The following is a 57,500-nucleotide window of genomic DNA, read 5'->3' on the forward strand; positions in this document are numbered from 1 at the left end:
GCCCAACATGAATCGCGCTGAGTCGGCGCTGAGCGGCTCCGAGTGAGTTTAATGAACGGATCAGCTTTGAAACAAGAAGCTGCTCCACATATTGAATCTCAGACGCCTCCCGTTGATTTCAGAGGGGTATTTTTAAAGCTGGCAGCACTCTTTTGATACCGATCCCTTCAACCAAAATATTAATCTGAAGACCAAAAACCCAACCTCTGCCCAGAAATAAAGATAACCAGCGTGCAACTTTAGAAATGAGTCCACTGATCGTTTTAGCTGTAGTTCCTTTATAGCCCAACATTAGCCACCTTTAGCTTAGCGGTGGTGACGTGAAGTCATGTGACCGTGCTTTAGTTCCTTTATAGCCCTACATTAGCCTCCTTTAGCTTAGCGGTGGTGACGTGAAGTCATGTGACCGTGCTGTAGTTCCTTTATAGCCCAACATTAGCCTCCTTTAGCTTAGCGGTGGTGACGTGAAGTCATGTGACCGTGCTGTAGTTCCTTTATAGCCCTACATTAGCCTCCTTTAGCTTAGCGGTGGTGACGTGAAGTCATGTGACCGTGCTGTAGTTCCTTTATAGCCCAACATTAGCCTCCTTTAGCTTAGCGGTGGTGACGTGAAGTCATGTGACCGTGCTGTAGTTCCTTTATAGCCCAACATTAGCCACCTTTAGCTTAGCGGTGGTGATGTGAAGTCATGTGATCGTGCTGTAGTTCCTTTATAACCCAACATTAGCCTCCTTTAGCTTAGCGGCAGTGACGTGAAGTCATGTGACCGCGCTGTAGTTCCTTTATAGCCCAACATTAGCCGCCTTTAGCTTAGCGGTGTTGACGTGAAGTCATGTGACCGTGCTGTAGTTCCTTCATAGCCCAACATTAGCCTCCTTTAGCTTAGCGGTGGTGACGTGAAGTCATGTGACCGCGCTGTAGTTCCTTTATAGCACAACATTAGCCACCTTTAGCTTAGCGGTGGTGACGTGAAGTCATGTGACCGTGCTGTAGTTCCTTTATAGCACAACATTAGCCACCTTTAGCTTAGCGGTGGTGACGTGAAGTCATGTGACCGCGCTGTAGTTCCTTTATAGCCCAACATTAGCCGCCTTTAGCTTAGCGGTGTTGACGTGAAGTCATGTGACCGTGCTGTAGTTCCTTCATAGCCCAACATTAGCCTCCTTTAGCTTAGCGGTGGTGACGTGAAGTCATGTGACCGCGCTGTAGTTCCTTTATAGCACAACATTAGCCACCTTTAGCTTAGCGGTGGTGACGTGAAGTCATGTGACCGCGCTGTAGTTCCTTTATAGCACAACATTAGCCACCTTTAGCTTAGCGGTGGTGACGTGAAGTCATGTGACCATGCTGTAGTTCTGTCATAGCCCAACACTAGCTTTTGACTTCTGGAGATTGCCTTTAAGCTGCATCATCACAAGGGTGACAGACTTGAGCTCAGTTGTTTTGGGTTTTCTTGTCAAACTGGAGTGGAGCTCAACCATCAAACGTAAATAACTGCTAAGATTACAGATATTTTCCACATACTGCAGTTTAACCCTCACCTCTATGGCAAGCTGATTGAGCTTTTATTCATTTCTGGAGGATATTATTACTATAGGCCTACTAGTAAGAATACGAATTCTTGATATCAGAAATTCAACTGTAACTAGCTGTAATGTGTATTTTTTATATCAGAAATGCGATTTGAACTACTTTTAACTTTCTCATTCATTTCAATGGGAGTTTGAATTTGAACTAGTCCAAATGCCAATTTCTGATATCAGTAATTGTATTTCAACTAGTCGAAATGCCGATTGTTGATATCAGAAATACATTACATTCTTACTAGTAAGAATATATATTTTGATATCCTCCAGAAATGAATAAAAGCTAAATCGGCTTGCCATACACCTCACCAGCCTCGTGCAGCATTATGTTTGGCCTGCAGCGATAAGAATCTGCTACTAAGCATTGTGAATCCCAGAGAAGAATCTGTGTCATCAAATGTGCAAGATGTAACCTGCATTTCCGACGTCAAATGAGTTTTCATCAAATCTTGTGCATAGATGCAGAGTTACATAACTGAGCAACTGTTGTCAGAGGCAGTGAGGCACCTTACGTTGTGATTTTACAGTTCCTCGCTCTGTTTTTCCTTGAATGGAGTCGCATCCACTAATAAAACATGACAAGTGTATGTCCCAGATTTGACATTTATGTGATGTACTTGTTAAGTGAAATGTGCTGTGAGGACGTGGGTCGTTGTACTTTGTTGTGCGACGGTGTCCTGTCAGTGACTCCTCTTGACTCATTACTGTTTCCTCTTATCTCAGCTGTTGTCGACTCTCTGCCTGCAGCTTCACTTTCTGACCACATCGAGATGTGACCTTCCGACCCAATCAGACTGCGCCTCATTCGTTTATCTCTAAGCGGCGTGGGTGTATGCTTTAATGTGTGTGTTGTTCGTCTTTGGGTGTGTGCACTAGAGACCGTCTTATCTAAATGTACTGTATGATGATGCCTGCAGGGCTGCATCTGTGTGTGCGTCTGGACCACAAATGGCTGATTTATGATGGAGGAATATGCAGAGCACTAGAGCACTTGAACAGATAACAGAAAGGAGAGAGGGTAATACTGAACTCTGTGAGTAAGAAGTGGACCTGGTTACCTTTTGGTTTGTGGAAAACTGTTTTTAACGAGTTCAGTTTGGTGTTGACCAATCATCTCTTGGTATTGGGATGTGTCTTGTTTTTTTGCCAACAGCCACATCGGGTTCTTGTTGGCCATAACAGTTTCCGTTTTAGGCAATCCCCATCTTTATGGTTATTGGTTATTGGCCACTATCCAATTGTTCCTTTCGCGTCGCCATCCTGAGGCCGCAGGTCCTTCCTTCCTTCGACGGTTACACTATACAACCCCCCCCCCACACACACACACACACAACAACAAAGACTATAACACCCCTTGCTTTTAAATACCAACCAACTAGAGCAATATGTGCTATATGTGCAATATATATATTTATTACATGGCTTAGTTGAATACTCGATTCTGATTGGTCAATTCAGAACACGTGACACGTTGTTAATACCGAACAGACAGACCGCTGTCAAGGACTTATTGACCGTTGTTAAGGACGCTCACATCTGCACAAACAAGTCCGTTCGATTTAACTATATAGAGTTTTTTCTAACTGACAAGACAAGAGCGACAAGAAAACAGCGGAGAAGTAACGGGAAAAAACCCTCCTTTTACGCAGTGGTCCAGACATAGACATCAAACGGCGACACATATTCAGTGTGCAGTTACTTTGGCATTAGGGCAGGGATATAGGTAGATACTTTCCAAGGTTTGACATAATGAATTTTGCTACTTTTAAAGCAAGCAACGATGTTTTCAAATCTGTAATCAAAAAGCTCCTCAAAAACGCTATCGAAGCAGTTCCTGCCGTTGCTACGTTAGTTCAAACGGTAACAACGGACTATTTTTCTTAGCGGATGCATGTCAATTTAAATCAATACAACTATTTTTTAAATCAATAAAATCATTTTCTAAATCCATAAAAGCATTTCAAGTAATATTGTTAGTCATGTCGTTACTTTGTTGAGAATGTGGCCATGTAATAAGCGGGATAATGTGCTGCGACGCGGTCATTATGGGGAGAAGAACACCTTCATGCTGATCTAGATCCCTCCGCTTCGCGTCGCGCTGCTGATCAGCCTGTCGGTGTTCTTTTCCGCATAATGACCGCGTCGCAGCACATCCCTTATCCCTTACATATATGCCGTTAATAACTGTGCAACATACCTGGCTGCTAAATCCTAAGAACTGTGTAACTTTTTATTTGTATTATATTTGTTAATATATTATAACTTTGTTTTAACTTTAAAACTTTTGTATGCATGCAACATGTGTAACATTAAGCTGTCTTTGGCTCTTTTTCTGCTTTAACAACGTAAACGTCCCCTCTACGGATAAAGGTATTCTGATTCTGATAACAGTTTGGGTTTTTGCCTTCTTGTTTCTTGGAGTCCGAATCTTTATATATTTGACATTTCCATATTGTCTTTTGGCCATCACAATCTTTTTTTTAATGGTGATCACCTTCTTGCTTGTTGTCTATTGCAACATTAGCTTTTGGCCATCTCAGTTTTAGGTTACTGGCGATTACCATTTTGGTTTTTCCCATCGTCATCGTCGGTTTTAGCCCGTTGCCATCTTTGTTAGAAGCTCTCATTATCTTTGTTATTGGCCATCATCATCCTCACTCTTTCCATGCCTTCGTGTTGCCATCTTGGTATATAACTGTCGCCATTTGGACTTCTTTGTCGTTGCTATCTGGGGTAATAACAATGGCCATCTTGGTTTTTATGCCATCTGTACCTTTTGTTTCATTTCCATCTTGGCAACTCAGCCATCTTATATCACTGTGGCGCCTCCTTTAGAGCCTTTTCGGGTCTGTCTAACGAGGAAGAGTCCCTCGGGATCCGACCCAGTACACACTTGAGAGATTATTCCTCTCGTGTGGATGGAGAACGCCTCAGGATTCCCCATGAAGAGCAGGAAGATGACCCTGTCTTGGATAAGCAAATAAAAATGGACGTCTTCAAGTATCTCCCCTCCTATGTCATGTTTACAGTTAAGCTCCCCACTGTCAAACGGCAGAATGTGTCCTGCGTTGCGTATCGTTAATGTAGGACAAACAGAAAAACATTACAATGGAAGGAACATAAGAGCCGCTGTGACTCACTGTGATCTCGCTGACTTCAGCTATACACTGTTTTATTGCCAACAGGAATTAAAAACTAAAATAGACATGCATTCGTCTCCTGCTGGCAGAGGACTTCTCACTGTTCCATATCTTCCTACAGAGCCCGACTGCACCACCACCAGCGATACAGGAGTGTGTGTGTGCGTGTGTGTGTGTGTGTGTGTGTGTGTGTGTGTGTGTGTGTGTGGTGTGTGTGTGTGTGTGTGTGTGTGTGTGTATGTGTGTGTGTGTGTGTGTGTGTGTGTGTGTGTTGGCATTTGTTACTGAAAGCTGTCTTCCCTTCAGAGGAACGACAGAATACAACTGTCACTTCTGTTTCATCAGCCCTCCCTCACACACTCACATACATCACACACATCACACACACCACACACACACACTCTCTCTCTCTCTGGTGTGGATTAACGGCCCCTATAGGGTCCTTATACTACCATGAAAAATGTCACCATGTTTCTGTTCCCTGGGTCTCCGCTCTGTTTATGTATTCCTCACATTTCTCCCCTGCCGTCCTCTTTGCCCTCCCTTTCGTCTTACATTACACAAGAGGTCAAATTGCAGCGGCAGAAAGACAAATAGACAAAGTGCACGCAGAACGCTGGATTTAAGATACGATGGGGAAATAAAAAAGCCTGTTTGTTTTCTGAATGGGTTAGGGTTAGGGTAATGGGTAATTTACTCATTGAGATTTAAAGCAGAACATGTCATCTTTATTCTACACTGAAAAAAAGAACACATTGGATTTACTCAATTCAATTGTGGACATTTGTTGCACACAAATAATTTGCTTTGGCAGCAACCTATAGAATTGTTTTAAATCAACACAAACGATTTATGTCCAATCAACGCAATTACTTTGTGTTGATTCAAAGTTATTGAAATGTGTTTCAATAAAGTAAATTAAACACTTTCATCATTTTACTCCAACCCATTTTGATCACTTTATTCAAACACAATTCAATCCCTTTTATTCCAACACTATTTGATCACATAACTCTAGCAATATTTGTTATTTTAATATTCCCATGTCTATTACATGTTTTCAGAATTGTAATCTTTTTTGTTATACATTATATTTATAAATATAATTTAATGTAAATATGAAACAGATTTTAAAAGTAAACATAACCCACTTTTTTTGCATTGAAAACGATTAGAAAGTTTTGTTTCAAGACCTTTATTCAAGAACCTGGAGATTAAATAATCACTCAAGTCTTTCCAAAACTAATCTCCAATTTGAGAAGTACAAATATTAAAAATGACCTTACATATCGTTAAGCAATTTCATTACAACAACAACAACGTAAACAAAAAAACAATATATATTTATATATAAATAAAGCATCCCCTGCTTTTTATAAGGCATCAATAACTGCGATGGTGGGAGAACCAGCCACACCACTCAGTCCAGGAATGTATACTCTGCATCTCAACTACAAGAACAGTGTAGGAACAGCGAGCCGTGAACATGGACAGTGAACATGGACAGTGAGCTCTCTTCACTCGTGCATTTTCCTCTTCAAGTTTTGGGCCTTTCTTGAAAGGTCAGATGCATCCACCTCCATTATAAGCTTCTGAATAACTTCTAAGGTGTTGCGGAGCTTCAACGGGTAATTCATGTTTAGGGCATACATGAGTCCAAACAACATTACAGCTGCAAGAGCCACATTCTCCAGATCCTGAAGCACCACCACACCCTCGAGGATAACTCCGACATCAGAGTAGTCACTGCTGGGAGTCTCTCTGGCAACATAGATCCCCACTGTTGTTTTTTCTACCTCACGTAGTGTGTTGGCCTCAGTCATGTCCTGGTGGAAGACAAATGATTTCTTTAAGGATAAGATTTTTTTTACTCGGACCTCATTAAGACACAATTTGCTTATTTGACTCTACTGTGGCACTACACTAATTAGCACAATGCTTGCGAAGAAGAATACCTGGTTTGTTTTCACCTGTGGGTTTCACCAGCCTGGCTAACAGATTGTAGGTTGTACATTAAATTGAGTGAATGGTAATTATTATTGGTAATATATATATCAGCGACTTTAAAAAGAGGAGAAGGTTGGAGAGAATAAACAGGTGAAATGAAATGACACCAAATTGCTGGAGACTAATGAGCAAAGCATTAGGTACTACTCCTGATTCATAATTCACCCTATGTAATGTAATATAAGCCCCACAGGTGGAAGATACTGCAGCCTGAGGAGGATAGAGCTGTCCTTAAGACTATTGCATTAGTATTTGAATGTGTCTCTGGAATCAGAAGAACACAAATCATGATAGAGCATGTTAATTCTAACAAAACCTATTATAATATCAATTTCAGGAAGACAGCTAAGTAACATGTCTGGTAATATGGTCTGGTATATCTGGTCAAATGAGGTTCTTTTAACTGAGGCTATTTTTCTTCTTAAAAACATGTTCAAACTAACTTCTTTTTTGTATGTGGATTACTACTTTAGCACACACTCACCATGTACTCCTTCACCAGATCCTCAGGATCCTCATTGAGGTAGATGCAGAGTCCTTTAATGAGGCACTCCCTGTCAACATCGATGTCTTCCTTAAGGATTAAAACAAAGAATATAGGGACATTTTAATCAAATTGAACCTATGGAGTGGTCACATTTTGGGATAATTTACCATTGTAATTGATTTTAGACTGACCTAATGCCAAAAAGGAAATATTATATATATACACACACACACACACACACACACATATCTACACATATACACACAGTTAAAAAGTTCTTACCGTCATCATGGCAGCCATGTCTTTTAACTTCTTGCCCTGCTGCCCCGATTTTTTCGAGAACACCCTCAGCAGACTTGCGGATTGTAGGTCAAGCTGTGACAGGAACCTTGACTGTAGAGCCATAGTTGTAATCCGCTTGAACTCTGCGTTAACCTGAAAAAAAAATGAAACCATTTTTTAACAACACGGCCCACTCACATACACACATTTGTTTCATTAAACTTACAGCTGCCAATCACATAACTGTATGCACTATGCATGTTTGCTCAGCATTTGATTTCGGCTATGGAATATTGGGTGTGAATGCTGAAAGCATTTTGCTCTACCGAGATGTAATCCAGCTCGACGCGATCTGATATATTTTAGACAAACTTATTTTTTTAGGCGGCTTTGATGTAGTGCTAACTTATACAATCATATTCGCCACAGTAGATACGAGATTTGGACCTGAAAATCGCCAATAATATGTTTGTGAATGTGTGACGAATCTGATGACAGAGGCAGACCACAACTGTTGTGTTCGGTAAACACAACATGTGGAAACCAGTTAGTCTGAAAACCAGTAGGGACATGACACCAGCAGTATGTGCTGTGTGTTTCTGTTCTCAAGGAGGTTTAATAAGAACTTGTGCTAAACAAAACTTGCAGTCATTTTAATTTATGACGTTATCACGGTATTTTTCCTTTTAACTCTAGGCCCAAATTCCTCGCTAAATAAATGTTCCTCCTCCTCAATCCTATTTTTTTCGGCCCCAGGGATGACGGACATCCTTAAACTCAAGCCCTACTCATCTGCTTCAATCATGTTCCCACTTTTTCAAATATTCCTACTACTTCACCTTCTTCTTACACATTTAAGCCAGCAATGCAGTGAAGCATCAGCTTTTCAACATCCAGCATTCATTTGCACCTACTTCTGAACAACATCGTAATGGGGCCAAGCTTTACTCTAACAGTTGCATATACCATCTACAGCACAAAAAGTTACACCATTATCTGTGTACTCACCTCCATTACACCAAAGAGAGCTGGCCATCTCTCTTGTACATCACTGGTCATGGGAACATCACTAATGACTTCTTGTCTTCTCAATGCAAATGTTTTCTCCATTTTAGCCTTAACTGTCTCTCTGTTATTACGCTTCTTGTAATCTGAAAGGAGTTCAACCCTCATCTTCTCTAAGGACTGGGCGCATTCTCCAAGTGGAAAGTCAGGGCAGTAGGCCACTTCACCCCTCTTTGGTTTCTTAACTTTAAAAGCAGGAGAACGTTTCCCTTCTGGTTTATGTTTCAAAGTATTTACACATACTTCAGGACATCCCACTTTCCGGAGATGTGTGCGGTAGTTGGACAACTTGTATTTGAGACTAGTCTTCCATCCCCCATAGCCAGAGGCTGAGCCTTTTTCTTGTAAACATGGATGCTTCATGACGAGCGCCTCTGCAACTTGGTCAAACTCCCTGTCCGTGGCGTAGACTTTGTGCTTAACTACCTCCTGAATCAACCCCTCTAGTATATCAGACTTGAGCTTTGAATCAGGGATCAACAGTGTCCCTTCTTCTCTGAGAACTCTGTGGGCCTTTTCAAGCTTAATCTCTGCATCATACGAAAAACGGGAAACATGGAACACACCTGGCCATGAAGACCGTGAAGAAGTGGACTCTGGAGATGTGAGAATCCCGGTGCTGTCGCCTAGAGAAGATGTGGTGTCATCAGGATGACTGGTTGGTGGAAAGGAGCAACTGTCCACACATTGATCTGCATCAGCATTGAGAGGTCTGCATGATGTGTATATGACCTTGACTGTAGCTTTGTCTTGTATTTCTCCCATGGAAGTTAAGTTCATAAATTCATCGCCAAAAAGCGTGTCCATGAACTGCAGCCGAAAGGGTTCCTTTACATTACACTGAGTCTTTATCTCATTCTCCAGTTCATTCACAGTTGAAGGCAGGCCAGCAGAAATCACCACCCTCTGACAGCTGTCAGCCCCTAGGATTACTCTGAGAACAGCTGATGTCATCATGGTCTTTCTTCACCGTCTGTTAGGAAAGAGAGTATATAAACAATAAAAGGTTTAGAATTAGTTTTATTTCAAGTACATGGGCCTTGGTAGAAGAGTGAATGCTTGTCATTTTTTAAAAGGGTTCATTGTGAAGAACAATAACAATGTTATTGGACCAATGTATAGGGTTGGGTACTGTTCACATTTGTACCCATAGATATAAACAATAGATGGCTCACCCATGCTGCTGGCCAATGGAGACCGACGTTGCAACATGGCCGCCATCTTGCTGCAGTCAGCTCGCTCATTCATAACATTATGGTTTACTATTTAAATAACCATAGTTTGCTCAATTTTCAAACGGGTTGGTTTGTTATAAACATCAAAGATGTAGTTATGATACTGCATACTTATAATTATGCATTTTTTTTCAACATGTCTTGTTGTCTCCTGTATCATAGCCATGCTAATAACGTTTATAATAAACCAAACCGTTTGTAAATCAGTCAAGATTTCAGCGAGTTAAGAGTATTTTTGTGCAGATCACTCACCTTACAACAGTAGCTGGTGACTGCAGCAAGATGGCGGCCGGTGAGCTACGCTGGAAAATCTCCCATGAGCCATCTAATGTTTATATATATATGTGTTTGAACCGATACCAGTACCCAACGGTACCTATTCTCGGTACTTTAGTCTGTACCTGCCCAAGCAGTGTTTAATTTGTTGCTTTACCTCAGACACAGATTGATCTCTTCAAGGTCACCATCCGCACACATCCAACCAGATAGGCGGCCAAGGGATACTCATCGACCAGTTCACAGACTTCCACAAGAGCAAGTTCTCGTGACGGAGATGGAGTCACCTCAAAGGCTCTGTAGTGCTCACTATACCATCCACACAGCAGTTTCAAGACAAAAAACACTCTCTGATGCAAAATGCATATTTGATGGATTTCCCCAAATTCGGGCAAGCCAACTCCAGACCCATGGACAACTACCATACCTGTCCTGTAGTTTATTCCCTTGCTCCAAGCATTTTTTGCAAGGTGTATTTCAGATATGTCAGGATCTTTCTGTTTAAAAGCTTGAACTAGCTCCTCCTTCAAAACATCTAAGGGGACAGAAGATACATCTGAGACATCCAGCATTTGTTTATCAATACTTGGAGACGACAAGTGGTAGCCAATCATAAACTGATGTTTCACAGCCAGAGATAGGGGCACGTTTTTAAAGCAACTGGTGTGTTTGATTATGTTTTTAAAGAAACTGTGCTTTGCCTCAAACCTCATAGTCCAAAGTCCCACAAGAGGCCCAAAAAACCTTATTAGTTGTGGGTAATGTTCTATGTAGTGGTGTTTGGGACGCAGTCTATTGTTAGGAAAAACCTCTTGATACCTTTGTCTATGGTCTGAAATTTTGCTCTCAAGGTATGCAATAGACTCGTCGTTGTGAACTGGGGCAACCACAAGCTCAACAATCTGTTTTAGGTCCAACAAGACCTGCCATGCTGGATCATGCTCAGGAATCTTAGGCCCAATTATAAATGGTAGCAATCTTAACAAGCACCAGTTTTCATGGGCATTACCACCTATGGTTTTCCTGTGTGAGAGATTTTGTGGCAAAATATGAGGCTTATTTGTTTTGTCTGTCCACTTGTATGGGAAATGTAGAATGGAATTGTTAATATCTTCCAAGGTTATGTACTTCTTTGAGATTAGAAATGTTAGACAATGTGCTATTTCAACAGGCACAATGCCTTCAAAGAGATCGTGGGCAATGTCAGGAGGATAGCCACTGATGACATTAAAATGAGAAAGCGCTTTAGTCAAAGGACAAGCTCTTTTAACTCCAAAACAGCTGCTGCCACTATCTAGGGCTGTTCTGACATGAGTGTCATGTATTTCTTTTGTTCTGAGGCTGAAAGTTCCTGCTCTAACCTCATTTGATGCAATGTCTGAAGCTGTTGCAGTACAAAAACGACAAAAATAGGTGCCTGAAAAATTCTCAACAAAACCCGCTAATCCATGAGCTCCTAAATTGTCTGCAGCAATAGTTTGAACTGTACCTTTGAGCGATGTTCCCAGTTGTGGGACAAAAATTCCATCAACTTCCAAAGACCTGAGATCACGTAGAAGTGGCTCTAAAACCTTGTCATAGCCATAGGTCTTAACATTGTCTGTTTTGCACAAAATAGCTAAGTAAATGGAGGACAAAGAGGAATGAGACCCTGGGGGTAGGTTACTCAGCACCCAGTACACAGCACAAAGTTTGTGGGTTTTACGGGAGGTGCCAAGAGGGTTACAGACCTCGAAGTCATCAACATACAAACCAATAGATACCCTTAACTCTTGACCTGACAATAAACTGTTTTGCTTACAATGCAGACCATCCCTGAAACACTTGTACACAATTTATTTTGCTGTCTCTGTTTCCCTTTGCGTTTCGTGACTACAAACTAACTTGTCCACAATATCTTTCCTATTCAACAGCACCTGTAGAGATTCAAGAATGGGGACATACTGGAAGGTTTTCTTCTCTTTAGCATCCAAGATACATTCAACTGGTTCAACAATATTAAAGTTTGCCTTGTAATACTGCTTACGTTGATATGTAGAACTCAAAGGACCACCCTTCTCTATGGCTTTATTTATAGGATTCCCAGTGCACAGAGAAGTGGTTATTTCCTCTATGATAGCTCTGTCAACCTGGAGTTTGTGCTTCTGAAAAATATCAACTAGAACGCCATCAGTGTGGGAACTCGAGAGAGAGCTAGTTAAGTTGTGAAGCTCTAGCAAAAAATCATTGATTGCTGTGCTTGGTACATGCGTTAAATGTTCCAACTTTAACAAAGCTGCTGCAAAAGTTTGTTCAATTACATTTGGAAGGTCATTCGGGGCATAAACACTGCAATCTGGTTGTGCATCAGAGTATGCCTCACCTATTTCATCATCTGAAGTATTTTGCGCAGATTCCAGAGAAACAAAGGTGGTTGATGTCACAATTTCTGGTTTAAAATCTGTAATTGAATAATAAGTATGTTTTCTGCTCCAGTGGGATTTAAATGTTCCGTAGATATTTGTTTGAAAGTTGCAATCTAAAAACATGCAAGTTACAACCTCATTTGTGTTAAGGTGTGCATTAATGTGAGCCCAGTAATACCTTTCCGAGACAAGATCCTTACAAGGACATAACTGGCACCTAAATATACAGCTCTTGGATTGATGACTGGTTTTAGTCACATGAAATCTATTCAAATGAATTAAAAAAGCATTCCACGTTTTAAAAGTGCAGGGGCAGCTTACATATACACAAGGAAAACGATTATTATTCCCATAATATCTATGTTTCACTCGATAATGTTTTAATATTTGGGACCTACTTGGTAAAACTGAGGGGCAGGCCTTACAACGCCACATTCACAGCAACATTCTGGCAAACTTGCAGCACCATTCACTGCAAAAGACAAATGGAAACAAAGAAGGATTAATGTCTAATGAGAAAATTCTGACAAAAATGTAAGACAAGCTTTCAAAATGAAATAACAAACATCAATCAATAATAAAATGGGGAAGGTCTAAGTAACAGTAGTGACACAACTGTTTATAAAAAGCATTTCAAAAAGTGTGACACATCACACAATGGCCAATCACACCGAGTGGGACAGGGTTAAACCAAAATACAATTGTATTCTCACCATATCAATTTGAGCCCACAGTAAAAGCGCCGACTCCAGACACGCACAGAGTTCGCGTTTCAATCTGCTGCAACAAAGAGCAACACAAAAAACACTTATACAATGCAAAACAGTATTTCTATAGACAAAAATTGTAAATACTCTACACATACGGGAAGTAGGGGTTCTGGAGGTGCTGCAGCACCCCCTGTTGGTGAATGGTGTACATTTTTTGCTGGTTACTATTATGTTCATGTTACTGTTGAAATCTCTCCCCACTTTTGGCCTCACCCCCTAAGTAAAATGACTTCCCGCGGCTATGACTCTACAGGTCAACAGATTATGTTATTTTGAGGGATGATGCCAATCTTTTTTAAAGCAGATCAACAAATAGCCAATATACATGTCTGCATCTGAAAATGTAAATGACACCATTGCTCCCTTCAATGTACATGTATATATACGGCTGGGTACCTACCGAAATAATCTGGTACCAAGTAGTATCGACTTCTCAAGTCAAAGGATACCTATCCTTATCATAATAATCATCTACATGGGGCACTGGGAAAGTCAGATGATGTCAGTCTGCATAATAATTAACCATGTGCTGCATAATAATTAGCCATGTGCTTCTGGTAACTAGAGCATATAGCCTGTCTGTATCCCCTAGAATGACGCACAAACATATATGCCCTAAAGCTGATGCACCGGACTGCTAACCATGCTAAGCCGTTAGCCCCTAAGTAGCCGTTAGCCCCGTTAGTACCTGTTAACTGTGTTCGTTATTCTCCCGACCAGGAGAGAAGCTTTAAAATAGGAGACTAAATGGAGTCTCTGTGAAAGTTCAATTGGGTACTTTAATTTAAAAAGGCGCGGGTTGGTCACAAGCATGATATTGTTCAGTCAGACAAACAGCTGTGATCTGGCTCTCCTCGATAGGGAAGAGAAGAGAATGGATCTCTCCTCCGGTGCTGTTTATATATCCTCTGCTGGCTCCTCCCCGCCAGCCGGCTCAACTCGTCTCCAATGTCCGTTATTGCATTTAAACAGAGGATAGGTTCTTTTCACATTCAATATATGCTTAACACGCCGTTTCTCCTCATATTCTCTTTCATCACTTTTCATTTAACACATTCTAAACGCTGTAATCAATACTCTAAACAATACTTCTCGGCTCGTTTGGTTTCCGGTCATTCCGGATGTTGTCACATGCTACTCTCGTCTGTAAACAATAATGTATTCAAATAAACTGTACCTTCATTTAATATTCAGCATGGTAGTATCTCGACATCTATAGTTGTAGTGTTAAATCAGTAGGCTTCGGTTTTCACCACTCCATATCATTTCGCTACTAAATTCACCTCTTTAGGAAATCGTATATTAGCCACATGCTAAATGCTAACCGGAGATGAAGGATTTTCAGAATAAAAGCTTAACTGCTTGTGCACAAGAATTTCTGTTTTTTCAGTATAAAAGAGCATTAAAACTGACGGCATGTTTAAACTACATTTCCCCATTAAAACATTGATTTTAATTTCTAACATACCCCAATCAGGTTTTAAGGGTAGCCTACTGGTATCATAATTCTGATAAACGATACCCACACTTCTAATCCTGTTATTTACAGATAAAATACATACTCACCACAGAACTTGAGCCACAGCAGAGGCACTACGGTCGTCTGACGGCAATCTACAGCAGCAATCTGCAGCAGCAACAACAGCATTGACATTAAAAAAGTATTGCCGTTTTTCCCTTGCTAAAATTTGGCATAACTTTGGAGCGTGGCTTGGTTAAAAAGTGAGCGCCCCAGCCTCTTAATTAAAAGACAGTAATGTAAACTCGTACTGCTCGTTGACCAAAGCTTTCGTTTGAAAGCTAACGTTAATCCTAATGCGACGTTAGCTAACAATGGCTAAATTAACAGATAGCATTAAGTAACTACGAACCAACACCTTGCGGCGGGCCCCAACCGCCATTTTCACAGAGGAAACGTAGCACATGGTAATTCAACAGCACGAGAGCAAATAACTTCATGACAGTTCATTAACTTATGTTGGTGACTTTCAATGCATTATATTACATATAGTTACGCATTAACTAATATTCCAATGTATTCCAACCATCCATACTTACCGATCCAAGCTGGGTAATGGCGGGACAGAGCTGCCTTCCTTGCTGCTGTCTTCTTCCACAAAGAAATGCATTGCGCGATTTCGCGGGGTATATTGCGGTGGAATTGATACATTTATTTGATTGACTCATTTTATCCCAACATGACCTAAACAAGTTCATGTACTCTCTCCACATAAAATGTAGATTCTACTCAATACTATTACATTTTGCTTCGGAACATGAGGCAATTGTATAACATTCACACAATAGGCTTGGATAAATCCAACAGATGGCCAGTCCCCCTTTTTTCAGTGTAGCAACAGTTTCTACCTCTCACCCTATAAAGCCTGCAGCATAGTGCATGATTAAAAGATTAGATAGCAAGGGCATATATCAAGATAGATCAGAAAACAATATTCCCTAGTCCATTTTGAGAGTCCATGCCTTTGAAGAAACCTGTATCCTATCTGTATTCTCAATTACTTCTCAAGGAGCACGTATCTTGACCTGTATAATGATCGCTGTGTCTTTTGTCTAAAACCCAAAAGGGCCACAGCCAAAAACCAAGATGGCAACGGCCAATAACGAAGGACAAGAGGGCAAGAAAACACGATGATGATGGCCAGAGGTCTAAGTGATGATTGCCTGTGACCAAGATGGTGATGGGAAAATCACAAGGGGGCTATATCTGTGGCTCTTTTATCCAAAGGGACTTTCAATAAGTGCATTCGACCAGGAAGATACAACCTTGAGGAAAACAGAATCATATAAGTACATCAGGTTTCATAGAGCCAAACATTTCAAGTGCTACTCAACTGACTTTAGATAAGCCAGCCCTTTATTAGTATATAAGTGCTTTGTTAGTAATTCTATCTCTGGAAGTGGAGTCCAAAGAGATGAGTTTTCAGTCTGAAGAAGATGTGTAAGCTTTCTGCTGTCCTGATTTCAATGGGGAGCTCATTCCACCATTTTGGAGCCATGATAGCAAACCCACGTGTTTCTGCTGATGGGAACTTGGGTCCCCCTCGCAGTGCGGGTGCAGCGAGCTGTTTGGCTGATGCAGAGCGGAGTTCACGTGCTGGGGTGTACGGTTTAACCATGTCCTGGATGTAGGAAGGGCCAGATCCATTCGCAGCATGGTACGCAAGTACCAGTGTCTTGAAGTGGATTTTAGCAGTTACTGGAAGCCAGTGAAGGGAGCGGAGGAACGGCGTGGTGTGGGAACATTTAGGAAGGTTGAAGACCAGAAGAGCCGCTGCATTCTGGATGAGCTGCAGAGGTCTGATGGCACATGCAGGCAGAACAGCCAGGAGAGAGTTGCAGTAGTCTAGGCGTGAGATGACGAGAGCCTGGACCAGAACCTGCGTGGCTTTCTGGGTCAGCTGGGGACGTATCCTCCTGATGTTGTAAAGAGTGTATCTGCAGCAGCGGGTTGTAGCAGCGATGTTTGCAGTGAAGGACAGTTTGTTATCTAGGGTCACACCTAGATTCCTTGCAGTCTGAGTCGGGGAAACAACAGAGGGGCCGATGTTGATTGTTAGGTCAGGAGTGGGACAATCTTTTCCTTGAAGAAAAAGCAGTTCAGTCATATATACATATATATATTACATTCTTGTTTTTCCTTTAAAGTGGACCTATCATATTTGAATAATATAGTGTAGGACCATACCTATATAAGGCATATTTATACTTTTTATTTTTCGAAATACCAAACAGATCATGCATTTTAGCCATTCCTCATTTCGCTCAATTGAACACTTTCTTTGCATGGGCTGATTCTGTGAGAACAGCACCACCTACAGGCCTGGCATATGCACTACAGCGTCTCCAGCGCTTTCCAACGGCAATGTCCGTGGCTGTCTCCTCCTGATTGGTGGAGTTGGCCCAATAGCCGTAGCGCCACTTCTGTGACTTCATAGAAGTGTTCAAATCTGGATCAGTCTGTATCAGATCCGTTGCAGCCCCTTTTTAAGAGATTTGGGTATAGAGGAAAATAGAGAGGGTTGTGCTTTCTGACACTTGGTGAGTTCCCTGGAACACCGGGGGACACATATTCATGTATACAAGACGTACAAAAGTGCATTTTGCATGATAGGTCCCCTTTAAATAACCCTGTATCCCACAAAAATTACATTCCCATACTTCTCAATTACGTTTCGAGGGTCATTTATTTTCTCCTCGGTAACGATCGCAGTTTTTTCTGTCAAATAAAACCAATATGATGATAGCCAATAACCAAACTGGGATGGCAACGAACATACAAACTGCTTTTCTTAGTCCTTGAGAGTGCATGCTTTAAAGAATCCTGTTTGCTACAAAATGACGTTCCCATACAGCTGCTTTCTCAATTATGTTTGAAGGGCATTTATTTCCCGAATCGTAGTTTTTGACATGTGGTTACTGTTTAATTAAAAGAAAACAAGAATGTAAGAAAACACTTCAGGTTCAGTGGACCATCAGTCTTTAAAATAAGTCTTATGAGGTGGTTAATGTCGTAAATTGACAGAAAACAAGACAGAAACACGACCAGTTTCCGACGATAATACTACTTAAATGCTTTAAAACATCCTGTTAGGTTCGAAATAATTAGGCTTGAATAAGTTATTTAGCTAAATTGAAACATTTGAATTCACACAGGAAACAAACACAAAGAAATGGATGTTTCAGTTAAAGGACCTGCAACCTTATTGATCGTTAATCCATCCTCACAATCTCCAACTGCGTTTCTTTCAACCATGACTTGGATGTTTCCCAAACTTCAACTCAGTCATTGAGCCTGAGTAAAATCAGAAAATGATCTTGGATGTTTGTTTATGTGGAGGTCAAACAAACACTTAATGCTCAGACACAACAGACGTTCCTGGGAGATTGTGAAAGTGGCCTTAAAAACTCGCTAATTAAATGCAAATGATTATGTTAATTGTTGTTGAATTCTCCGTGTCAAAGTAACCTGCATGTGGAAACTAATCGATCTCATTAGAGCGTAACTGAGTCACAACAAAGCGTCTCCAGATCACCCTTTGTTTCCGCACAGCTGTTTGTTGGCGCTTAGCTAATTGTAATGCAGGCTTACTAATTACAGACTGCTGGAGCAACCTGGTCTCACCAGAATGCGTGACTCCACCACGACTCCTTCAGACCGCAGTGCGTGGTGGAGTCACAAACTTTGCTTTAAGTGTCTGCACTTACGGCTTCTTTTATTTTATTTGTATTCATAATCATTTGTATTTTTCATCAGAATGTATTATGGTGCATTAGTTACGAATTTTTGTTCTCAAAAAACAGTGCATTGTGTGAAATACAAATTTGATTTTTATTAAAATTAGTTAGTTTTTAAGGAAGGCCAGAGCTTCAGCTGTGTCAAATAGATTGTTCCCTTTAGTTTACGTTATTTAAAAGATAATGATCAAGTCCCCTTTATTGTATTACGAGCGTCCATTCCCATTGGATAACGGAGAATTGTACACCCGGAAGTAAGTTCTCCTTACTGTCGATTGATTTTACAGTGATATCTGCACTACTCATCAACTCAAAAACACCAGGTTATCCTTGTTGATTGGTTTAAATTGTTTGCAATGCTTTTGTAATTTTCCCCTTCGATTCGGAGAAACAAATACGTGTTCAGTTTAGGATGGCCGAAGATACTACACTACCCAGAATCCTCAGCTATTGTTCCGCTTTGCCTCAAGCTCTGTGATTGGTTGACCTCCAACTGCATTCCATATGAAAAAATACGAAATGAGACTGTAGACTGAAAGAGAAAAACTGTTTATTTGAACAGAAATCATGTCAACGTGTTTTCAGTCAACAAAACTAACTTATCTGGTTTTGGGTTCAAAACATCATATAATTAAAACAGATCACCTTGAAATTAAACATGATCTTAAACATATTAAAAACACATTTGGAAGTTGACAAGGCCGTACGAAAATATCAAAATAGTACATCAGCTTCATGTAAATACAAAAATAAAACACTTTTTTACATCTTAACTACATAAACATGAATAGTGAATTATATTTTGACAATTTACACCGTCAACAAAACAAGAGAAATAATTACAAAGCTCTGCTAAGATCGATTATACATTTTGAAATCAGGTAAACAAACATTTCTTATAGTTTTTGAGGAACTTGCATTAGATCACAATTTGTATTAATAAGAGTGGAGTTTTTTATATTTCATTAAGATATTTATATAAAAGAGTAGATTTAGTTAAATGTAAAAGCAGTGGCAGCTAAATTAAGGCAGTTCACCTCAACACCTGTTTAAACTGTTAAATGAACCTGAATAGCAAAAGTAAAGTGTGTGATTCTATAAAATGAATGGTTGATCTCTGAGTCTTTCTGTTCCTGTGAATAATATTCAGATATTTTATAACGTTGTAACTTTCTCTCATGGCTTTTTGCTGTTGCTGATAAATCTGCTCCGTCACTTCACACATCACAACACGAGGACAAGTTCAGATTAACTCCAGCTATTTGTTGCTAGGCAGCCAGTGAGCAGAAGTATATTTGTAACTTTTGATAAATGCAGGGTAAGATGAGCACAATGAGAGCAGAACAAAGGGTAGTTAAAGTCTTTAAGGTATTGTCACACATAGTTCATATTGGATCTCTTGTTTTTGGTTGAAGAGGACGACCTGCAGTTTGTCTCCAGAGCTCAAGGACTTCAGGTCCCTCCACTTCAGCTCAGTGGGAGCATGATTGCGACCATGACCTTCAACCCACATCTGTAAAATACAAAATCACTGACTTACAAGCGGAATCATTAAATAATTAAAATAATAATGCATTATTTTTTAATATTCTTATTCTTTAACATATAATGAAGTGCTGAATGAAACAAATAAGAACAGGTAAAATGCAACATAAAGTGAACAATCAAGAAGGACTCACGGTGACATCTCTTCCAGCCTTGAGTTTGAAAGATTGTGTAAATGTGTACGTGATGGATTTGTTGTTGTTAACCTGCAGATCTAACTTCCATTGTCCCATCCCTTTGTCCTGCAGGAGGTCACATACGGGGAGAGAGGATGAGAGACAGAGAGACTAACTAGAGGTGACCATTGAAATCACTTTTTACAAATGACACAAAAACAGGAGAAAAGGGATTCTTAAAGTTAAACAGGTGATTATGAGAGTTTGAAGAAGAAGAAGAATTAAACAGCTCATTTGGAGTATGCTTAAATTATATTACTCACTCTCATAAAGCGCTCATACAGAGTTAATGCTCACATCATTACCTCAGTGGAAGTGTTTCTGAGACGGATATATGTGTGCTGTTGGTCGACCTCAATATTAAATCCTGGGTCTGAGGTCTCAGCGTTCGGGGTGAGGGGTGGTTCCACTGATCCAGACCCTTCACAGTTTCCTTCCTGAAACTAAGGGAGAAAACACAGAGAATATTCATCCATCATCTTTGACTCAGCTGTTTGATCCCTGTGACACGCTGTGGTCCATCTCATTTGGTGTCTCAATATGTGTTCAGGTCTAGTTTGAGTTGTCTTAGTCTCAAATATCAACTACTTGTGAAGAAGATTTAACTATTTTTGTGTGTGTGTGTGTGTGTGTGTGTGTGTGTGTGTGTGTGTGTGTGTTGTTGTGGATATTTTAAACTCGTCAATACTGTAAAGATGTACAATGAGAGTAATCAATAATAAACTGGTGAAAGCAGGCAGCGTTGTCTTTTAAGATCTTTATTCGAGGCGCCTCGAAGGTACATGTCTCACAGAGTATAGAGTAGTCTGCAGGAGTGCACACAGGGTATAATGTGTGTGTGTGTGTTATAGAGGACTGATTGCTGTGCAGGAAGTAAAAGATAAGACAACTACAGAAAACTATTATCTTACAATGCTCCCTTAGGGAGGGCCGCATTCTTCAGGTACGACCTTGGCGGGATGCTCCCTTGTGGTTCAACAGGTTGAGTTGCTCCAATACAATTTCTAAGCATAATATAATCATTTGGCTTTACCATATAAAGTAACATAAGAAATTGCCACTACAGTGTGTGTGTGTGTTTGCGTGCGTGCGTGCGTGCCTTGCTCTCCACCTCTTTCTTTAGGTCCTTCAGTTTTCTCTCAGCCTCCTCTCTTCTCCTCCTGGAGCTTCTTCTCAAACTGATATTTAAAGAGGGATAGAGATATTTTAACACACACACACACACACACACACACACACACACACACACACACACACACACACACACACACACACACACACACACACACACACACACACACACACACACACACACACACACACACACACACACACACACACACACACACACACACACACACACACACACACACACACACACACACACACACACACACACACACACACACACACACACACACACACACACACACACACACCAACTTCTTGTGGGATGTAATTAGATATAGATGCAACACTATTTATCTTATTGGACAAAGTCTTAAATTCCACCTCTAGTTGACCCTGACCATGACTAATGTCCTAATGATTTTTAATTCAGTGATATCTGAACGATTAGAATTAACTTCTGTATTCTGTCCCCTTCATCAAAAGTTCAGTTCAGCTAGTGTCAAACTGGATTGTTACCACTTCAATACTTGCTTCATACTTGAAGGCCAGATAAAGGAAAGGAGATAAGAAACATGTCAACAAAAACCAGTGGCTTCAATTTTAAAAATGTAAATACTCTGACTATTAGTTTGGTTTATGTAAATCAACAAAAAAGTAAGAAAAAAACAAAGTCATTAATATATAAAGAACTAAAAACAACACATAGAAACTGAAACATCATGGAAGATGGACCTCTTTTCTCGTTGCCTCCAGATCCTTTTGCATGTTTTCACTTTTCTGCTTTTCATCTTTCAGATTCTGGATATCAGCTAAAAGTGCATCCGTCTGGGAGGAGAGAGGATTACAGAGAGAAGACTTTCAGATACACAACCAGACATGAAGGAAGTGTGTGTGTGTGTGTGTACATGTCTCTTAAGATGGATGATTTCTATGTCCTTGCTGTCCAGGTGACTCTTTGCTTTCTTTAGCTCGTCATCAGTGATAGTCCAATTCAGCTCGGCTTGATCTCTGTCTTCCAGCTCTCACACACACACACACACACACACACACACACACACACACACACACACACACACACACACACACACACACACACACACACACACACACACACACACACACACACACACACACACACACACACACACACACACACACACACACACACACACACACACACACACACACACACACACACACACACACACACACACACACACACACACACACACACACACACACACACACACACACGTTTCAACTTCTTGTGGGATGTAATTAGATATAGATGCAACACTATTTATCTTATTGGACAAAGTCACTGGAGGATGTTCAGCAGCTCAACAACATGCTCTATTGCTCTATATACTAGGAAACACTTTAAACAAACCTTTTTCTGCAGCTTCTCCTCCAGGATGTGAGCTTTCTTCTCAGCTTCCTCGCTCCTCAGCTTCTCCTCCAGGATGTGAACTTTCCTCTCAGCTTCCTCCCTCCTCAGCTTCTCCTCCAGGATGTGAACTTTCCTCTCAGCTTCCTCCCTCCTCAGCTTCTCCTCCAGGATGTGAACTTTCCTCTCAGCTTCCTCCCTCCTCAGCTGCTCCTCCTCAAACTTCTGTCTGGACACCAGCGGCCGTTTTATCTGAAATACAGAGAGGCAGAGATCAGGAACATGTTCAGTGGAGAATTTGACTCAACATGACAAATATCAAAGCTTCTGATTTTGTGATTTTTTTTCAGATTTTTCAAGTACAGTTGAGAACAGTTCTACAGCTGGAACCGAAAAAACTCAAACCAAGTTACTTTGAATTAAAACAAATGACAGGGAGCCACATTAGAGCAGTAAAGACGAGGCAATGTGCCAACAAAGAAGGGGAGAAGACTGCAGACATGGAGGAAACCAAAGTTGGGTTTACGGTTATAAAATCAGATTTACGTGTGTTTGTAAAAAAAATTCAAACAATAAAGTCGTAAGAACACAAAAAAAGCAACAAATTCAACAAATGTATTAATGATTATTCCCAGAGGTAACCAGGATGCTCCAAACCTCCACTTCCTCCATCAGGGTCTGCAGGCTGGTCTCCATCCTCTGACCCTCCTCCTGGAGCTGCTGGACTTCAGCTTCCTTCACTTCAACCTGAGAGGAGAGAGAGAGACATGTTTTATCATTGATACCATTCTACATGTAAGGGCCGGGTCGATTAGTTACAGTTTACACTCAGGACTTCAGCCCAGAGTTCAGTAAAATATCAGAAACCTCTTTGGTTTTGGTGTCTGTTTTCTCCTGTTGGGCCTCCAGCTTCTTCTGAAGGTTCTCCACTTCCTGTTCAACTTTATCCTTCTTCTTATGCAGTTTTTCAACTCTGAGATCCTGAATTATATCAAGACATGTGACTATTGTAAAATGACCCAGCAAACATAATTAAGCATCTAATATACTGTATAATATATATCTCTGAATAACATAAATTCTGCTTTTCAATGAAACATTTTCTGTGTAACTTTAATTCAGGTGGTTGAAAAAAAATGGTTCCTCCTGGGTCTTTAACCGACATATTGAGATTATTTTCTACTGATTCTTCTGCTTTCACAAAACTGTGCAGACCTTTATCTGGTGATGAATGCAGTCTGATTATCATTTCTCAACATATCAGTCTTTTAATCAGACTTATCACAGTAAGTAAAATTCACTTTATGTTGTGGTTAGAATGTACATTAAGAACATGTATACTGTTTATTTTATATATTGCATATTATATTAATCCCAGGCCAACTTACCTTATTATCTTTGGAAGCAAGCAAGTCTTTTTGAACTCTCTCCAGCTGGGGGAAGGAAAAGAACATGTAGAGACAGACGAGAACAACATGAAACACAGCAGTGATAATGATAACATGTAAAGCCACAGCTACACTGAGTACAAACAAAGTAGCTTCAGTGCAGTGGGTCCTAAACATGGTGATGATTGAGTCTCTCAAACAGCTTCCTGACTCTCTGCAGGTTTACAGATGATCACATGAGAGGGGTCAATGAACCCAATGTCTATCTCTCTATTCAAATGAACATTAAAGTTCAAAGATGAAGAGGTGAACCTCTCTGTTCTTGTTCTCCAGATCTCCCTTCAGGCTCTGCAGCTCCTTCTCGTTCCTCTGTTTCTCTGCATGGAGATCCTGCAGCTCAGACTCTTTAGATTCAACCTGAAAGAACAGCAGGAAGATTAACATCATTTATTCACAGTCTAAAAGTAGGACTGTCTGGATGTGGTCTCCACTTGGACCTGCAGGTTTGACCTTGTCTACACTAAGGAGGACATTGAAAGAGACTTCAAACAGGAATCAATGTGTTTCATTATTGAAGTGGAGATGAACCTCTTTCTTCTTGTTCTGCAGCTGCTCTTTCAGAGTCTGGACTTCCTTCTCAGCTTCCTCTCTCCTCCTCTGCTCCTCAAGCAGCTGCTGCTCAGATTGATTTTTCTATGAGAGGAACAGTCACGTTTCTTTAATGATCATTTCTTAAGGTGCCACACAATGACACATGTTTTCATGCATTTCTGGCAGATCCTGTATCTTGATGTGAAGTCTTCTGTGCTTCTTGCTGAGACTTTACTTTTCATGTTGTTGTTTCTCTACTTACCGGTTTGCTCTTATTTTCTACGTTTCCCTTCAAAGCCTCCATCTGCACAGCGTCAGGTTTCATCAGCTGTCTTCTTTCTCCTTCATTGAGAGACTGATCTTCATCCGAACGCTTTCTCTTTGTCTCTGTGTGAAATGAAACGTGTGTTAAGATGTGTTGAAAGATAATCAGAGGAACTTTAGGAAGGGATCGAAGGACATGAAACTTTTCAGGCTAAATGTAGCTGAACAGTTGGTGATTGGTCAACGGCTTAGAGATGTCCCGCCCCTAGTGCTAGCCAATAGAAGCGCGAGTGTTACATAGTGATGTCACTATGTTCAAAACAAAGAAGTCCAATGGAGGCGTTTCAGGCAGGGGGGGGGGAGTTTGTGGGAGATATTATAGCCTTTGCAGACCGTTAACATGCACACAGACCTACAGAACATACAGCACTCAGCTTAATAGGACTCCTTTAATTAACCAAACTGAATCAAGTCACCCGACTGTAAGTGACTTACTGAATATGTGTTCTCTCCACAGAGAGAAGAAAGAAACAGTCAGCAGTAACAGAATGCAAACAGCCAAACTGACGGCTAGACCAATATTGATGGAAGAAGACCTTGACTGGAGCTTAAAGAAATCATCTGAAATGATAAAACACAGAACATCACAGCATTTATATAAAACTTGCTCTCTGATATTGGAGACTAAAGCAGTAAGTGTATCATGAGATTAATGTTTACCTGGAACATGGAAGTGTGTCTGTGTGGTGCGGGTGGTGTTGTGGTGCTGGACTCTGCAGGTGAAGCTGCTGCTGGGTCTCTTCTCCACAGTCACTCTGCTGCTGACAGTATAGAGGTCATCAGGACCTCTGACTGTCTCTGGAGGTCCAGCAGAGAGGAGCTTTCCCTCAGCGTCCAGCCACAACACCTCAGGCTCCGGATACCAGCCTGCAGACTCACACTGCAGCACCACTCCTCCACTCTGACCGTCCAGCCCTGATAAACTGATGACAGGCGGAGAGGGAGGACCGGATGCTGAAGGAAGATAAATGTTTAAAACAGGAGTGTCAGTGGGAGAAACATACTGACACTTTGGACACTAATTAACAATATAATATTAGCAAATTGAAATGTGTATAAGGCCAATAACTAACTAAATTCCCATTGCCCGTTCCTACATAAATGCATTTCTTGAATTCTGCACATTTTTAAAAGCTCTCTGCTTTTTTATAGCTTTACATTATGATTATGTAGCGTGATATTTTTATTAATTAAATGTTTTTCTATATTACTTCCTTCAAAGTCTTCAGTTGCCTCTCTTAATGTCTTCAGCTGGTTTATTAACCTGTACTGAATAGTTTAAAACCATAGAATTCAAGTACCTGACAATCATTTTGCCAATAAGCTTTCTAAATCAGATCAGTTTTGGAAATAGTCCTCGTACAAATATTGAAATACTTAAATGTTGGTCACCATGAATAACACTTACTGGTTGCCGTTAGAGTTTTTCTAAAAGTTATAAAAGATAAATACTACCAAACTCCACCATGAACACAAACTGTGAGTGTACTTACCTAAAACTAGCTTAACAGACGATTGTTTATGCTTTAGAGGAATATCACATGTATACGTTCCCAGATCAGAGAGTTGCACTTCGGAGAGTTTCAGTGAAATGTTTCCATGCTTCAGCTCATCTCTGAACAGCGAGGTTCTCCCTTTGTAGGAAGGATTTCTGGTGTTTTGGAGGTCCTGACCAGCACGCAACACGTTGACAAATATTGGGTTTAAGTCAGATCTCGTCCACTCCAACGTGTCTGCAGTAACATCCATCTCAGGCTCCAGGTGACACGGCAAAATCACATCATGTCCAAGTGTTGCCACTATAGGCTGAGGAGGACCCATTAACTGAGACTGACCTGGAAATAAATGGATGGGTTTTAATAAAGTTTTGTTTATTTTGAACATTTAAAAAGCATTGCTCAAAGCTGTTGAGATAAGGGTTAAGACCCTATTGGTGAGCTTTCCTAAAGCGTATTTTGCTTAATCGTCTATTTACGTTGAGTGGGACCACAAGAAGAACACTTCTAACTAAAGCTTGAGATCAGGAAAATATTCACTGAGGTAATACATCAGGTCCTAGTATGCTAATTCTCTCATAGACTTCTATACAATATGATTTATTTTTAAAAACAGAGCAGTCGCCCCCTGCTGGATATTTAATGAACTTTTCAGACCTCGGGTTGGCGCCTGCATTTAAAAAAATTACTCAATAACAATCTTAACATTTAATAAAATATATCAATGCACAAATCATCAGCATTCAATCCAAAAGCCTCACGTGAGTTCATGACGGTATTGGTGTGTGTGTTACCTCTACAGGAGTGTGTGAGGAGCAGATGGAAAACCAAAACACTGAGAGGTCTGAGTGGAAACTGAGAGGACAGTCTGTCAGTCTGGAGAAGCATCCTGCAGCTCTGAAAATAAACCAGTAAATACAGTGTATACAAACAGGATTTAAATAATATCCTATATTTGAGTACCTAGTATGGGTCAAAGTCCAGAAATGGGTGAACCTTGCCGGTACTCCTTCAAAAATAAAAGGTCTGAAAGGCAGTGGAAATGAAGTTGTAGATTAGTTACATTTGTAACGCAATAAAAACAAGACAAAACAAATCAGAACAAACACAGTAGTGCAATTCGGAAGTGCATGTTTTAAAACTGCATCGGGTTAGACTTAGACCTTATAATAATTATAAATAGTATTTCTCTAAGTATCTAAATCTGTTTTTGTGTCACACATAGATGGACTTTCTTTCTCATACCCTGTACATTGAGATCGGTGTTTGAGTTTTGCGTGCAAGGACACCGCTCCCAGATCAGAACTGATTGGGTGTAACGCGTTACAAAAGTAACGGAGTTACAGTAATATATTACTTTTTGCTTTAACGAAATAATGTAACGCATTACTAATGAAATTTGGGTAATATATTACCCGTTACAATTCTCAGTAACGCAGTTATAACACATTTTAACACGAAATTAAATGGTGTTTTGTTGAATGTACTAACATAGCGAGACATTCCGACACCAGACAAATTGTGCGGGTAGATTAGAAAACCTGGTGTGTTTACCCTTCAGGCTTCGCGTCGGGATCCTCGGGGCAGTTGAAAGTTATGCACCCTCTATTCAAAAAAGAGAACAGAGCGAAAAATACAAACAACAAATTGTGTCAGGTGCGCGTGACCTGCTCCGCTGCGCGTGCATCATTTCAAAAGTGCTTCCACAGCAGTGACACACATCTGTGGATAATCAAATACGAAAATGGTTAAAGCAACCATCACTAAACGCACTGCATCTACTGCAGACAGTAGCAACAGGTCAGATGGGGACATCACGTTACCCTCCGTTGTGGACACTAGCTTACTCCCGCCTGACTCGCCGCTCTCGCCCCCGGAGCAGCAGTCTTCATCGCCCGAAACTAAGCCGCCCCTCTGCGGCCCGCAGGTGCCAGGATACCACGGCAAAACAGAGCCTGCCCAGGTATGTCAAAACAAATACCTGCCTGTACAGTGGGGTTAGGCAGTCATGTTGCAGCTCGTGGTATACAAATAGACAATGGAATATTCATGTGAAAATAGAGCCATATTCTGACATGCCTGTAGAAATGTTGGGTCAAACATAATGCATACAAAGCACGGATGCCTTCACCACGAATGGCTACAAAAAGATCTCATATCCCAAGCTTATTATCAACGAGATGATGTTGCAGCTGAAATGTTCTCCAGGTCACAAAGTCAACCTCACATGATGATGTGATAACAGTTTTCAAGCACAGTAAATATTCTCTTCCCAGAGTATATGATGGGACCAAGGTGATGATGTAGTACATGGTTTTAATAATACTTTTGCTTTTCAATGTTTGCCATTTCAAACCATGAGCTGGTTCAAATCATATTTGCCTTGATTTACAATATGTTCTCATTTGTTTTATCAGTACAGTTTTGAAGCTTTTGTGCTTTTCTTTGCCATAGTCCACTTTGGACTATATGAAATATTTTAGGATTGCACTTTTAACTCACTTGAAATGTTCTCACTTGCTTGGTTTCAAAACATAACAAATGCCATAATCTGTTCATTGGGGACCATGAATGCTATTTTTCATTGCTGTTGCCGGCCACTATTGCTCATGTAAACCTACTACTGCTGCGCCCCCTGTAATATCAGAAGCACCCTGAGTCATTTTGTTCTGGAACCGGGCCTGTACACGGCCATATACTAAACAAACCACAGAGCCCACTCCATGTCCTGTTATGGTTTACTTCCTCTCTGCCTTCTTCTGGGGATTTATCTGACGTCCAGCGCTCCGTCTTTTAACCTCTTTTCCTTTCTCTTTCTTGATCCTCCTTAGAAATCTTCATTATAGTCCTGGACAGTGGCCTGCACTGGTGTATTAACAACGTGTCACATTGTGACAGTTTACTTATTTAGGTTCTTTGGGGTGCCAGTCAGGTCTCTCTCCTGACGTTTGAGATTTGGCTAGTCAGTCAGTTTTAGTAAGTCTGCCCAAAGGTGTAAACATCTCACAGCAAACACCCAACATTGAATGACATTAGAAAATATAAGAAAGGACACAACTCAAAATTATAATCACAAATAGCAAGTGTATTTTTGAATACCCCACAAACAATCAAACAATTAGTCTTCCCACAGTTCAATGTTAAATCCAAAACGTTCCACTTCGGGTTTTCTTCAAAATAAATAAAACAGTCAATTTACCACGGGAGAATGTCAGTCATTTTTAGCAATCCAGTCGGTTTTGAAAATCCAGTCCTGGTTTTTAAGGTGGTTGGGAGATGACCGGCTCCTTTCAGTTTTGTAAACAATAATCCGGGAAGTGAAGCGACAGAAGGGTATGATGACGGTGGACGGTGGATCAGACAACGGTAACACAGACTTTAAACGACCTAACTGCTGGTCTCTAAACAGATGAGCGTGTTGCTCCACGATCCCTCTTGCTGCACACACCTTTCCCTTCCTGCTCCGTCTAACTAAATAGAGGAAAAGGAAATGGAGGCGCCAACCAACAGCGAATCCCTGGCTGGGTGGGCGTTACCGTGAGTGACTACCGGTCACATAAAAACCCTGGTTGTTACACTCCTTCCCCCATGAGAGAAGCCTGACATAGGAAGGCTTTTTCATTGTCCTTATCCCTCCTTATTTTATTTCCGATATTGTTGTTCCAACTTTAAGCTGGAAAACCCACAAAATCCTCTTCATCGCTTTCCTCTTCAAAAATCTTGAGGATACGCTGATGTTGCTTTCTGTCCATCTCTTCAGCAGTGGGAAAGCATGGTTTGATTTGAGCCACATTAACAACACAAATGTTCTCTCCAGTCTCTTCTCGGACCACCTCAAAGTTTAAAGGTCCGACTTGCCTGATGACACGATAGGGACCTTTCCACCTAGGTGCCAATTTGGCCATATAGGATTTATCAGCCCTTGAGTAAGGATGTGCTTTTATCCACACACGATCCTTCTCTGAGAAATCCACATCTCTTCTTCCTTTGTCATAGTTTTTTTTTTGTCTCTGCCTTGCTTTTTCCATGTTGCCGTTTACCATTTTCTGAAACTCGGCTATCTGTTTAGCTGTAGTGTAGGCAGAGGTGTCAGGATCACAGAGATGGGGCTTTAGCTCGACATCCAATGGGCCTTTCAAAGGACGACAAAGGTTTAGCTCTGCAGGGGTGACTCCTGTGGACTCATGCACCGCTGAATTCAGTGCAAAGCGGAATTCTGGTAAGTATTTGTCCCAAGCTTTGTGTTTTTCTTCCACATAGGAAGCTCTCATAGCTTTCACATTCCGGTTAACTCTCTCAGTCAGATTGGTTTGAGGGTGGTACGGTGAGGTCCGTTTCTGCTGAAGGTTCCACCGCCTGCATGTTTCTCCAAAAACAGCTGAAACAAACTGGGGACCTTGGTCCGAGAGGATGAAGGTCGGTACACCCCAGCGAGTCAGAATCTCCTTTGTTAATATCTGGGATACTGCCTCTGCTGTTGCTTTACGAAGTGGAAACATCTCAACCCATCTGGTGTAGTAGTCCACAAAGACAATGAGATAGAGGTGACCACTAGAGCTTCTTGGGAAGGGTCCCATGAGATCAACTCCTAACATCTCTCAAGGTCCATGTACCACAGTCTGCTGAAGTTTCCCTGGAGGTTTTCGGGTCTGAGGTTTGTAGAGCTGGCAAACCTGACAACAACGTACATACTCTCTTACATCAATGCTCATTTTAGGCCAATACACAAGGGCTTGTAGTCTTTTATACGTTTTATATCTTCCGAAATGGCCGGACACAGGATCATTATGATAGTGGTGGAGTAGTTGTTGGCGTAGTGAAGATGGAATGGTAGTTGCGTTTTCAGCGACTTCTCCTTTTTCCATGATTGCATCGTACAGAGTCTGGATGACAGAGTCCTCCTGCTGGGCTTTCCAGATGTCCTCATCAGTAATTTGGAGGTTTTTATAGGTGTCCCTCTTGGAGCGCAGCACAGCAGCACAGGTGGCAGGTTGTGTCTGGGCATCATCCACAGGAGCTCTTGACAGCGCATCTGGAACTGTGTTGTATTTTCCTTTACGGTACTCCACAGTGAAGGAGAATTCCTGGAGACGGAGAGCCCAACGAATAAGTCGAGTTCTGTTTTTTTGCGTTTTGAAAACCCAGACAAGTGAGGAATGATCGGTCACTACTGTAAAGTGTACCTCCACTTCTCTAGGGCCCATACGACAGCGAGGCATTCTTGCTCTGTGGTCGAGTAGTTCCGCTCTGCCTGGTTTAAAGTTCGGCTGGCAAAAGCCAGGACCTGCTCTGTACCGAGATCAGTCTGTTGAGCCAAGACTGCCCCCAAACCGACATCACTGGCGTCAGTATAGACGATAAAGGGGAGTTTAAAGTCAGGATGACCCAGGATTGGCGGTGAAACCAGATGTTTTTTTAGAACCTCAAAAGCAGTCTGACATTGAGAAGTCCAGAGGAACTTGGCTCCTTTCCGTTTAAGGGCGTTGAGTGGTTCGGTTAACTGTGAGAATCCAGGCGAAAAGCGATGATACCATCCAGCCATCCCAAGAACCCTTTGGAGTTCCTTGATGTTCTGGGGAACAGGGAAATTCTGTACTGCCTTTGTCTTTTCAGGGTCAACTTCAACACCAGAGGAAACAACATGGCCCAGAAACTTCAGAGAGGTTCGGAAAAACTGACTCTTTTTCATGTTGACTGTAAGATTAGCCTCACGTAGCTTGTCTAGCACCGATTGTATATCAGATGTGTGTTTTTCGAAGGTGTCAGAATAGATGATGATGTCATCTAAATATACAAAGCATGTCTTTCCCTGTAGGTCCCGAAGTACTATCTCCATCAGCCGTTGGAAAGTAGCTGGGGCGGCGTTCTCAAGTCCAAATGGCATTACTTTGAACTGATACAGGCCAAAAAGGCATATGAAGGCAGTTTTTTCTCGGCTATCCTTATCCATTTGAACTTGCCAGTAGCCACTGTTGAGGTCCAAGGAAGTGAATACTACAGATCCAGCTAATGACTCTAGTATTTCCTGGATGTTTGGTAGGGGATAGGCGTCAGTGTGGGTAGCTGTATTCATCTTTCTGTAGTCCACACAAAACCTTGGTTTGCTATCCTGTTTTTTAGGCACCAGGACAACGGGAGCAGCATATGGAGAGGAAGATGGCTCAATAATGTCTTTTTCTAACATTTCTTCTACATGTTCTTTTATGACCTGAAGTTTAGATGGGGACACACGACAGGCCTTCTGTTTGATGGGCATATTGTGGGTGAGGAACATTTTGTGTGTCAGAGTATTTGTGTTTCCAAGTTTTTCTGTACAAACATCAGAGTTTGCTTGTAGTCGACGTAACAGTTGTTGTTTTCCGAAATCATCTAGGTGAGAAGTGAGGGTTGCAGCCTGTAGGAGGTCAGGGCATGGTGGTAGATCAACCATGCTACCAGGAGGCACAGCAGAGAAGAATGCAAGTTGTGGTGAAAAACCTGTACTCCGACTTTCTTTTAAGAACTGATACTGAGGACAGAGGGTGTCGTATTGTCATACTGATATTCTGTACAAACTGTGAAGTCCACTGAGACAAATGTAACATTTGTGATATTGGGCTATATAAATAAACATTGATTGATTGATTGATTGATACTGGAGCTTCTTATTGCACTTAAACCAGTAGCTGTTCTCTGATACATCAAACTGCAAGCCGGAAAAGAAAATGAAGTCAAGCCCGACCACTGCAGGGAAAGCAAGACTGGAAGCAGGCAGGACGACACAAGGTAATGTAACTGTTTGTGTGTTTAATGTGAGGTCCATATCGCTCCATCCTAAAGGCTGTCTTGCTTCGCCATCTGCCAAGTACAAGGGTCCCCTTGTCCAGGGTTTGAACACATCTTGCTGTCCTTTAATTCCTTTCCATATTTTTTCGTTTACCAGGGTGTAAGATGAACCGGTGTCAAGAATTGCAGTTCCCATCCATGGACCAATGTGCAATGGAACCATCAACTGACAGGGAAGAGTGCCCCCTGGTGGTATTGAAGAAGAGTTGGCAGGAGTAGTTGGTCCTAGGAAACCAAGTGTAGCACGGCCATCATGGGGAGTTTTTGGTTGTTGATATGGGGTTTTCTGAGAAGCAGCCCTGTTAGAGTTCCAGTGCGGGCAGGAATCAGGGGCATGACTTCCCTTACAGCGCCAACAGAACACCTGGGGGGGTCGGTTGTGATTAGGTTGGCTTGGTCGGACAGGGTTTTCTCTGTTAGGAGGCATAGTAGCCGATTTAGAGGCAACATGCTGAGGTGTTTTACTTAGCAAATTCTTTCTTTGTTCATATTGCATCTGGTTCTCCCGGTCCTTCTCCAGTTGCTGACCAAGGCGGACAAGTCCATCGACAGAGATGACTCTGCTACTTCTAAGCTGACTGGCCAGTTGGGGATTGATGTTTTTCAAAATCAACTTTATGATCTCCTCTTCATCAATATTTGGTTTCCAGCACTTGCATAATGACTGGTACATGTAGGCAAAGTCTCTGACGCTTTCACCCTCTCCCTGAACTCTATTGCGCACTCTCTCTGCCAGTTCATCCTCATAGTCTTCTGACAGGAAGGCAGCACAGAACTGGTCATGGAATTCTCTCCAAGTGTGAATTTTATGGCGGCCAACATCCCACCAATCTCTTGCAGTCCCGTGAAGCACATTACGCAGGGTGGCATAAGCTCCTCATCCGTGAGCGGATTTAGAGCCAGGAAATCATCACACCTTTCCAGATATTGGAGAGGGTCAGGTGTAGGGATGGGCATGATTAATCGATGATCGATAATTGATCGTTAAGGATTTTGTCGATTTCGTATTTTTCTTATCGATGATCGGTAATAAAACATCCTACCAGCAGGGGGCGATATAGCGTAAGGAGTCGCGACAGCAGAGAAAACTTCCTGCGAGCTGCTCACTCACAAAGATAACAACATGAAGCGCGCGAAACGAAGTCCGGTGTGGGACCATTTTGAGATAAAAAACGAGTCCGCTCACTGTATACACTGCGACACGGTTTACAAGTACAACACGACAACAACTCCGATGATGTACCACTTAAAGAGCCTTCATCCCAGCGTGTTAAGAGGCACTGAATCCTCCGTTCAGCCCACCATCACCTCAGTTTTAAACCGGAGGAGCTGTGATGCGAAGCGGGCGGAGAAAATCACAGAAAGTATCGCCAAAATGATTGAAGTGGACATCTTCCCCACAAGTGTCGTCGAGGGGAAAGGATTTAGAGATGTGGTTAGTTTACTTGAACCAGCGTATCAGATTCCCTCACGGCGCACTATCACCAGGGTCATAGAAACCCACTACAAGGAGCGAAAACAGGAGCTCCTAAACAAGTTAGCCACAGCAGCTAGTGTTGCTATAACAACAGACTGTTGGACCGCTTTAACAGCGGAGAGCTACATCACTATCACATGCCACTACATTTGCGACAACTGGCAAATGAATTCAGCGGTCCTGCTCACTGAAAGCCTTCCAGGCCGGCATACTGCCGACCTTCTCGCTGAGAAGATGAATGAAGCTGTAGAGCAGTGGGGATTTGAAGCCAGAGTTATCGCCTGCGTCCACGACAACGCGGCCAACATTACGGCTGCCAACAATCCCACCAGAGTCAGCTGGGTGTCTGTTGCTTGCTTTGCACATACTCTCCAATTAGCCATAAATGACGGGTTTGCTCTATACCTGCATCGGTCATCTCTGCAGCTGGTAAACTCGTTAGCCACTTTAATCACAGCACTGTGGCAACCAATGCGCTTAAGGAGAAGCAGGAGCAAATGGGCCTCGCCACCCACCGGCTTATTCAATCGTGCAAAACACGGTGGAACTCAGTCTGTGAGATGTTTGAGCGACTTGTGGAGCAGCGCTGGGCTGTTGTTGCTGTCCTCTCGGACAGAACCCTGACCAAGCTTCAAGATGCCAGGGTCCTGGAGCTGAAGGATGAGCACTGGCGGCTCATGGAGGACGCACAGCCTGTGTTAGCAGCACTTAAGTGTGTCACAACTGCCATGTCTGCCGAGAAGGACGTCTCCATCTCAAACATTTATCCAGTAAGCTTCAGCCTCATCAACACCCATCTCATGCGGAGAGAAGGAGACGAGACCAGAGTAACCGAATTCAAGACCAAAGTGAAGTCCTCCCTCAGCAACAGAATGAAGGTAAACTAACTAATTAGTTGACATGACACTCATAATAAATAGCCGCTGATGACGAGACTGACATAGGCATAGCTAAATGTCGCTTATGTGCTTTGCTTATTTAGATATGGCATATTTTCAAACGTTTTTTATCGATCATCCGACATTTTTCTATAATTTATTTATACAGGTTTGGTCTGACGAGTTTGTGACATCCGCCCCAATGATTGCATCCATGCTGGATCCCCGTCACAAGCATTTGAGCTTTCTTTCGCCACCACAGAGACTAATTGCTAATGCTAAACTGGTTGAACTGGGAGAGGCAATTGATGCAGGTGAGGCGGCTATCCCACAGACTGGGAGAGAGGAGGCGGTGTTGTCATGCCGGGGAAGTCCCACAACTGTCACTGCCACTACGCACGTTTCTGCGATGGCACTTCTCCTGGGGGAGCAATACTCATCTACCCCACAGGACACTGGCATTGAAACAGAGACTCAGAACTTTCTGAGGGACATACCCCCACCTCTGGAGTGCAGCCCGACTGATTGGTGGAAAGTGAACGGTGGAAAGTTTACCAGGCTGGCTAAATTAGCTAGACGCTATCTCTGCATCCCCGCCACCTCGGTCCCGTCAGAGCGGGTCTTTTCAGCCGCTGGACTGACCGTCACTCGGCTCCGTTCACGTCTCACCCCCGAGCATGTTAACATGCTAATTTTCCTCAACAAAAACCAGTAGGTTAAGTAAGCTATAGCCTCCTAACCACCGTAGCCTTTAGTCAGACCGAGGCCTATAACGTGTTATTGTTTTGTGTTTACTATTGTTAGTTAAAGTTTTATATCTAAAATAGGCGGAATTGTATTTATTTTGTTTGAGAACACTGGCTCTTATTTTGTTAATATCCCCGACGCCTCCGACATTTGTTTTGTTTATTGTTTGCACATTTAAACACAGAAGTGAGTTTCTGATACTATTGTTAGTTAATGTTTTATGTCTAAAATAGGCGGAATTGTATTTATTTTGTTTGAGAACACTGGCTCTTATTTTGTTAATATCCCCGACGCCTCCGCGACATTTCTTTTGTTTATTGTTTGCACATTTAAACACAGGAGTTTCTCATTATACTATTGTTAGTTAATGTTTTATGTCTAAAAGAGGCGGAATTGTATTTATTTTGTTTTTGTTTGTTTTAAGAACACTGGCTCTTATTTTTTTAATGTCGCGGAGGCGTCGGGGATATTTCTTTTGTTTAACATTTGCACATTTAAATAAACATAAAAGTGAGTTTCTCACTTCTGTTATTCTGTATCGACCTGCATTAATGTTCACGTGTTCTGTTAACGGTTGTTTTATGGTCAGGCTTCTGTGAGGAGAGCAGTTAGGGGCGGGGTGGAGAGCAGAGGGCTTTTTGAGTGCGTGTCTGTGTGGGCGCGTGCGTGTGGGTGAGAAAGGCTGCATGTTAGGGAGAGGAAGAGCAGCACGTTGTTGAGCGGTTTGTTGTTTTTGGTTGTTTTGGCGTGGTCCCGGCCCACAGTGACCCTTCCTGTAACCGCAATAAAGCTGTTAAGATTGTATACGCTTCGCTCGTCATTCCGACCTGTCCGGGTGGACGTTACAATAGGTCATACAGTTTTTTTGACGGGTATAAATGTTAACGATTAATCGATAATTGATCGTTAACGTCTCACGATGATCGATTAAAGAGATTTCTTAAAATGCCCATCCCTAGTCAGGTGTATCACTCAGTTTCCCAAATGATGGAAATTGAAGTTAACAGGACTCTTTCCCATGAACCTGCTCTTTACTTCCTCATGAATGGTAGACCCCGCAGGTGACCCAAAATTGTCCTCTGACAGTCCAGGCTGTACGGTGGATTGTAATCTGGGGCGGTTTGGAATGGGCAGGGGCTTATCTTCCTTTAAAACCACAGGGTGGGTTTGAACACTCACATGGCCAAAGGTGGTGCTAACTTTGGCTGCCGTCATTTCTTCTGACAATGTATCTATAGTTTTCTTGCATTTGGAAAGCTCCTCATGTAGGTTAGTTATGGTAATAGACATTGGGGTGAGAGCAGAACAAAGATCCTTGAGCAGGTCAGTATGATAGTGATTTAACCGCCAGCCAATGGATGTATTGAGCTGTGTTTGCAGATATTCAAACTGCTTATCCATATGTTTGACAACTTCTTGTTGTTTTTCATGAAATAGGCCTGTCAGGGCTTTGTTTACTTGTTCATTATGAGTTGTGATTTTGTTTGTCATTTGTTCCATGTTATCCTTTAGCTCCTGGCGATGGTTATGTTGTTCCTCAATCATTTTCTGAAGCTGCTGTTGAATCCTAGAGCCAGAATTATTTACCTCTAAGGCAGAAGTTACAGGTTGAGGTCCTCCATTTCCATTGATGTCGTTTTTTACAGCAGTTTGAGGAGTTAAGGGATTAGCCAACTCTGAAAATCCAGTGAGCTCCATGTCCAACAGTGAATATGTTGTGGGAGGAGACTCGTGAGAAGGTACTGTATTTGATGTAGGGGACACCACCAATTCTCCTCCCATTTCCTGCAACAAGGATTCTGAATAAGCAGCCATTTTGTTGTCCTTTGTTCTCTTTTTCCCAAAAATAAAAATAAACAAGGTGTATAGGTCTACTAGCCACAGGGGTGGGTTTCTTTATTTAGTTATTTTCTTTTATCTTTGTCATTCAACAATATTTCGTCTTCGGTCCCATCTGGGGTGCCATTTTTTATGTGACAGTTTACTTATTTAGGTTCTTTGGGGTGCCAGTCAGGTCTCTCTCCTGACGTTTGAGATTTGGCTAGTCAGTCAGTTTTAGTAAGTCTGCACAAAGGTGTAAACATCTCACTGCAAACACCCAACATTGAATGACATTTGAAAATATAAGAAAGGACACAACTCAAAATTATAATCACAAATAGCAAGTGTATTTTTGAATACCCCACAACTAATCAAATTAGTCTTCCCACAGTTTAATGTTAAATCCAAAACGTTCCACTTCGGGTTTTCTTCAAAATAAATAAAACAGTCAATTTACCACGGGAGAATGTCAGTCATTTTTAGCAATCCAGTCGGTTTTGAAAATCCAGTCCTGGTTTTTAAGGTGGTTGGGAGATGACCGGCTCCTTTCAGTTTTGTAAACAATAATCCGGGAAGTGAAGCGACAGAAGGGTATGATGACGGTGGACGGTGGATCAGACAACGGTAACACAGACTTTAAACGACCTAACTGCTGGTCTCTAAACAGATGAGCGTGTTGCTCCACGATCCCTCTTGCTGCACACACCTTTCCCTTCCTGCTCCGTCTAACTAAATAGAGGAAAAGGAAATGGAGGCGCCAACCAACAGCGAATCCCTGGTTGGGTGGGCGTTACCGTGAGTGACTACCTGTCACATAAAAACCCCGGTTGTTACAACATGTTAAGAATTTACAATCAGAATGGAGTATTCAACTAAGCCGTGTAATAAAAGTTGTTAGTAGCCTTAAGGACCTACAGTTGTTATGCTATACCACATTGTCCTTCACTGGATGTACAATAACTACATTTTAGCATTTAAAATACCTAGCCATTCTTTTGCGGTTATTTTGGTGAAAGTAACTAAAAAGTAACTAAATTATTGTAACTCATTACCTTTCAGAGACAGTAATATTGTAATGTAACTTATTACTTTCAAAAGAGAGTAATAAGTAATATGTAATATATTACATTTTGGAAGTAACTTGCCCAACACTGGAACTGAATGACATTTAAATGTGTTTAAAGCATTTGAACCAACACAAAGGCTATGTAAAGACATTTGTTTCTTCTACAAACTATTTGTGTGGTCTGGTTTCTAAAATATAAGTTAAAACATGTGTAACAAAATAAATTCACAAGCTGCCCGACCTGTTTCAAGATGTCTGAAAAGCTTTGACCTCAATAATTCACTAATGATTAACATTTTCAGATTCCTATTATGTTTCACTTTTCTGGACTTTGAGCCTGTTGCCAGGTAACTCAGTATAAAGTATAGAGCTGCAATTAAACCTCAGGAGCAATAAACATGGTTCTTTGATTCCTTGTCAACTTTGTAGGAGAGGAGTGTTTATGAGGCAGGTGTAACATCTGTGTTCTTGCTGCAGGGGGCAGAGCAGGACTTGTTCGCACAAAGGCGGGGGCCTGGAAATAAATGTTCATAACTCATCAACGATGTATCCAATTATTGCAAATGTTAGTGAATATGTTCAGTCTTTCTTGGAAAATAGGCATACAAAAGCATTTTCATCTTGGACCATAGGGGGCGCCAAAAACACTACAAATGTATTACTCAAAAACGGATGGACCACATTTTACAAAATGTGATACGCTGGTCTCACCAGAATGCGTGACTCCACCACGACTCCTTAACACCGCTTTACGTGGTGGAGTCAGGAACTTTTTTACATTTACGTGTCTGCACCACGCAAACAACCCCGATGTAAAGTGAATGAGGCTCCTTTATCGTGGTGCACACACGCATTTCTACAACGTCCTGCAGTGAGCTTTTATTCTATAAAACGTTTTTAAAATCTACTTTATTGCTTGTAGTAACTCACGGGAGGCTTCTTTTATTTTATTTGTATTCATAATCATTTGTATTTTTCGTCAGAATGTATTATGGTGCATTAGTTACACATTTTTGTTCTCAGAAAACACTGCATTGTGTGTAATACAACTGTGATTTATATTAAATTAGTTAATTAGTCATTTTCCCCTTCGATTCGGAGAAACAAATATTTGTTCAGAGTTTTGGATGGCAGAAGACACTACACTACCCATAATCCTCAGCTATCGTTTGGGACTACACCATGTGCTTTGCTTGACCAACCCCTTGATTTGTCCTCAAGCTCTGTGATTGGATGTTGGAGAGGCAGTGCACGAAGTTTACGCCGAGCGTCAAACAGCATTTTGAAATGGAATGAAACCCATCGACGGCACACTATTCAAAACAGGAATCGAACGTCTCCTACCCCCCTCGCCCCTCAGGTCACAGGCTCCTCCAACAGTCCAACGAGTGCAACACAATAAAACAGATAAACAGAAAAAATAGTGCAAGTAAATACAAACAGAAAAATAGTAAAATACTAAAAAGTGAAATTGTGCAATAAGAGTCTATATACAAGTGATTGGAATAATATATTAGATAAATAATAGCCCACGTGACTGGGCTCGGCCGTCATGATTTCCGAACCTTTTCTGTGCTTTAGCTTAGTGGTGGTGACATGAAGTCATGTGACCGTGCTGTAATTCCTTTATATCCCAACATTAGCCTCCTTTAGCTTAGCGGTGGTGACATGAAGTCATGTGACCGTGCTGTAGTTCCTTTATAGCCCAACATTAGCCTCCTTTAGCGTAGCGGTTGTGACGTGAGGTCATGTGACCGTGCTGTAGTTCCTTTATAGCCCAACATTAGCCACCTTTAGCTTAGCAGTGTTTTACGTGAAGTCATGTGACCGTGCTGTAGTTCCTTTATAGCCCAACATTAGCCGCTTTTAGCTTAGCGGTGGTGACATGAAGTCGTGTGACCATGCTGTAGTTCCTTTCTAGCCCAACATTAGCCGCTTTTAGCTTAGCGGTGGTGACATGAAGTCATGTGACCGTGCTGTAGTTCCTTTATATCCCAACGTTAGCTTTTTACTTCAGAAATAGTGGTGTTAATATGTGGAGATTGTCCTGATGAACTAAACGTGTAAGTATCATAAACGTTTGTTTGACACACGATCCCATTGAACCAGTAGATGCTGCCTTCATGGTCGAACACAGGAACACCACCCTGTACCACTTTACTCACATTAGTATATTTGCTTCAAAACCTACGCTACAATATTTATCTTTCACATGTTTACCAACCTGTTTTCTAACAATGTTATGCCCAGTTCTCCATCTTCTCGTTTGTCTCCTAAATTAGCTCCATACTTTAGCAAGTCTGTTTTTACTTTTGCCCACTCATCTCGTCCTACTCGCTGACATCTCCACTTCATCACTCCCACACTCTTGTCTCCTCTTTCTCTCTTTCTATCTATTTAACTCTCTGCAGACTCTGCTCTGTCACCATTACAGTTCACTCTACAAGCCTCCACTTTAGCTGACATTTGGGAGTAAACAGAGGTTTATTGTTCGAAAGGATTATAGAGAAAGAAGTACAGGTTGTTTTGACAGTAAAGTAGTTGGATTATGGATTAACATAATTTTTTGGTTTGTCCCTTGATTTTGACTTTTGTTCAGTTGATCCTAGGTGAAAGTGACACAGACACATGGTTATGAGGAAATGTAGAGTGGTAGAAATGCATAATGTATGTATGTAAATGGTACCAAATGATCCCGATATGTGTATACTTATTTTAGACAGCAAGTGGAAAAATGCTAAGGATTTTCAGGGTTTTAGGATTCATAATAATTAAAATCCTTCTCTGTCAATGTAACATTTTAATATTAAACAGATCGAGGGCAAGGTAGCTACAAAAAGCACAACATGAACAAATCAAAGACACACAAACAATGTTATGGACTGTTTTCAGATTGTAAAAAACACATTCACAACGAGTCGTCATTTAATTGATTCATTGATTGTTTTGTTTACCTTTTGATGATCATATCTGGTTTCAAGCACAATTAATCTGATGAAAAGTGAATTGTTTGTCTGTGATGTTTCATTTGGTGCATTTTGTATCTACTTTACTCGGAGTATCCCTCAATCTGTTTGGTATTAATTGACAGATGGGCGCCATACTCACATTGTGTGTATTTGTTATAAACCAACGCTACAATATTTGATTAAAACATGGGTAAGTCCAGAAAGTTGAGAGAAAGAAGGATGAAGGCATGGGGAAAAATAAATCACCGCTGCTGTCCGTCATCTCGTTAAGCCCTGGCAATGATGGACCAATTAACCACACACACATAATCTCACCCTGCATTTACCGCGAAGTACCACAACCACACAGAACTGCATCGAAACTGAATCAGCAGCTCAAAGTGTAGTTAATCATTCCTACATGGAATACAGTATGTGCGAGAAATTCTTTTTCTTCATATGCTCTTTGACACATGTTACCTGCAAGCGTTTATTCGCAGCCTCTCATTAACACTGATGTGAGGACAGCGGGGGTCACAGAGGGTTACATTTAATGGGTTTCCCTGCATAAACAGCCTCATTTTGCATATTATAACCTAAGATCAGCACCTGCATATACATTAAAATGGAGTTTAATGGTTTGATGTGGTATATTTAAGACATTGTGTGTGTGGCATTGGTTTGAGAGTCGGCCATATTAAATAAATGAGTCCCTAACGAGCTGTCATAACAGCTTCACTGCACTTCAGTGGAAGTCAAGTGGAGGAAGGAAAGACATTCCCTTGTTTGGTGTTTTGATGCTGATGGTAGAGTTGGTTAGTTACGGCTAATTCATCTTTTTCTGTTCAAATATTCAGTAACCTCTTGTGCAGATGGAAGAATCTGTGCATTTTACTCCGATTTTTTATTGGAGTTTTGAAGGAAGCACTGGTCTCAGGAGAAGACAGGACTTACACTATTAAGGTCCTGGACGAAATTCAGAAAACACAAGTATTTTTCTTGAAGATTCAGGTCTAGAATTTGTCATTTCAATTTGGCGTGGCAAAATAACTGAAATATTAAAAAGCAGAGGTCAAGAGCTTGAGGAAAGACTGGACACCTTCCCAGGAATATTGAGAAGAAATCCATAAGACAGCAGCATATCCAGTGAAAATTAAGATCTAGGATTTCTTATAAATTATCAAGTATGGTTATTTAAACAAATGCAGATAGCAATTAACTAGAAGAAACTTGAAGCATTATCTGGCCGTCTGGGAAGCTGATTGGTCCTAACCATTGGTGGTTCGACAAAAACCCATTACTTGAAGCTAACTAGAAACATTTTTGGATGGTCTAGTAATTTGAAGAGAAATGTGAAGCAGGTCAGCCTTTGGAAACTGTTTGGATAACGCTTTCAAAGAGTACTCGGAAGGTGATTGGATGAACCATCCGTCTATCACCGTCATTTTAATTTGTTGTGAAAAAAGGACAGGTCTCATACATTAAAAAGCTTGGGTCAAGAGCTCAAGGAAAGGCAGGACACATTCCCAGGAATATCGAGAAGAAATCCAGGAGACAGGAGAATTTCCAATGAAGATGGAGGTTTAGGATTTATTTAATAACCATGTTTGGTTCCCGGGAAGCTGATTGGTCGAAACCATTGGTGGTATGACAAAAAACTAATTACTTGAAACTTGACAATAAATGTTTTTGGATGGAAATGTGAGGCAGGTCAGTCGTTGGAAACTGTTTGGATAACGCGTTCAAAGAGTACTCGGGAGACGGTTGGATGAACCATCCGTCTATCACCGTCATTTAAATTTGGCGTGGAAAAATAACGGAAATAAAAAAATCTAAGGTCAAGAGCTCAAGGAAAGACAGGTCACCTTCACAGGAATATCGAGAATAAATCCAGGAGATTGGAGTATTTCCACTGAAGATGGACGTCTAGGATTTGTTTTTAAATACTGTATAAACCGTGTTTTGTTCCTGAGAAGCTGATTGATCGTAACCATCGGTGGTTCGACAAAAAACCATTACTTGAAGCTCGACGAGACACATTTTTAGATGGTCTTGTAACATTTTGAGAAATCCAGCTGCTGTGCAGAGTGATTCTACATCCGTGTTAGAAAGTTGAACGTTAAGGTCAATCTTTGGACACGGTTTAGAAAACACGTTAAAGAAGTCCTCGATGAGCCATCCGTCCGTCACCATCAGAGAAGAAAAGACCGGGAACATGTTTTCCATCGAGGAAAGCTTGCAGTGCCTTTCTTTAACTGAAGAAAAACTCTCTACTTCTTTCAATAAAGCTCCACACAGGATGCTTATTGGTCCACAAATGCAAAACATAAAGCAAGACAAGATACACTTTATATGCCTTTCTAATATCTCTAGAAACCCAGCTGAGTTGGAAAGCACATCTAGAAATGTGTTTTATAAAACAAACAAAAAAGGACGATTGAATTGAGATTTCCTATTCTCTCCCTGACAAAGACCCTAATATTGGCCACACATTAAAAAGGCCTCCTCCACAGGGGGGATGGGAGACGCTGGGGTAAGTAGAGACATTTCAACAGTCGATTAACTGAAGCACAATTGAAAGTTTATCATCTCAATTTGGGGTGGAAAATGAAGTTAATTGGAAAAAGGCTGGTGAGAACGCCTTGAAATGAGAAAGGCAGTTTGGAAGAGGTCCATTTCTGTCCCTCTGAATGGGTTTCATACACCTCCCACTGGGAACATGACAAAAGGCATTTGTTGAACGATATTTCCCATGCAGTATTGCTTTAGTCACTTCCTGAACTGAAGGCTCTCCATCAGCCAAACATTTGCATAACGGCACACACCCAATCTTGTTTACTTTTGGTGATGATTTCTTCTCGTTTAATATGCCATCATGGAAATGTCCCGAGCAAGATTGAGGTCCCGGTTTCTTTTCAGCAGGAAATGAAATCCTCACACACACACACACAGTTTTTTTTTCTTCTCAAACACAAACTATTTCTGGCTCTATTTGCACGCCGGCAAGCGATCCAGCAAACAGAATAAGCTCTAGAAGAAAAAACATGATCTTTTCTCCTGGACAGAAAGTGAGAACAAAACGAGGAGGAGGGAGAGGAAGTTGGAAGAAGAAGAAGAAGAGCGGGGGAAGAGGATAATGAAACGATAAGAAGTCAAACTTCTCAGATTGGTGGGGAAAGAGAGTGATGGAGTCTGAGAGGAGGGGCAGAAGGAAAGGGAGATTGACACAAAGGTAAACGATATACTCAGAGAAATGATTAACAGAAAGACAGGTGAGAACAGACTGAATGAAGAGCCGACAGCCCGGAAAGAGATGGAAAGTTAAACTGAATGGATTTCAATTATAAGGAGAAAATTGGGTTTATTTTGTTGAGAAAACGACATGAGGGCAGGCGAAGGATAGACTGGAGGGATATTAACTACATGTATGCAAACTCATACTGATCCATGCGCTATATATAGTCTGTGACACTTGCAACCATCTGACTATTTGCATTTTGCTCCTACATAAACAGGTGCATGCAACACAGAGAAATCAATATCCACACTCGCTTTCGGCACATCAGTGACGCAGCGGCAAGTAGCACATTGGAGAACATATAAAACTGCTCAATGAAAATGATTTAGGGAGGCAATGCCGGGGTCAATACATGTGAAAGAGACCAAAGATCAGGACTCTGGTGAAGGTTAGGAGGTGTGCAAACTCTGGGATGAGTTCAGCACGGTCATACGACTCCACATCACCACCGCTAAGCTAAAGGTGGCTAATGTTGGGCTATAAAGGAACTACAGCACGGTCACATGACTTCACGTCACCACCGCTAAGCTAAAGGTGGCTAATGTTGGGCTATAGATGAACTACAGCACGGTCACATGACTTCACGTCACCACCGCTAAGCTAAAGGTAGCTAATGTTGGGCTATAAAGGAACTACAGCACGGTCACATGACTCCAGGTCACCACCGCTAAGCTAAAGGCGGCTAATGTTGGGCGTGGTGACGTTTAGTCGTCTCATTCAGACACCTATTAGCAACCTCCTTTTTAATTCCATTTGCTGACATTCCCTGGACCAGGAAACATTCGGGGCTTAGCCCACAGTGGCGGCCTCAGACATTTTCTTTTGGGGGTGCTGTGGGGTAGCTTGACGTTTCATAGAGGGTGCTCAAACACGTAGGGTTTCCCATTAAGGTACCGGGCGCTACAGTGGAATTTTCTACTACAACACTCCCTACAAACACACACAGTGTACCCACGACTGTTACAGTGAAGGCTTGATAATCAGCTCAGGGCATATAGGTGTAAGAAGGGGTAAAGTGCTATTTTTATAAGTGGGGAGTGGACCTAACCTCCTCTAGGGGGGTTCTTTAGCTCACCTGAGCTTCTCAGTCTGAGAGGAGAGGACCCTCCTCCAGCTTGTTGTGGAACAAACAGCTCCTTATGTCCGTTAGTGCAGCTAGCTAACCAGATGCTAACAACACGGTCCCAGCTGGCACCGGTGCTTGCCTCTGTTGCATTCACTGAACACGGGAAATTACAATCCTGCCGTCCTCTCTAGTGTCATGATGAGGTTCAGGTAAAGGACGGTGAATGTATTATATTATTGTGGGGGAATTTTCCGGGGCTACAGAAAAAAAGCCCCTAAAGCCCAGGCCAGGCGACGCCACTGTTTATCACAGACCTGATTTCAGGATAACAACTACAAACACATTCACTAAACCATTGACGGGGACAGGAAGTGATGAAATACTGACTCCTTTCTGCACCACTTTATAGTGAGAGCTTAGTCCAGATTGGAGTCTGTTAAATATGTTCTTTATTCTCGCGTCCAGGAGAGAAGCTTTAAAATGAGACTAAATGGAGTCTCTGAAAAGACTCAAATGGGATACTTTAATTAAAAAAGGCTCGCCTCGTCTCTAATGTCCGTTGTTGCATTTAAACAGAGGATTGGTACTTTTCACCTTCAACATATGCTTAACACGCCTTTTCTCCTCATATTCTCTTTCATCACTTTTCATGTAACACATTCTAAACGCTGTAATCAATACTCTAAAACATACAGGAAATACTTCACAGCTGGTTTGGTTTCCGGATGTTGTCACATGGTACTCTCGTCTGTAAACAATAATGTATTCAAATAAACTGTACCTTCATTTAATATTCAGCATGGTAGTATCTCGACATATATAGTTGTAGTGTTAAATCAGTAGGTTTCTGTTTGCACCACTCCATATCATTTCGCTACTCAATTCACCTCTTTAGGAAATCGTATATTAGCCACATGCTAAATGCTAACCGTCGATGAAGGATTTTCAGAATAAAAGCTTAACTGCTTGTGCACAAGAATTTCTGTTTTTTTAGTATAAAAGAGCGTTTAAATTGACGGTATGTTTAAACTACATTATACCATCAAAACATTGATTTTAATTTCTAACAAGTCCTGGCTTTATTACTCTGTAAAACTCTCTTTGATCCATGAATCTAGACTGGTTAACTCCAAATCAATCCAATAACACTTCACTCAGAAGTCATGCCAAAAGAGAGACGGCCTTCAGATCCCAGCCGCTCATAGATACACATACTTACCGTCTTACATCTGATAGATGTCCTGAAACTATAAATCTTCTCTCTCTCTCATCTCTGCAGACCCTGCATACTGATCGCACATTGACTGCCATCATTAGGAATCATGAATGTCTAGTTTTTCACGAAACGACATCGGGCCCGAAACGAATCAAAGGACGCAATAAAGACTTCATATTCAGAGCGCTGCACATCAATTTCAGCGAGAGAAAACATCATTACCGGAACTGCATATCTGAATACTAAGAACGCAGAGTCCATTTATTCTTTTATGGCCTCATCGTCTCTCTACTTGCAAAATGCACAGAGTTCAGTCTGTTGTCATCTCATCAGACAATGGGAGTCACGCCTGTTCGATTTAAACCCAAACACACATGTAGGTATCTGGGTCAGGAGGGTGTTTGGGAGGCAGAATGTTAAATTGAAGGAAGAGCATCTCAAATCACGTGATTATAATTCTTTATCAAACCGATCTGAATTGATAGCTGTGGGTACGTTGATAGTGTACGCTCTTCTGTAAGGGACACGAATAAATGTATCTTCTCGTCATCTATATATTTCTCTTACTCTCTACTGCAGTTTTTTTTCCATTTCTATTTTGAGATGTTTCTATTTTAGAATAGTTTATTTCTACTCTTTTAATTTGTTATTATGTGCAATGCCTTGTTTTGTTTTAGACATAAAGCACTTCTTATCTATTCTTATCTTCAAAGTGGCCTCGCTGCACTTCATCACGCTTATTACACGGCCAGTAACTAAATAAACCAACGACCTGACTCACAATATTAATAACAAAATGCCTCCACTTCATTCCTCAGTATTTTGCTCAGCAGCGGTCTGTTATCGAGTATTAACAACCTGTGAAATTACGGAATCAACCAATCGGAATCGAGTATTGAACCAAGCCGTGTAATAAAATACGATAATAAACCTAGGGATTAATAAAGGTCCATCTTGTCTTTTTGCTCGTAACACCTGGTCAGATCAAGTCTGAAAACATCAACACGGACACATATAAGGACGACACACAAGGAAACAATCATTTAAAAGAGGCCCAATTCTGCTTTTCTGTGGTGTTCCCTCTCCTGTAGTGCTCTATAGGTTTTAGTGCATGTAAATGGTCTGCAGAGGCTAAAATCCCAAAGCGAGTGGCATCACTACGGAAAACTAGCTCTCCAACACATTGTACGTGATAGGCTAAGGGGCGGGACATCTCTAAGCTGGTTGAGCAATCACAACAGAGCCGGCCAGCTAACCAATTGGAGCAGAGTGGGCTCTGGTTTCAGACAGAGGGTGGAAAGAGGTGCTGCAGCACAGACAGTATGAGAAGAGTAAAGAGCTTTAGAACATTAAGAACCTAGAACCCACTACAGGAGAGGGGAAAGCAGAATAGGGCCTCTTTATAGCAGCAACAAGATAAGATAAGAGATAGGACTTTATTCATCCTGAAGGAAATTGTTGCACCAGAGTTACAAAAATACAATAAACACAGCAGCATGATAATCTAACTGCACACTAACAGTGCAGTAACAAGAGCAATTAAATAACTAGAGAGAAACACAGACGGACACATCGTTAATGTAAACAACTGTACCGTGGCTAGCAGAAATTAGTAGTGCATAAAAAACGTAGTGGCAGACAAGTAATTGCACGATATTATAGAAAATTATTAATAATGTTATATACGATACGATACGATACTTTAATGGTCAGATCAAGTCTGAAATGTGCATCCCAGCAGCTCCATGTGTAACAACATATATCAAGATACAATAAAAACAACAAACATTTAGCAGAGAGTGTATAATGGTGGTATTTATATTTATTTATATATACACATAGTGGTGGTGTGGAACAAACTCTTCGTACTTTGGGAAGTTGCCAGAGTTCATCCAGGTGGAAATGTGTTCAGATTGCAGTCGTGTCCCCAGGCTGGAGTTATGAGTCAGGCTGAGTCATGATCCTCCTCAGTCTGAAGTTTAACACTCACACTCGCTGAAACTCAGACATGATCCGCTCATTCTGGCCAGGGAGAGTCACTGAAGAACCTCCGAGAGAAAAGAGAATCCACGATGTGTTTCTTTGGTAAGTGGCAGTATCTTTAATACCACTTCCATGCCTGAGGCTTTTTGTCCTCGTCAGTTTCTTGAGCGTTAAATCAGGACAGAGAGTCGTAACTGAGGGCCTCGTAAACAAAGTGAAACAGATGCAAATTTCCGCACAAATTTAAAAAGAGATTAGATTCAGGATTTATGAATTGGCTTTCTGTCAAGGAATTACGTGGGAGGAAATCCGAGCGGTGAAAGTGTCATGCCGACATGACTTTAGCTTTTTATGAATAAAATTGGTAGCAGATTAACTTTCTGTGCATGTCTTACAGAATAACTTATTTGTTCCTGTTCCGTGTTTGAGCCAAGTCTAACATGTTTAAAGGGTGATTCCTTTCCACCAGATCAAACACAACAAAACCAATAATAAAACAAACTGTGTATCATAAATCTCGTTAACTCCATGTCCCGTCCTTCTGTAGACTGACAAAAAACACTCTTTTAAATAGGCCTAAAAAACGGTCTTGTGTATATTGTAAACAAATGATATTGTCAACAAGGTAAGGGACTACAACTGCCATGCCACATTAGCCAAGTAAGAGACACAGATGTGGGGGATTTAAGATGCAGGCGAGAAGCAAACATTCACTAATTCAACACTTATCCTCGAACCAAAGAGCTGCTTTAATTCATCTCTTTTCTTTGTTGAATGTGTGCGGAGACAGTTGATGAACCGCACAACAACAAGCCAGCCTCACAAACCATCACAGCTGTGAGCAGAGCAATAACTTGATAGGTAATGTGTAATAAACGTTTTAAAGGCGTCTTACAGCGGCCCAAATCTCTTCCATTAGGAGAAACACACGGCAGCTTCAGAAAGGATCCAGATATAAAAACACAAAGGTTCCACATGAAGAAACATCTCCAGAAACTTGTCAACACACGCAGCGTTTAGAGAAAAAATTCAGCAGCTTGAGGGGACATGGGCAGCGTTTACTAAAAGCTGCAGAAACCAAATGCTGCAGATACAAAAAACAACGGAGACCAGGGGACACTAAAGAGTGACGCACACAGCTGGAGACCAGGGGACACTAAAAAGTTACGCACACAGCTGGGAGACCAGGGGACACTAAAGAGTGACGCACACAGCTGGTAGACCAGGGGACACTAAAAAGTGACGCACACAGCTGGGAGACCAGGGGACACTTAAGAGTGACGCACACAGCTGGAGACCAGGGGACACTAAAGAGTGACGCACACAGCTGAGAGACCAGGGGACACTTAAGAGTGACGCACACGGCTGGGAGACCCGGGGACACTAAAGAGTGACGCACACGGCTGGGAGACCATGGGACACTAAAGAGTGACGCACACAGCTGGGAGACCAGGGGACACTAAAGAGTGACGCACACGGCTGGGAGACCAGGGGACACTAAAGGGTGACGCACACAGCTGGGAGACCAGGGGACACTAAAGAGTGACGCACACGGCTGGGACGGAGGGCTTGGTGACGTTTAGGATTATAAAGTTGACCAACTGTCTCAGAGTTAGTCGTCTCATAACTATCAGTGTTTGTCAGTGTATCTGAAATGACTAGGTTAGCTACGTTAGCTAGCTAGCTTACAGCAGATCTGCAGTACCATCAGAAGGAGTCATGTGACCACATCATTAAAGAAAGCTGATATTAACGTCTCAGGGCCGTGGAATCCTTCAGAGGCTCACAGCCTGAACACAATCACATGAAACCACCAACAACGTCCTTAATCTGAGGTTTAACGAGTGAAACGCAATGTTTTGCATTGAGGTTTTTCTTTATGTCACATATATGGAGGATCCTTGTGAAGCATCTCTTGGTGTTCCATGTGTTTCCCTTTGCATCAAAGAAAGGGGATGGAGAGGAGAGAACCAGATGAAAAGGAAATGAAAGGGGAGGAGAAGCCGAGCACAGAGCAAATCATGATTTCTCTTTATTGCGTAACAGGATTATTGGCGGCGAAACACAGCAGGATGATGTGGTCCTCTTTGAAGCAGAGCGCCTGTGTGATGTTCGTACTGTAAATGATATCCATGTACACCGTATTTCATCAGCTAAGAGGATCCTTCCACATGTCAGACACACAGCTCCAGCTGTAGAGACTCTGCAGGGCGCTGAAGGCAGCTTTAACACGTGTTCTCGGGGTGATAGTCTGCAGAGATAAAGGTATGATATCTACACCATCAAGATGATAGCCTGCAGTGATGTCCCTTCATTTAGAGACAGCATTATGACAGTCTGTCAGCCAATCAAGACCGTTTAGACTCTATCTCGTTATTCTGAAAAGCAGCCGCGCCCATTGGAAACCCCTCACGGCCACACGGCGGCGTGCGTTGAAGCTTCGCCGAACTGCATTGTGGTTCCGTCGCTTGGCTTTGCTCGCGTTGAATCATATGCCAGTACGAGCTCTACCCAATCAAACCGCGTGCTTGTGTGTCCGGGGCGGGAGATTCATGTGATTGGTTATTGGTCGAGTTTCAGACACGCCCACCGGCAAGCTTCAACGCACGCCGCCGTGTGGACGCTGCGTTAATGTTGCATAGTCATCCCCACAAATCTGAAATCACTTTTTAATCTTCTCTTTTAATGTTTCTGAGTGTATTCTCTCGCCAACACTCTGAAAAATCGACTTCCTGTTTACCGTGTGAGGCTCAGCTACTACTATGGGATGTCCTTCTATGTTTTCTTCCGCTAAACATTGTGCCATTCCAATAGAAAAGAGACTGTGTGTTTTTGGGTTGTTTTGCGTGTTTTACGGTAAAAGTGCTCAAAAAGGTCCATTGCTGTTTTTATCAAGTGTGTTGGCAGGTCTGAATTTCACATTGCCTCCAAAGCATTCAAAGTGTTTTTAGACTTAAAAGAAAGTATGCTTAGCCTCGATTCAGAATCCAAGAATTAGCGACATCAACACAACCGAAAAAACAATAGCATTATAACCTGCCGTCAGATCCACCGATCGTATCACAACTTCGTAAATAAAGTCGTCCATCCTACAATATCCTGCTTTATATTTTCTTATTTTAAATTTGTACTTCAAAATGTATATTTTCTACTATTTTAATGCTGTTTTATTTACATTTGAGATGTTTACATTTTGGATTGTTTATTTCTAGTCTTTTAATTTCTCTTATGTGCAATGCCTTCTTTTTATGCTGCTGCCACGCAAACATTTCCCAAATTCAGATCAATAAAGCACTTCTTATCTCATCCTATCTGATCTCCACCAATCAGCACACTATGTGAGTCCAAGCAGATGAAAGTCCCTTTGAACGTCCTCCACGGGGCTTTCATATATCCATGACGGTTGATTTTTCTGTCGTTTAATTACAACGCCACATTATCCGATCAATACGTCTCGTCCACTGAGAGATGAGTGGACTCCCCCACGTTTCCCAGTGTGGACAGACTTCATTTAAGCTCCTACAGAAACCAGCTTTAAAGAGTCCTCCTCCTTTGCTGCCCAGGCTTTAAAGAGTCCTCCTCCTTTGCTGCCCAGGCTTTAAAGAGTCCTCCTCCTTTGCTGCCCAGGCTTTAAAGAGTCCTCGTCCTGCCCTTGCTGCTCCGGTGAAGCAGCAGATTACAGTCTGAGAGGAGGATTACTCCTATTGATCCAAAGACTCACGTTATTAGAGAGCAGAACTCGAGACAGAGACCATGGAACAAAAACAGGACGGATGTTATTCAGAGTCTAGTTCACTACAGGGCTGTAGATACTGGGTTTGGCGTGAATTTGAGGGGGTTTTATTCAGCTTTATGTGATAGAATCTTCAGGTCGGGTCAGATATACGATCATTTTTTGGTTCATGGATTGGAAATGTTTGAAATGACAAGATCCCAGCATCGACTTGATGTTGACGAGGGAGATTGGGAGTAAAGGAAGCCAATGAGAAACCAAAGACAATAATAACTGTTTCTGTGGATTGCATTCAGCAGTATACAAGTACTTAGACTCTACTCAAGTTAAAGTAGCAGTAGTAGTAGTAGTAGTAGTAGTAGTAGTAGTAGTAGTAGTAGTAGTTGTAGTAGTAGTAGTAGTAGTTGTAGTAGTAGTAGTAGTTGTAGTCGTAGTAGTAGTAGTTGTAGTAGTAGTAGTAGTAGTTGTAGTCGTAGTAGTAGTAGTAGTATTATGGGTAGCCTATCGGCAGTCTATTTAAAGTAGGATTGTTATACAAATAATAATAACTGTTTTTCAGGATTTAATTGTCTTACTGAAGTAAAAGTAGTAATACTACAGAGTAAAAATACTCCTTTACATTGAAATATTACTTAATTAAAATAAAAAAAGTATTACCAGAGTTTAAAGTACTTACATTCCCAGTGATACCACATTTATATTCCAGGTATTTAGCAAAATGCAGATCTCTGAGCCTTTTCCTTTACATAAAGAAGCTTTGGTTTGAAAGCAGCTAAAGTGGATATCTGTTGACTCAGCCTGGATGCTGATTAGTCCATGATGTTCAGAATCCGTCCTCTTTAGGGCGGTTTTAGGGAGGATGATGGGAGTGAAGACCTCTTCTGACGGGAGGCCATCACCACAGATTGATTGCCTCTTAACCCACAAATGGCCTGGTCTGTTTCCTCTGCAGTGATGCATGATGGGAGGATTTCACCAACAACTCTAATGAAATCAGATTCCACCCCCAAGCATCGGGAGGAAACACGACTCAGTATTTACTGTTGGTGTTTGTTTTGAGGTAATTGGTGCAGTTTGCTGTCTGAAAAACACATTTCCTGTCTGCCCTTTGCTAAGCTGTGTTTCCTCCTCTTCGTTTGCTGGTACGCCTAATTACCTCCAGAGTTCCACTCCGGGAGACTTTTGGAGAGTTTCAACACTTTGCTAGCATCACTTCTTTGACTTCTTACACCGTTGAACCTCAACTTTCTAAATATATTTGTTGTGTTTTTTTCTCTGTAAGGTGGTGCAGGGATTTCAAATTTCTTTTTTGGACCCATCTCCCTGACCACCGCTAAGCTAAAGGAGGCTAATGTTGGGCTATAAAGGAACTACAGCACGGTCACATGACTTCACGTCACCACCGCTAAGCTAAAGGTGGCTAATGTTGGGCTATAAAGGAACTACAGCACGGTCACGGTGACTTCACGTCTGTATCTGCCACATTTTGATTTCATTGGTAAACTGTGGGATTGTTTCCAACACAAACACAAGAACAGAGGCAGATTGTGACCTGAACGTGAGAGCCAAAGCTCGAGTTGAAAAACCAATCCGAAGAGGTTCTGACAGAGAGAGTGTTTACGCTTGGTCAACTCTCCGGGCTATAAATAAAAAGGTTTGACATGAAGGCAGCCGGCAGTAGATATCAGACTGAAGCAGACTCTGTGGAAACAAGGACATGCTGCGACTGCTAACAACAGATTCAACATGGAGGGGAAATGTTTCAGAGGAAGGGACATCTGTTGCAGGTCTTTTCTAACCTGCCACCTTTGCTGCAACACCTTCCCACTACTAATAAAGGGACCCATTATCATGCTCATACCTCTCCAGGAAAGGAACACACACTGGAGAGATGGGTTGTTTTTTGACATATTGATCAGAACATTTCTTATTTATGCAACCTCGTAAAAGAGGTTGGAGAGATTGGGAGCTACCAGCTTTTACTTTTGCTACTTTAACTATATTTTGATGCTAATACTTTTCTACTTTTACTTGCAGAGTATTCCTACACTCTGGTACTTTTACTCAAGTACAACATCTGAGTACTTCACTTTTTACTCAAGTAGCAGATCTGAGTACTTCTACTTGTATCTAGTCAAGTAGAAGTATTGTTAGTAGTAGTAGTGGGGGGGGGGGGGGGGGGGGTCGGGAGGCCCACCCAGTTTACTCATTGGCCCACCCTGAGAAAGCTTCGGTGTCATTTAAAAATTATTTAAATATTATTATTTAAAAAATGTATTCGCCCATTGAGAATATCCAAGAATTCAAAGTGAAATTCAAGTGAACAAAAATCGAGTTGAATTAATGTTGTATGTGTTTTATCCTCTGAGCCGAACTCCTTTACGGTAAAAACTGATTGTTGGTTCCGGCGCGCGCCATAATAACGTTACAGGCCCACCCTAAAGTACATTTCTGCCTACGCTACTGGCTCAAAGTAAGCCGGATTCTGCCGATGTGTTTATGAGGAGACGATCTGATTGGAGCAACTGTGACAAATCATCCAACTGAAACCGGCATGGATAATGACTATGTTTCAAAAATGCGCTTATCCAGAAAAGCCCGGTTTGGACACTTAACGGGAAGAAGGAACATTTATATTAAAGACAGAATTATACATTTCTGTCTTTTTATGCCTTTAATACTAACTTGAATTGTTATTCAAATTAATTAATCAATTAATTGTTATATTTTATTGTAATGTAGAGACAAGGCTTTTAGTGACAATCATGTATTGCGTTACAATTATATGTAAAAAAAAAGTCTAAATATGATATTTGGCCTCAAATCATCTGAGGCCTGGGGCCCCCCCTGCGATCTTTGGCGCCCCACAGGTTGGGAACCACTGCTCTACGGCATACCATCCAACCTCCTCAATAAACTCCAACATATCCAGAACTCTGCTGCCCGCCTCCTCACCCACACCCGCTCCCGAGACCACATCACTCCCATCCTCCAGAACCTCCACTGGCTCCCCGTCCATCAAAGAATCCACTTCAAAGTCCTCCTCATTACTCACAAAGCCCTCAACAACCAGGCCCCCCCCCCCCTACCTCACAGACCTGCTGCACCACCACACCCCTTCACCCTACCTCACAGACCTGCTGCACTACCACACCCCTTCCCGCTACCTCACAGACCTGCTGCACCACCACACCCCTTCCTCCTACCTCACAGACCTGCTGCACCACCACACCCCTTCACCCTACCTCACAGACCTGCTGCACCACCACACCCCTTCCCCCTACCTCACAGACCTGCTGCACCACCACACCCCTTCCCCCCACCTCACAGACCTGCTGCACCACCACACCCCTTCCCCCCACCTCACAGACCTGCTGCACCACCACACCCCTTCCCCCTACCTCACAGACCTGCTGCACCACCACACCCCTTCCCCCTACCTCACAGACCTGCTGCATCACCACCCCTTCCCCTACCTCACAGACCTGCTGCACCACCACACCCCTTCCCGCTGCCTCCGCTCATCAGAAGCCAACCTCCTATCCATCCCCACCCGCACCAATCACCGGACCTGGGGGGACAGAGCCTTCTCCGTCGCTGCACCCTCCCTCTGGAACTCACTCCCCCAACCCATCAGAGACTGCACCGACCTCACCACCTTCAAAAAACTCACCTCTTCAATCTGGCTTTTAATTTGTGATTGTTTTTGTATTATTTTACTTTAACTTTAACTAGGGATGTCCCGATCACCTTTTTTTGCTCCCGATCCGATTCCGATCATTTGATTTTGACAATTTGCCGATACCGATTTTTCCCCATCCGATCTTTATGCAATGCATTAAGAGAAAAAAGGTTTTTTTTAAATTTAAATTTGATATTCTATCCAACATGGATA

At 41.8% G+C, this 57,500-nt stretch overlaps 3 protein-coding genes and 1 long non-coding RNA gene across 4 annotated transcripts; 2 read left to right on the top strand and 2 right to left on the bottom strand.

Annotated features, from left to right (window-relative positions):
• Nucleotides 1–5,463: 5,463 nt before the first annotated feature.
• On the bottom strand, nucleotides 5,464–9,521 carry LOC307032929 (uncharacterized protein; the record flags this gene model as incomplete). The annotated part of the gene is made up of 4 exons (XM_079671204.1): nucleotides 5,464–6,552; nucleotides 7,218–7,307; nucleotides 7,503–7,655; nucleotides 8,511–9,521. 4 exons carry the CDS (start codon nucleotides 9,519–9,521, stop codon nucleotides 6,244–6,246), a joined length of 1,563 nt encoding a protein of 520 aa, XP_079527330.1. The 3' UTR covers nucleotides 5,464–6,243.
• Nucleotides 9,522–19,042: 9,521 nt separating this feature from the next.
• LOC307031898 (uncharacterized protein) lies at nucleotides 19,043–39,625 on the bottom strand. Its single transcript, XM_079669470.1, has 16 exons — nucleotides 39,603–39,625; nucleotides 27,342–27,444; nucleotides 26,545–26,886; nucleotides 25,712–26,005; nucleotides 25,487–25,612; nucleotides 24,990–25,114; nucleotides 24,725–24,829; nucleotides 24,449–24,553; nucleotides 24,137–24,181; nucleotides 23,616–23,729; nucleotides 23,406–23,495; nucleotides 22,752–23,000; nucleotides 22,094–22,186; nucleotides 20,536–20,673; nucleotides 20,189–20,296; nucleotides 19,043–20,022 (listed from the first exon to the last, which is right to left on the bottom strand). The coding sequence occupies exons 2-16, from the start codon at nucleotides 27,433–27,435 to the stop codon at nucleotides 19,873–19,875; spliced, it is 2,178 nt and encodes a 725-aa protein (XP_079525596.1). The 5' UTR covers nucleotides 27,436–27,444; nucleotides 39,603–39,625; the 3' UTR covers nucleotides 19,043–19,872.
• On the top strand, nucleotides 35,268–36,442 carry LOC307034519 (E3 SUMO-protein ligase ZBED1-like; the record flags this gene model as incomplete). Its single annotated transcript, XM_079673346.1, has 2 exons — nucleotides 35,268–35,727; nucleotides 35,897–36,442. Exons 1-2 carry the CDS (start codon nucleotides 35,347–35,349, stop codon nucleotides 36,440–36,442), a joined length of 927 nt encoding a protein of 308 aa, XP_079529472.1. The 5' UTR covers nucleotides 35,268–35,346.
• Nucleotides 39,626–49,874: 10,249 nt separating the features above from the next.
• On the top strand, nucleotides 49,875–55,021 carry LOC307033588. The gene is made up of 3 exons (XR_013806570.1): nucleotides 49,875–49,974; nucleotides 54,558–54,665; nucleotides 54,888–55,021. It is a non-coding gene; the product is annotated as an uncharacterized lncRNA (long non-coding RNA).
• The last annotated feature ends 2,479 nt before the right edge of the window (nucleotides 55,022–57,500 follow it).

The sequence above is a fragment of the Notothenia rossii genome, assembly GCF_949606895.1.
Source record: "Notothenia rossii genome assembly, chromosome: 3".
NCBI classification, from domain to species: domain Eukaryota; kingdom Metazoa; phylum Chordata; class Actinopteri; order Perciformes; family Nototheniidae; genus Notothenia; species Notothenia rossii.

Excerpts from the sequence above, each read along its gene's own strand:
- LOC307031898 (XM_079669470.1), bottom strand. The coding sequence starts at position 27,435 with ATGCTTCTCCAGACTGACAGACTGTCCTCTCAGTTTCCACTCAGACCT. Across the intron at positions 22,187-22,751 it reads AGGAGAAGCTGCAGAAAAAG|ACGGATGCACTTTTAGCTGA; the intron begins GTTTGTTTAAAG and ends CTCTCCTCCCAG. Across the intron at positions 20,297-20,535 it reads TCAGAAACACTTCCACTGAG|GACAAAGGGATGGGACAATG; the intron begins GTAATGATGTGA and ends GACCTCCTGCAG.